This window comes from Cupressus sempervirens, chromosome 8, assembly GCF_028749045.1.
Source record: "Cupressus sempervirens isolate cs-2001-9-10 chromosome 8, ASM2874904v1, whole genome shotgun sequence".
Classification (NCBI taxonomy): domain Eukaryota; kingdom Viridiplantae; phylum Streptophyta; class Pinopsida; order Cupressales; family Cupressaceae; genus Cupressus; species Cupressus sempervirens.
In genome coordinates this window covers 798,080,403-798,152,491 of record NC_143125.1, presented here as the reverse complement: position 1 = coordinate 798,152,491, position 72,089 = coordinate 798,080,403, and positions in this window count along the sequence as shown.

The window sequence follows — 72,089 nt, the reverse complement described above, 5'->3', positions numbered from 1 at the left end:
CAATCACAAGCAAGGTGACAGAGGGAGAAATTGAAGAAATTGAAAAAGTTTATATCTATGTTAAAGATGAAAAGTCTTTGGCATTATTGTCAAAGAGGGAGAAATCACTAATCAAGAGGGAGATATCAAAACTATAAGAAAACTCAGGTGCAGAAACAACTTCCTACACCAATCTCTTAAGGAACATAACAAAAACTAACTGCTATAGGCCAAAAAGACAATAGACTTTGAACACCATCTAAACTTCTCTAAGCCTACTAGTTTTGTTAATACATCTGCAACATTCTTTATAATATCTACCTTCTCCAAATTTACCTTTCCATCTTCCACCATATCTCTCACAAAGTGAAACTACACATCAATGTGCTTTGTTCTGGCATGGAAAGTTGGATTCTTTGCAAGGAAAATAGCACTTTGAATGTCACAAAAAATAATAATTTTTCCTACATCAACACCTATATTAGAACACAATATCCTAAGCCAAATGGCTTCCTTACAAGCATGAGTAGTAGCCATGTACTCAACTTATTTAGTGGACAAAGCACCCATAGGTTATTGCTTACTCATCCAACTGATGGCACCACCAAACATAGTAAACACATAAGTATTGGTAGATCTCTTGTTGTCGATATCACCTACCCAATCTAAATCCACAAACCCATGAATGAAAACTAAATGCAAAGCTCCAAAAGTGTTATCATGATAGCAAATGGAGTAATCTAATGTACCCCTCAAATATTTGAATACTCATTTAATTGAATCCCAATGTACCCATCCAGGATTAGCCATAAACTAGCTCAAAACTCCCACTTCTTTGGCAATGTCTAGTCTATTACAGACCATAGCATACATAAGATTACCAACTACACTAGCATAAGGTACTCTACTCATGTCCTCCACCTCACTAGGAGATTTTGGACAATCATCTATAAATAAATTTGTTCCCATAGAAATAGGAATAGATAATGGTCTACAATCTATCATGCTAAACCTTTCCAACATAGACTTCACATACTTGCTCTGACTCAACCAAAGTTTTTTGTTAGACCTATCTCTACTAATTCCCATACCCAAGATGTACCTTTCTGCACCAAGATCTTTCATCTCAAACTATGTTGACAATTGAGATTTAAAATTAGAAATCATACCCTTATCCTTCTCAAATGGCAACATATCATCAAAATATAATACAACAATAAGAAGGTGATCATTTTTAACTTTGAAGTAAACATAATGATCTAATTTCAATCTTACAAATCCAATTGACAACACAGAGGCATCAAACTTAAGGTACCACATCCCAGGAGATTGTTTCAAACCATACAAAGACTTCTTTAATCTACAAACCAAAAATTCTTTACCTTTAACAATGTAGTGCTCAAGCTATGACATATAAATCTCTTCCTCCAAATCACCATGAAGGAAAGTTTTCTTCACATCCATCTATTCTATCTCTAAATCATATGATGCAACAAGAGATAATAGAAATCTAATGGATGTCAACTTTGCAATGAGAGAGAATATTTTACTATAATATATTCCCTTTACTTGTGAATACCTCTTTGCAACCAATCTAGTTTTATACCTTTCAACACTATCATCTACACAAAATTTCTTCTTGAACAACCATTTGCTACCAATAAGTTTTCATCCTTTAGAAAAAGGTACAAAGTCCCAAGTCTTTTTTTCAATCCAATGAAGCCATCTCATCATCCATGGACTCAATATAGGACCCTACATCTTCCATATCCAAAGCCTCTTTCACAGATCTAGGCTCATTAGTGTTAGTAATCAAGGTAAAGGCACAACTAGAATCTAGCGTAGAATAACCAAACCTTTCTAGCTGCTTCCTTACTCTTGTAGATCTCCTCAAGGGCTAAGGTTGAGGTTTTTTTTACTCTTCTTCTAAACTATCAAAGCTACTAGAGCTCTCCTCATCGCTAGACACAACATGGTCTTTTTGTTCAATCTTCTTAGGGGTAGGAGACAACTGAACAATATCTTCCTTCATTTCTTTTTCATTTAGTTATAGTAAAATAGGAGAAGATGTTAGCTCTCTAAAAATAACATTTCTACTATACAATTCCTTACTATTCATAGGGTCCCAAAGCTTGTATCATTTCATACCAACACCATATCTGATGAAAATACATTTGATAGTTTTGTTTTCCAACTTAGATCTTTTATCATTTGGAACATGTGCATAATCTTAACAACAAAAAATGTGAAGATGTCTAATTGAAGACTTCTTCCCAAACCAAACCTCCATGGGTGTCTTACCAACAAGAGTTAACGTAGGAGATTTTTTAACCAGATAACAAGCAATGGCCACAACTTCAGCCCAAAACTATTGTTCAAGACCAGCTCTACTAAGCATACTCCTAGCCTTCTCCATTAATGTCCTATTCATTATTTCTACAATGCCATTTTTTTGTGGGGTATAAGAAGTTTTCTTATGCCTCTTTATACCTTGTTCTTTATAGAACTATTTGAACTCTGCTAAGAAAAACTCACCACCATTGTCAGTTCTCACACACTTAATCTTCTTACTAGTTTGATTCTCTACAAGGGCTTTAAATACCTTAAATTGACTAAAGACTTCTATCTTACTTTTTAAGAAATAAATCCATGTTTTTCTACTATAATCATCTATGAAAGATACAAAAAATGTCAACTTGGAGATTGAAGGAACTTTTACTGGACCAATACAATGGAATGAATAAGATCCAAAACATCAGAAGATTTGTGAGAACTAGAGTAAAATTGAACACGATTTTATTTACCATAGACACAATGTTCACAAAATTCAAACTTGAGATTACAATCATTTAACCCCTTAATGAGGTTCTTGTTCTTCATGATTTTGAGACCCTTCTCACCAATGTGGCCAAATCTCATATGCCACAACATTGTCTTTTCTATAGGAAGCTTTTCTTCAAATGTGTTTGGACTCTTAGGTACACATGCTACACTACCATTAGAACGAATAACCATAGTCTTTTTTACTACTAGCTCAGATGGTGGGGATGAAATCATAGTTGCTCTCTTCTTTGAAATAGAAGAACTATTGCACTAAGAAATGCATGCATCAAGCTGAAATAGAGTACCTATCCTAGTACCCTTCTCAAACACCATAACTCCTCTCATAATCTTACATCCATCTTTAGAAAAAACAACTTGCACACCTACATCATTCAGCATACTAATAGATAATGAGTTCCATGCCAAACAAAGGATGTGCATTACCCCATTGATCCCCTTTACTCATTCATCAGGGAATTTGATAGTGACCCATCCTCATCCAACTATCTTTAGGTGAGAATCATCATCCCTGTATACCCTTCCACCATTGAAAACTTCATACTTTAAGAACCAACTTCGATGAGAGGTCATGTGAAAAGAAGCACCTGAGTCTATCAACCACACATCATTAAATGCATGCACTATCAAGGCTACAATAAAAGCATTGCATCTTCTTGAGATTTTTCTAAACTTGAATCTAAGGCCTTCTTCTTCTTTGGCTCTTCATAGTCTTTACAAAAGTTCCCAGTCTTATCACAATTCTAGCAATTTTCCTTGGACTTTCTAGGAGCCTTTGATTTTCCATGGGATTTGGATCTACCCTTTCCAAACTTGTTGTCATTTTTCTTGCCTCTGTCATTGGATCTACCATGAACAGCAAGAGCTTCCTTGGCCAAATCTAATTACTTTATCGTTGCCTCCTTAGATAATAGTGAAGACACTACATCATCCATTTTGAAAGTGACTAAATTACTTCCAAGAGCCATCACAAGATAGTCCCAAGAATCTAGCAAGGAACATAATAGGGTCATACATCGATCCTCCTACTCTCTCTTGACACTAGATGATGTCAACTATACAATCAACAAATTAAAAGCATTTAGATGATCTATAATAGATCCTCCTTCCTCCATTCTTAGAGAATACAACTTCTTCCTCAAGAACAACCTATTCACTAGAGATTTGGCCTAATACATAGACTCAAGCTGTGTCCACAAATTATTTGTGATCTTCTCATCAAGAACATTCAGAAGAATTGAATAAGCTAGACAAAGTCTAATAAGACCCTAAGTTTACTAATCCTTGAGATCCCAATCTACTTGAGATATTGTTGCAGGTCTCACATCAAGTGAGGTCACCTCCCATAGATCATGATCTTCAAGAAAGTCTTCCATCTTGAGTTTCCACAACTTAAAATTACTGCCATTAAATTTCTTTACCTCCATTTTTCCATGTGATAAACTAGCCATCTCAATTTGCAAATAAGATTCAAAATGTTCTAGGCAAAACCCCCACTCAAACTTGTGATTAGCTCAAAAAACCCTACCAAACAACTAGGATCAAAAGTTGATCAAGCTCTAATACCACTTGTAAGGAAACTCAGGTGTGGAAATAGCTTTCTACACTAATCTCTTAAGGAAAGTATAGTGCAAATTCTTTTTAAATCCTTTCAATTTTAGATTTGATATTGTGTAAAAAATAATATTGCATTCAAATAGGAATATAAAAATATATAGAGAAAGAAATCACAAACACAAAGATATGCTGGTGGAGAAAAACCTTTTGGTAAAACAACCCTACCCCTCCAAAACCTTCACAATATATTATCTTCGACTCAAAGGTTACAACACACTTGTAGTGCAAGCTCTTTCATGACATGGAAGACTTATCTAGTAGCAACCAACAATACACTACTCACACTCACTCCTCAACTATCTATAGCCCTCAAAGTGCCTATATAATGTGCTTAGGGCATCTTCTAAAGATAGCTCTTACACATCATAGGAATCTATCATAACTGTTTCAGTTATGATTTCCTTACACACAATTAAATCTTCCAAAAATATTTCTTATGTGTCATAGGAATCAATCATAACCATTTTAGTCATGATCTCCTTACACAATTAAATATTCCAAAAATAGCTCTTACATATCATAGGAATCTGTCATAGGACTCCATCATAGTTCAAGATACCAACACATGCAAGTGGTTGTTGTTGGGAACTCAGTCATCAACATATTTTATGATTGTTGTGCCATTTTTTGTGGTTTTTGTTGGGATACCTCTATTGGTTTTATGTGAGACCATGTATGCGATTTTTGTTGTAGAGCTATCTATTGAGGTTTTTGTGGCATGTGTTGTTATTGTAACAAATATTGTTGATATGCAATTTTTTTCTCAAGGCATCTTTGGTATTCCAACTATTATTTGAGTTTCTCTTGTTGTTTAGAAAACATGGATTCTTGTTGTTGGAATTTTTTTTGGTATATTGCATGTAAGTCAAGTGGGTTTACATTGGATTGTGTGTTAGGGACATTGGATTGTGTGTTAGGGACATTGGATGGTTGCACCACTGGAAGTTGTTGTTGTTGGTATGTCAAATGTGTGTTGGAAACATTAAGTCCTTGGACTATTGAAGGTTGATGTTGTTGAGGTTGTTGGTTATGTCCTTGAGGATTGATCACCATGTTGGTATTGTTGTTTTGACACCTTTGTGTATTAGAGGTTTCTCCTTCGGACATCATATTGACTTGACAATGTGACATGTTCCTCTTGGAAATGTTTGTACTGTCAATAATACTTTTTCTTTGTACATCAATAGGAATGGTTACAATTGATGTTTCACATGGTGTACTCATGGGAGGCTCCATAAGATTTGACATCATAACACTTGGTAGAGTTAGGAGCAAAGGTGCATTTTGTTGATTTTCCTCCAAAGGAGGTCTGTTTAGCATCCCTAGAGTACCAGTCCCTTTAGGAACATCTTATTGTTGCATCATGTGATTGAGATCAATTCTTAATATCCTTTTGGGATATTTAGGAAGATTCTTGTTTCCCTTTATTGGTTGTGGTTCATCAAACAAGGGAATAATGTTGATGTGTTCAAATGTACTTTAGAGGATTTTGATGGTTGATTCTTGATGGGACCTTATAGGTGCCGTTATTGTGTTTAAAAACTCCAAAGATTGTTTTACCTTATCTAAGTCCAAATTAATCATGGGTTATATGTTTTCAATTGTGGTGTTGGTTTGATGTTTGGACTTAGGTCCCTCCAAGTTTAGGTCAAATCTGACAATTTCCTAGGCTGCTAAAAGTTTGAAGTTCTTGCAAAAAAAATTGTCTTGACATCCCCTAGCCATTTCTTTGTTAATGATTCCATAATCAATGTCAAAATCATCACTTAGGTGTACAATACCTTGTTGTGTGTTTGATGTATTAGAGTTGAAGGTACTTGTGATGGGTTTATTGAATTCAAAGGAATGTGTTTGGTCATCCTTAGGTGTGGTTGGTACACTTCCACCTCTAGGTGGTATCAGCATGAATATAGGTTCAAAGTTAGGACTACATTGAACCATTTTATGTGTAGGGGAAGGCTTTTTAGGAAACCTCATAGCAGGTGTGTTGTTTAGGGTTTGCTGTGATATCTCTTGATTATGGTGATCTTGCAAATACATGTTTAAAGGGTCCACAAGTAATGGTTGTGATGCCTTGATTTGGTCTTTGCCAAATGTTTGTTGGTTTCCTTGCTCTTCTTTTGTCTTGGATGAGGTTTTGGTTCTATTGGCACCTCACAAAATAAAAGTTGGTAAAGTTCTTTGGGTCTCTAAGGTAATTGTGTCCTAGTGAGTGCTGGCATGATACCTAAGGATGTAGATGTAGTGGAGAAAACATAAATGGAAATCTTGCCTCCCAAGTGTGCACCTAAACTACCAACTACACTCAGATAGTACCAAGTGCACCATTGATGCACTTGGGCCTTGAAGGTAAGCAGTTGGTAAGTAGAATGTATGCAATTCGTAAATAGAGGTACCAGGGTACCTAAAATGTAGAAAAATGAATGATTTGAGTGATTTTGAGTGTTTTATAGGGTTTTGGGATGCAATTCAAGCTATGGAAGTGTAGATTAGGGTTTTGGAAGCTAAGATGAAGTATTTGATTACCAAGTGTGCTCTAAAACTACCAACTATGTACCTAATATGTACAGTTGGTAAAACAGGGCTGTAATTGGTAAAATAGGTCAAATTTTGGTAATTAAGATGTGGGTATGCAAGATATGAGAATTTTTGGGTTTTTTAAAGTGTTTAGGGATGTTATGCAACCTAGGGAAGTGCCAAATGAAGTAGGGTTTTGTTAAGCAAGATAAAAATATCCTAGGGAAACTATGCAAATACAAATATGAATGATGTTTTGGGATTTTGACTAAAGGGTATGCAAAATGAAGATTAGGGTATGCAAAATGAAGGTTAGTATTAGATTTTGGACTTGATAATGATGCTAGAGGTTGATGTATGCAAGGGGGACTAAGCAACGGATGATGTGCTAGGGTCAATAATGACATTTGGGATATGCCAAATGAGGATAAGTGACCAAGCAGACAATTTGGTTCATTTGTGAGTTGATAGAGCTTGGTAGTGGAAATGATGCTAGGATTTTGGAACAATGAGATGAAGGGGATATACCACTAGGGTAAGTCAAAATGACATTTAGGGAAGCTAGGAATATTATTATTCTAATGATAAGGGTATATGCAAGGTTTTGAACTTAGGTGAAACCTTTAGAAAGTATTTTGTCTAGGAGTTTAACCTCGTGAGGATGGAATTTGGATCTTGACCAAAAAGTGATAAAATACAAAAGGATCAAATTGATAAAGATGACAAGGTAAAATCTATCAAGATATAGATAGATTTTGACCAAAGAAAATGATAAGAAAAGACAAAAGGACTAGTCAAGATCCATCATCCATCAACACTAGGAGACACACAAGGACTCATACTTTGTTCAAATTTTTGACTAAATTTAAAGGTTTTTGGGTTCAAAATGACATTTAGGGGGCTCAAAATGATGGTGATGCTTAGTGGATATGTAATATGTAAAGGTACTAAGATGCAAAATGAGATTTTGGGTGCAAGATGTAGTTTTGGGTCATGTGCAGAATGAGGACCTATGGAGGCTCCTAAATGTAGTTTGAAGGCCTAAAATGGTCATATAGGTGCCTAAGTGCACTCTAAAAAAACCAAGTGTCCTCCAATAGTACCAACTATTCCTAGGGTGTAGTTGGGGCTAGTTTGGGTGTAGTTGGTAGTTTCATGGTGTAGTTGGGAGACTGGATTGAGTGGTTGCTGATTTTGAGTGGGGTGGTTGCCAAGTTGCGATGCTACAAAGATAGGATGCTAGTGATGATGTTTTGATGCATTAGGAGATGAAAGATGAAGGTTTCTACCTAAGGAATGATTTCCTAAGTGAAGAAAATGAATATTTGGAGGTGTAGAATGCAGATCATGGCATACTACTATAGGGGTACCTATCTAGGTACTTATGGACACCTCTGAAGCCTCAAAGTGTTGTTTGGAAGCCCAAACTAGTTTCTTAGACTACCAAGTGTACTTAGATAGTACCAAATACATATATGGTGTAGTTGGGGCCAATTTGGGTGTAGTTGGTAGTTTCAGGGCATAGTTGGTAAACTGGGCTGAGACTAAGGCAATTCCAAGTGCTAAGGTTTCCATATTGAAGTCATAGTGAGCTAAATAGTAGAGGAAAATGCTAAGACCAGCATAAGGGTTTAGAATGATGTTTATGACACTCATAATTATGGATAAAATTTATAAGATGAAGGTTGGGTATGCAAAGATGCAAGATGGAAGGTGTAAAGTGCAGATTTTGAGGTTGAAATGCAAAGACTTAGGGATGCACACTAAACCCTAATGAATTCAATATGAAAAATGAGGGATACTAGGTGAGGACTAAAAGATGTAAGATAAAGCCTATATGATGCAAGTATTATATGCGTGAAAATGCGGCCTATGCTAACACACACACTTCAACATGGTCCTTATTTGTGGATTCATCGCGGAATGAACATTGAATTATACATCCAAAATTTGCCATGCAAAGTGACCTGTTGCCTTCTATCTAAAGGGATTTTTCCTGTTAATATCCTCAAAATTGAGGTGTAGGCAACCAGACCCTCTAAGAACGAAGGATTTGACAATGGAATTAAGCTAAGAATGAGTATACAGATTAATCTAAGAAAATGAAAGATGCAATGTAATCTAAGAACAAATGAAGAAAACTAGATTAAGAATATGCATGATTAAAATAAAATGAGATTAAACTAAAAATGAGAATGTGTGCAAGAAATGTAAGTAATTATGAGCATGAATTTCAACAGCAATTCAATAGTGGTGCAGGAGCACCTAGGAAATATGCCAAGTTTCCTAAATCATTTTTGGCTTGTAGTGGTCTTGGCTAGACCACATGAATAAGGGCTATGTGATAAAGCCCCAAGTGTGTGAGTTGTGTTTGTAAATAGGTTTTTGTTGTGTTTGAGTTTCCAAGTTGCTTCTATGTTGGCAAAATTGCTTAAATTGCTTGTTAGAGCCTAGAATGGTCAAACACTGACCAAGACCCCAGGAGGATGGGAAACATGGAAAATATGTTAAAAGTTGTAATTACATGGAAATAGGTTCATTTAACCATGTTTGAGGTCATGGAGCCATTAAATGCACAATAGTGCAAAAGTTGCACTTGGCAACTTTGCAACTTTGCAAAGTTGCTTGACAACATTGACAAAAAGTGCTAAAACTTTATAAGGGCTTCAAGAATTAGTTGGAAACCTATGGGATCTATCGATTCACGTGGGTAAGAGGTATTTAAGACCAATCCAAGTTGGTTTGAGGGTTGGCATATGCTTTTGTACGAATTTTGGCATTGGAATGAAGAGAAAACTGAGCATTTTGATGACAGTTTTCTGATTTCACCCTTCATCCACACCTTTAATGGATTGATAGGGTTTCTGTTTTCATGTGATTTTATAGTGTATGGAATGTAGATGCTTTTGTAAAGATTAGGAGTTTTTTTTATCAGTTTCATTACTAGTTTGAAAAATCTTTTTAAAGTTGCCAGTTCGCTGGTCTGTACACAGCAATCAGCAAAGAAATCTCTATAACTTGAATTCCAATGGTGGAACCATGATGGCCTTTTGGAATCAAGTAATAGAATGTATAAATAATGTAAATATGTATTTTTGTCTTGTTTTGCAGAGGTTTGTTGTTTTTTCCAAGAGGCCCTAGGCGAGTTTGCATACCCGGCTAGGCAATGAAATCAGCAAATAAGTGTTTGAAAGGGGCATAGAATGGGGTGTTGGGTGCAATAAAAATTCATGGAAGGCAAGAGTGCTGAGTGAAGGAAGTTAATTCCAGGAGTTCAGTCATTTAGAGTCCATTTGAGTGGTGGAAGGAAGAACTCTCTATATTCCTGTTCATACAAACAAGAAACCCTTGTAAATAGACATATTTTTGGAAATCCCTTGTACGGATGACCTGGGTGTTGCAGACCTGAAAAATATTCAAAGGGAGCCAAAAGGGTATCCAAATCATAAATTTTTTTGAGTACTTCTTAAGGGTTTGAGGAGATATAAGCCAAAAATCAGTTTTGGAGGCCTAATTTTGTTATTAGTCTTGGTAGCCCTCTTAACTATGCAATCTTCAAATCGATTGGAAACCCAATACTCCAATTCACTTAGTGATCCTAAAAACTATTGAATGAGACCTAATACAAGCCTTGGAATTCAATATAGCCAAGAATGCACTCCTGGAAGCCAGTTGTCAAGAACGGTGCAATGAGAGCACTAGGGAGACCCCATGGTGAAATAGAGTTTTGAGTTGATTGGTGAGGATTAGTGTAATAAGGGAATAGAGAGAAGATTCCTGTGGAGTAGGGTATAGGATAAATACCCTAAGAGGCTAGGAGAAATCCTAAAGTGAGTTCTAGTAGTTGAGGCTAGAACCTTGTTCAAGATCCTCACCATCAAATTGGTATCAGAGCCTTGAAAGGTTTGGGACAAGAAATTGTGTATGTCTTATTTTGGAAGTGATTCAGTGGGAGAAACCACCATGGTAACAAATGCTGAGTTGGCAAAGGAAGTGACAGAACAAAGGGAGAAAAATAGGCTCCTTGAGGAAGCCTTAGAAGCTATGAAAGATAAGCTTGATGAAGTGGTAGAGACAGCTGGAAAAATGAAAGAGAAGTTGGAAATTAATGAAGAAAAGGGAAAGGAAGAGAATGAAGAGGACTATGTACCTAAACCTGATCCTCCATTACAAGAGGAACCTTTCCTTAAAGCCATCAAGGCATTGGGTGGCAAATCTCTTGAGGGGATACCCCTATTTACTGGTAAGATGAATTCAGAGTTGGTCATGGAATGGATTGAAGGGATGGAGAACCATTTTGAATGTGAAGGCGTATCAGAGGCACAAAAGGTGAAGGTTGCCAAAGCAAGATTAAGGGGACCAGCCCTAACATGGTGGAAGTTCATTCAAGAAGAGAGGGAAAGAGAAGGCAAGAAACCTATCTCTAATTGGAAAGCTATGGTGGCAAAAATCAGAGATAACTATTTGCCTGAAGATTATGAAATCCAACTACACAAGAAGAGACAAAGCTTGAAGCAAAAAGATTTGGATGTGGCCTCCTATACTGAAGAGTTTCAAAAACTTTGCTTGAGATCCAAGGTCCAAGAGGAGGATAGCATCAAGGTGGCTAGATATTTAGGTGGTTTGAAATGGAGTATTCAAGAGGAGATCAGCCTTTGGACTCCTACTACTGTTCATAAGTGTTTTCAATTGGCACTCAAAGTGGAAGATAAGAATAGAAGGAAACAAGACTCTAACTCTAGGGGTAGAGGAAGAGGGAGAGACTCTAGAGGACATAGAGGTGGTTATGGGGGAAGAAGCAATGAACCCAAGGCCACAGGAGACTCCAAGTTGATTGAGCAAAGTGGGGAAACAAGTGGAAGAGGTAATTTCACTAGAGAAAGAGGATTTGGTGGTGGAGCTAGAGGCAGATCAAACAATTTCAACAGGGGTTCACATTTTGCAAACATGAAATGTTACCATTGTGGACAACTTGGTCATCCAGCCTATAGATGTCCTGAGAAGGCATCATCTTCCCAAGGGGATAAGAAGATAACATATGTTCAAGAAGAATGCAGCAACAATATAACTTCAGAAGTGAATCTTGATTCTGAGAAGGGAGAAAATCTGATGTTTAGAAGAGTTTTGATCAAGGAGCCTAGCAAAGAAGAGCCTAAACAAAGAAGGGCACTTTTTAGAATAAAATGCAAGATACTTGGTAAGGTTTGCAAAGTTATTGTTGATTCAGGATCAACTGATAATATCATCTCTGAAGAGGTTTTCCAAAAGCTCAAGCTAACAAAGATTCCTCATGATCATCCATATAGAGTCACATGGCTGAATAAAGGGCAGAATGTGTTGGTAAATGAACAAGTTTGGGTGGATTTTTCAATTGGAGGATATCAAGACAAAATTCTTTGTGATGTGTTGCCCATGGATGCTTGTCATCTACTCTTGGGTAGACCATGGCAATATGATAGGGATGTTGTCTATCATGGGAAGAAGAACTTGTATACATTCAAGAAAGGAGGAGTGACATACAAAATCCAATCACTTGTTGAGGAAGGCATAGATGCAGCAACAGATCAGCGTGTTCTACTCATGAGTGGAAAAGAATTCTTACATGATTTCAAGGAGAAATTTGAAGTTGGGTTTGCCATAGTTGTGAAACCAAAGGAGAAAGATGCTGTCAAACAAACACCATTGCCAAGAGAGGTAAAAGAACTATTGGATCAGTTCAAAGACATCATAAGTGATGGAGAACTTGCCACACTCCCTCCACAAAGATCTATTAGTCATCAAATAGACTTTGTTCCTGGATCCTCATTGCCCAACAAGGCTGCTTACAAGATGACTCCAGATCAGAATAAAGAAATTGCAAGACAAGTACAAGAGCTACTTGACCAAGGTCTCATTCGGAAGAGTATTAGCCCATGTGCTGTACCGGTTGTTTTGGCACCAAAGAAAGGAGGTAAGTGGAGAATGTGCACTGATTCTAGAGCCATAAATAGGATAACAATTAGATATAGGTTTCCTATTTCTAGAATAGAAGATCTAATGGATTGTTTGGGGGGTGCTAAGTATTTCTCCAAGATAGATCTCAAGAGTGGCTACCATCAAATCAGAATGAAGGAGGGTGATGAATGGAAAACAACCTTCAAAACTATGGAAGGACTTTATGAATGGCTAGTAATGCCATTTGGCCTCTCTAATGCACCTAGTACATTCATGAGGCTAATGAATGAAGTGTTGAAGGACTACATAGGCATTTTTGTAGTGGTTTATCTTGATGATATTCTCATTTTCAGCAAGACTAAAGAAGAACACATGAAGCATTTGGAAATTGTTTTAAAGAAGTTACAAGAAGAAAAATTGACCATTAATCTTGAGAAAAGTGAGTTCTTGAAACAAGAGTTGGTTTACCTTGGTTTTGTAGTTTCACAAGGTAACTTGAAGATGGATGAAAGTAAAATAGAAACCATTCTAAACTGGCCTACACCTAAAATAGGGGCTGCAGTAAGAAGTTTCCATGGTTTGGCACAATTCTATAGGAAGTTTATAAGGGGTTTTAGTGAGATATGTGCACCAGTATTAGACACCATCAAGGGAGGACTAAAAACTAAGTTCTTGTGGACCAAAGAATCCAATGAAGGGTTTGAAAGGTTGAAGAAAGAGGTAGCTACTAAACCCATTTTGGTTTTACCTAGTTTTGACAAGTTGTTTATTGTAGAATGTGATGCAAGTAATATTGCTGTTGGGGCTGTATTAAGCCAAGAAGGAAGGCCAGTAGCATTCTTTAGTGAAAGGCTAAATGAATCCAAATCTAGGTACTCATCCTATGACTTAGAATTGTATGCATTGGTGCAAGCGCTTAGGAAGTGGAGGCACTATCTTTTACCTAAAGATTTTGTTGTATACACTGATAACCAAGCATTGAGTTACATCAACACTCAAGAGAAGTTGAGCCTAAGACACATCAAATGGATGGAGTTCCTACAATCCTACACATTCACCATCAAGCACAAGAAAGGGCAGATAAATAAAGTAGCTGATGCATTAAGTAGAAGGCTGCTTACTATCCAAGAAATACAGTTAGAGAGTATTGGAGTTGAAAGTTTCAAAGACCTATATGCTGATGATGAAGACTTCTCAGAGGCCTACAAGGTATGTGTAGAGTTTAACAATCATTTTCATAGCAAGTTTTCTGATTACACTTTGCAAAATGGGTTGTTGTTTAGGGGAAATCAATTATGTGTGCCTAGAGGATCAATGAGAGAAAATCTGATCCAAGAGAAGCATAATGGAAGCCTTAGTGGACACTTTGGTTTGAACAAAACATTGGAGTTGGTGGAAAGATTCTACTATTGGCCTAGGATGCAAAGAGATATCCGGAAGTATGTTGAACAATGCATGATTTGTCAAAAGGCCAAGGGAACTTCTACAAATGCAGGATTGTACCAGCCCTTACCCATTCCAAATAGGCCATGGGAATGCATCAGCATGGACTTCATAGTGGGCTTACCAAGAACAACATCAAGTTTGGATAGTGTGTTTGTAGTTGTGGACAGATTTAGCAAAATGAGTCACTTTATTCCTTGTAAGACTACTCATGATGCTAGCTATATTGCTCACTTATTTTTCAAAGAAGTTGTAAGGATTCATGGCTTACCAATCAGTATAGTTTCAGATAGAGATGTTAAATTCATGGGGCACTTTTGGAAGACCTTGTGGAGAAGGCTAGGTACTAACTTGGCACATAGTTCAGCTTACCATCCCCAAACTGATGGTCAAACTGAGGTAATTAATAGGGTTCTTGGAAACCTTCTAAGGTGTTTAACAAAGGAGTATGGCCAAGTGTGGGATCAAGTCCTACCACAAGCTGAGTTTGCCTACAATGATAGCACAAATAGAACTACCGGTAAGAGCCCTTTTCAAGTTGTTTATGGTTATCACCCAAGAGGAGTTTGTGAGCTACGAGAATTAAAGAATCAAGAAGAGATTAGTGGACATGCAGATGATTTTTCCCAATCCATGAGAGAGGTACATGAGCAGGTCAAGAAGTCCTTGATAGAGGCTACTCAAAGGTTAAAGACTAAAGTAGATGAAAGGAGGAGAGATTTACAATTTGAAGTAGGAGATTTGGTGACGGTACACTTGAACAAGGCTAGACTTCAAAAAGGTGTTCCAAGCAAGCTTCAAATGAGGAGGATAGGGCCTTGTAAGGTTCTAGCTAAGTATGGCCCAAATGCCTACAAGATTGAGGTGCCAAACAATCTAGCCATCTCTCCCATCTTCAACATTCAAGATTTGGTTAAATAAAAGGGTCCTAATGTCATGGAAGAGGAACACATCATAGAGGTAGATAAGAATATTCTAGAAATCAGTATTCCTCTCCAAACCAAACCTCAAGCTGAAAAAGTTCTAGATTCAAGAGTAAAGAAGAAGACTAGGCATGGAATTTATATGGAGCATTTAGTAAAATGGAAGAACCAGCCTGAATCTGAAGTGACATGGGTAGCTGAACATGAATTCAAAAAGAGAGGTATCAGTCAAGATCTCTTGAATACTGACCCACCTTAAGTTTTTTTTTGTCATAGGGGGAGAATGGTGCAGGAGCACCTAGGAAATATGCCAAGTTTCCTAAATCATTTTTGGCTTGTAGTGGTCTTGGCTAGACCACATGAATAAGGGCTATGTGATAAAGCCCCAAGTGTGTGAGTTGTGTTTGTAAATAGGTTTTTGTTGTGTTTGAGTTTCCAAGTTGCTTCTATGTTGGCAAAATTGCTTAAATTGCTTGTTAGAGCCTAGAATGGTCAAACACTGACCAAGACCCCAGGAGGATGGGAAACATGGAAAATATGTTAAAAGTTGTAATTACATGGAAATAGTTTCATTTAACCATGTTTGAGGTCATGGAGCCATTAAATGCACAATAGTGCAAAAGTTGCACTTGGCAACTTTGCAACTTTGCAAAGTTGCTTGACAACATTGACAAAAAGTGCTAAAACTTTATAAGGGCTTCAAGAATTAGTTGGAAACCTATGGGATCTGTTGATTCACGTGGTTAAGAGGTATTTAAGACCAATCCAATTTGGTTTGAGGGTTGGCATATGCTTTTGTACGAATTTTGGCATTGGAATGAAGAGAAAACTGAGCATTTTGATGACAGTTTTCTGATTTCACCCTTCATCCACACCTTTAATGGATTGATAGGGTTTCTGTTTTCATGTGATTTTATAGTGTAAGGAATTTAGATTCTTTGGTAAAGATTAGGAGTTTTTTTTATCAGTTTCATTACTAGTTTGAAAAATCTTTTTAAAGTTGCCAGTTCGCTGGTCTGTACACAGCAATCAGCAAAGAAATCTCTATAACTTGAATTCCAATGGTGGAACCATGATGGCCTTTTGGAATCAAGTAATAGACTATATAAACAATTTAAATATGTATTTTTGTCTTGTTTTTCATAGGTTTGTTGTTTTTTCCAAGAGGCCCTAGGCGAGTTTGCATACCCGGCTAGGCAATGAAATCAGCAAATAAGTGTTTGAAAGGGGCATAGAATGGGGTGTTGGGTGCAATACAAATTCATGGAAGGCAAGAGTTCTGAGTGAAGGAAGTTAATTTCAGGAGTTCAGTAATTTAGAGTCCATTTGAGTGGTGGAAGGAAGAACTCTCTATATTCCTGTTCATACAAACAAGAAACCCTTGTAAATAGACATATTTTTGGAAATCCCTTGTACGGATGACTTGGGTGTTGCAAAACTGAAAAATATTCAAGGGGAGCCAAAAGGGTATCCAAATCATAAATTTTTTTGAGTACTTATTAAGGGTTTGAGGAGATATAAGCCAAAAATCAGTTTTGGAGGCCTAATTTTGTTATTAGTCTTGGTAGCCCTCTTAACTATGCAATCTTCAAATCGATTGGAAACCCAATACTCCAATTCACTTAGTGATCATAAAAACTATTGAATGAGACCTAATACAAGCCTTGGAATTCAATATAGCCAAGAATGCACTCCTAGAAGCCAGTTGTCAAGAACGGTGCAATGAGAGCACTAGGGAGACCCCATGGTGAAATAGAGTTTTGAGTTGATTGGTGAGGATTAGTGTAATAAGGGAATAGAGAGAAGATTCCCGTGGAGTAGGGTATAGGATAAATACCCTAAGAGGCTAGGAGAAAGCCTAAAGTGAGTTCTAGTAGTTGAGGCTAGAACCTTGTTCAAGATCCTCCCCATCAGATAGCAAATCAATTCATCCTCTCCCAAATGAAGAGATGAGGGTCTCTTAAATAGAGTTTCCTAGAATCCATCAATGGTTGAGATCGATTCAGACCAATGATCAGGATTGAAGATGAGTTTTAGTCATAAAGGGAGATTCCCAAGTTAAAGGGAGTTAACGGACTTAATTTGAGATAAATAAGGAGTTAACTTTTTTAATTTGAGTAGAAAAAGGAGTTAACTGTGTTAACTCATTTTTGATCAATAGTGAACTGGAAATTCCCCTTTTTTGAACTGAAGAGAGATTTTTTTGAGATATTTAATTTAATAAAATGAAATATGCTCTCATAATTACTTTTTCTATTTAATTAAATAATCTTTAATTAATTAGAGACACTTTTGTTTAATTAAATAACTTTATTTAATTAATTAGGAATGTCTTCCCATTTAATTAAATAACTTTGTTTAATTATTTAGAAGTACTCTATTTAATTAAATAATTTCTTTTAATTAATTAGAAATACCTTTCCCATTTAATTAAATAATTACATTTAATTAATTAAGATAGGCGTATTTATTAAATTAAATAAATTTAATTCCATAGTATATTAGCCTTAGGATATAATTTAATTTAATTACAGTATAAATACTTAATAATTAAATTAAATATTAATCAAGTAGGTTTAATGCAACTAATATGAGTACGTACTATAGGAATTAAATAAGAAATATGATGAATGCAGATTAGGGTTTTCTGCATCTGACAATTAAGTCAAGTAGCGAATAGCAGAATGAGAATTGCCTATTAGAATAGGACTTTGGAATTATCAGAAATAGACTAGAATTGGTATAATGGCAATGAGCCAATTTTGAGGTATTACATTTTGCCCCTCTTTGAATGAATGTGCGAGCAACACGTTCAATTCAAAGATAATCAGAAAGCATGATGTGAACATGAGATTGGTTCCGAAGGTGATGACATGGAGACCAATTAATAAGCTTTTTAAGGACCTTCTCTAGAGCAGAGCTTAATCCTAAGGAATTCAAGAAGAGCACTTAGATACCTAAGATCGATAGCATTTAAAAGACTATCTTCAGAATGAAGTGTAATCTTTAAGGATCTAGACAGAATGTCTAGATACCTAAAATTGATAAGAATTTAAAAACTTTCTTCATAATGAAGTTTAACCTTTAAGGATCCAGATAGAACACCTAGATACCTGAAATTGATAGTATTTAGAAGATTATCTCCAGAACGAAGCTTAACCTTCAAGGATCCAGATAGAACACCTAGATACCCGAAATTAATAGCATTTAGAAAGTTATCTCCAGGACGAAGCTTAACCTTCAAGGATCCAGATAGAACACCTAGATACCCGAAATTAATAGCATTTAGAAAGTTATCTCCAGAATGAAGCTTAACCTTCAAGGATCCAGATAGAACACGTAGATACCAAAAATTGATAAAAGATAACAAGGTCTCATTAGAGTCATAGAATCATCCCCAGAATGAGGTTTGATCCTCAGGAGTCGAGGTTTAGACTGTCCCAATACCTGTCCATCAAACTCTGAGAAGAGTTGTTATAAGGTTGATCAATTGATGAAAAGATAAGATAGATGGCAGAAATGTCAGATAGAAGGGAACAAAAATCCCCAAGTGATGAGATGCCCCAAGTGACTAGGACATAAGATGGGAACTAAACGCCCTGAGCAATAAGTATTTGATGATGTAATCATCATGCCCCCTCAGGAGTAAAATCAAAAGATGACACACCAGAAATATGATTTGAGGCAGTATATCATGTAAAGTTGACTTCAATTAACTATTTTCAAAATGAATTTTGAAAATATGGAGAATGTAAAGTTGAAAAGATTCCAAGAATTATAAAGTATCAGAAAGATTTGACTACACAAGCGTTCGATCACATTGGTCCCTAAAATTTGAAAACACATTTTTAAGGCTTTTAGGTGTGTCAGATCTCAAATTTGATCCCAAAAATGGATCCAGAATGGTCCAATTAGCCAAGGGTGCGATTTTTGCGCAAATTCGAGGACTTTGAAAAATTTGGTCAACACCTATATAATGGCTTGAAGGGTCATTTTCAATTCATTTGTGCTTTTTTCTTTTAGTGATTTTGAGCTCTGATATAGACATGGCAGTGAACTTGAGATATCATCATTTTGAGCGCTCCAGACGACACAGCCGGCCAGCAAACTACGAACCACCAGTGAGTCATCGATCTCCCATCTTCGTACTTTCAATTACACATTTTTCGAGATCATTTATGCACATTTTTAGCATGTTTTAGGATGTTCAATTCTTTCTTCATGCGAGACCGATCTCTTCTCACGTGAAGATATTCTTTCTTCGCGCGAAGAAAAAGGATGTGTTGTTTCTTCGCGCGCGTTCGGAATATCTTCGCGCGAGGCGATTTTGGCTTCACGCGAAGATGTAGATTCTTCACGCGTGGCAAATCCTATTTCGTGCGAGAACCTCTTTTCTCATGCGAGATGATCTATCTTCGCGCGAGGAGATCTATTTTCACGTGAAGGAGAGTTTCTTCACGCGAGGAGAGAACTATTTCGCATGAAACCATATGTATTCGCGCGAGATTGTTGAAATCTCGCGCGAAATTCTGTGTCATTTTTGTAATTTTTGCATTTAGAAATTGCATTGTATTTTGTTTTGATGCTTCGATTCGACTTGATACTGATCATTTCTTTATCATTTTTTTGTTGTGCATGCAGGAGGTATTCGGAGACATATCATTTAGATCTCATTATCCGCCTTATGGAGAGTTATTGCAGAATTTGGATGACATAGATCGGGCACACATTGCCCGATTGGGTTTGTCTTCACTATGCCAGATTCCAGCCGTGATGGTGAATCACGTTTTACTGACTGCATTGGTAGAGTGTTTCCATTCGGAGACGAACACATTTCATTTTCCGATGGGTGAGATGACCATCACACCAGAGGACATATGGAGGATCTTGAGGATTCCCTTTCACGGTGCCCGGGTTGTATATGATACAGTGCCTCGATTAGGGACAGAGGCACTATCCATTGTTTTTGAGAGAGAGCTACCGAGGGGTAGGGCCATCAGCTGGGATGAGCTGATGCATACTTATGGACCTACACATAGGTTAGCATCTGTATTGAGTATTTTCTTGAGTTGCTTCCTATGTCCTGACAGGGGATAGAATGGGTTGGAGTGTGGATGGGGTGTCATGCTCCGTAGGATGGTTGAGGCACCTGAGATCTTTGGGTGGGGTCAGTGTATGTTGGCCCATCTTTTTCATGAGATGCATGAGGTCATCTTCCATGAGAAGAAGACCATCGCAGCAGGTGTTTATGTGTTACAGATCTGGGCCTGGGAGCATCTCCCTGTATGTAGACCAATTTTTGAGGATTCTCAGGAGCCCATGGAGCCCTACATTTGCAGATATCGAGGGCATATTACCCAGGCCCACCTGGGTAAGACTGAGCATTGGCAGGCAAATCTTGATGACCTAGTGTCTGTTATATGGTGACCCTGGAGAGAGACAGAGGATTGGGATGATGCCCCGAGAGAGCTGCCTTGGATGTTTAGTTCTCGATCGCTGGCAGGTAGGATGACATATGTCATAGAGAGATTTGTCATCTCTCCAGTGTGGCGACAGTATGGTAGACCACAAGACATTGCGGCTGATTATTGTGCCTATGCCAGGGTACAAAAGGATATAGAGCAGGGATGGCCTCCACGGATGGATCCAGGATGATCCATGATAGATATTCATAGTTTGGTTGCAGTTTAGTGGGACTACCTGCCAGAGGTAGTAGATGCTGGGCTGACGCCTGCATATCAGGTATTTTTGATGAGCCATCCATTCCCATGCTTCATAGATCCATTAGGGATGGTAGGGAAGGTACAGGGGCAGGGATAGGTATCACAACAGCAGCAGGCACAGCCACAGGTGCCACCACAGGTCCAGCACCGGGTATAGCAGATGCCTATTCCCCCATGGCAGATGGGATCAGACCCAGGTGCTGGGGGTTGTGGAGCAAGACATAGTCAACAGAGGAGGCAGAGGATAGAGGAGCAGGTTCTTCAGTAGGAGGTCCCACAGTGGCAGGCACCTCCACCACAACAGGCACCTCCACCTCAGCATGCACCAGAGATGGTCGATGAGGATATGCCAGATCAGCCAGTAGGTGGAGTATAGGATGTGGTACGACAGTACCAAGAGCGAGCTCGTGTAGCCTCCTGACAGTTGGGAGAGTTGCAGATTGCAGTGGCAGTCAGGGATGCGCAGCTGGTAGAGAGATAGAGAGAGATAGATCGCTAGAGAGAGCGCGCAGAGGCTCCAGAGCAGAGGCTAGAGTTGGCATAGGATGAGATCCACTTCCAGTCTGCTCGAGCCACATATTATTATACTGCATACAGTAGTGCAGTACCTAATGAGATATTGTAGGTGCAGTGATTCTCTCAGTACGCATGAGAGTCCAGAGGTGCACGACCTCCTGTCAGGCTGGATATGCCACCACCGCCTCCACCAGTTGTTGCCCCTGTTCCTCCTACTCCTCCTAGAGGCGAGGGTTCAGGACAGAGTTAGATGCTCTGTGCCTGACTTTTATTTTGATCTTTGGCTATGTATCGATTGGTGTGCCAGCACCAGATGTATCATTTTTGATCGATTGTGCTCGAGTAGCGCCCATTTTATTTGTACTGACCCATTCTTTGATATATACATATACGAGATTTTGAGCCGAGTATTCCTGTGTACATGTCATTGTCTGTTTTGTTTTGCTTTGATGTTCATGAGATGTATGTTTAGATAGAACATATATGTATGAACTGACATCTGACATAGTTTTGTGCATTTTTTATTTGACAGTCACAAGTATTCCATGGAGGAACGAGAATCGATGAACCAAACGCTTGTGCAGTCGTGGAGGAATCTGATGCATGTGGAATATGAATAGGATTACCGTCGAATTGCGTGCTAATGGCAATGAAGTATGCAAGACTATGTTAAATGCAGCCTTAGGTTTGGTCACCAAGCCTTGATGATTTATCATCATTGGATATAAAACAAAGCTCGTATGTTACACAACTTCCACTGACATTGCAATCATGAAAATATGAATGTAACATACGTTATTGGAATGTCAGGATTAAATGTAAACATTCGAGGCACAAGAAGCCAGAATGACCAGAACATTTTTCCCTTTTAATGTAACAAGTGAACATAAGCATCAAAGCATGAATGCTAGGATGACCTGAATGTTGCTTGTATGACAGGCACACCAAACACACAAGAGATTCCTCTTATGCAAAGTATTCAATATTCATGCTGTTCGCAATGACCCTTGCGTTCGTAACCTGAGACAGAAGTGTGCTAAATATACTTGCAGTGACCCGTACGTTCACTTAATAGGACGAGTATCAGTATGTACTATAGCATGAAGAATTCACTCCAACAAACAAGGAGAAGAACCAATATTGTTGACATATCTGTATAAAAGGAGTCAAGGTACACACGGCCATCCAATACGGAATGGAGGCTCTTATAGTGGACACCCCTCTTATAGGAATGTATCAACGTATTGGAACTAAACCGCAAATAGAAAACATATGAAAAGATTATGCCCCCAGTCATTACTTCTCTAGTCGAAGATGACATCATCGATGTTGCTCGAGGAGATATGATAAAGCAAAACAAAGCAATAAGAGAAAATGCTCAGAAGATCCAAACAAGTATATCATTGAGATTAATTTTTTTGGGATGATGTCAAGTGTCAATGTCCAGAATATGTAAGAAAGAAATCTCTTCAGTAGGATGACAACAGTAGGCAGATGCAATCAGAACAACTGGTGACTGTCACGAAGGAGATTCTATGAGGAAAATCTCAAAAAAAGTGACATTGGTGATAGTAGGCAGACGCAGTCAGAACAACTGGTGACTGTCACGAAGGAGATTCTATGAGGAAAATCTTGAAAAGAGTGACACTGGTGACAGTAGGCAGACGCAGTTAGAACAACTGGTGACTATCACGAAGGATATTCTATGAGGAAAATCTCGAAAAGAGTGACACTGGTGACAGTAGGCAGACGCAGTCAGAACAACTGGTGACTATCACAAAGGAGATTCTATGAGGAAAATCTCGAAAAGAGTGACACTGGTGACAGTAGGCAGATGCAGTCAGAACAACTGGTGACTGTCATGAAGGAGATTCTATGAGGAAAATCTTGAAAAGAGTGACACTAGTGATAGTAGGCAGACGCAGTCAGAACAACTGGTGACTGTCACAAAGGAGATTCTATGAGGAAAATTAGGAAAGAGTGACACTGGTGACAGTAGGCAGACGCAATCAGAACAACTGGTGACTGTCACGAAGGAGATTCTATGAGGAAAATCTCAAAAAGAGTGATACTGGTGGCAGTAGGCAGACGCAGTCAGAACAACTAGTGACTATCACAAAGGAGATTCTATGAGGAAAATCTCGAAAAGAGTGACACTGGTGACAGTAGGCAGATGCAGTCAGAACAACGGGTGACTGTCATGAAGGAGATTCTATGAGGAAAATCTCAAAAAGAGTGACACTGGTGACAGTAGGCAGACGCAGTCAGAACAACTGGTGACTGTCACAAAGGAGATTCTATGAGGAAAATCTCAAAAAGAGTGACACTGGTGATAGTAGGCAGACGCAGTCAGAACAACTGGTGACTGTCATGAAGGAGATTCTATAAGGAAAATCTCAAAAAGAGTGACACTAGAGGGGAATGCCCTCGACCTATGACAAAACTCAGTCCATGGATACATGAGCAGGACAAGCAAGAAAGCAAAAGCATGAAAGTGACTAACAAGAGGCGCCTGTTTACCAGGTTCTCACCTTCTTGGATTTTTTTTTTTTTTTTCTTTTTTTTTTTTTAGGATTTTTAGGAATTTTTTTTTCAGGACATTTAGATATGTACAGAGAGCTTGCTGAGATTGAATCAACTGAAAAGCCACTTCAGGTGGAGAGTGTTCATAGGCTCTTTAAGCACTTCTCCTTCAGTTGTAGAAAGTTGATAGGTGCCATATCCATATACTGCAGTAATGATGTAAGGACCTAGCCAGTTTGGTTCAAACTTTCCCTTTTGCATTCGTTGTTTTGATTCTTAGGATTCTCTCCTAGGACGAGATCACCCAGCTGGAAGTCACATGACCTAATCCTCCTATTGTAGCTTCGTGCCATTCTTTGTTGATATGCTCGTAGATGATCACAGGCCACTTCTCGTCGTTCATCTAGCAACACAAGTTCTTGAAGCCAGGCTATCCTACAGTCATCATTTGTGATAAGGCCTTTCATAGAGATTCTCAAGGTAGGAATCTCAATCTCTATCGGGAGCACAACATCTGCCCCATATACCAACGCAAAAGGAGTCATGCCCGTTGGAGTTCTAATGCTTGTTATATATGCCCACAGGGCTAGATTGATCTGGAGATGCCAATCTCGCCCTGACTTACTGACTATGCGATGAAGAATTTTGAGAATTGCCTTATTTGATGCCTCAGCTTGCCCATTACCCTGGGGGTAATAAATGGAAGACCAATGTTGTGTAATTTTAAATTTCTTGCACAGTTCCTTAAGGTCTTTATTTTTGAATTTTCCTCCATTATTAGTAATGATTGAGGATGGTATACCATATCTACAGATGATGTAGTTTGTGATAAAAAGTGTTATAGTTTTGCCATCAACAATTGTGAGCGGGACTGCCTCTACCCATTTCGTGAAATAATCTGTAGCAGTGATAATGAACTTATGTCCATTAGAAGAGGTTGGGTGAATCTGTCCTACCAAGTCAAAGGCCCATTGTTGAAATGGCCATGTTGAAGTAGAGGGAATCAACTCTCTAGCTGGAGCGTGAATGAGATTCCCGTGTAGTTGACACTATTTATAGGACCTAGCATATTTAATAGCTTCTTGCTTCATTTTAGGCCAGTAGTAACCAGCACGAAGGAGTTTGCGAGCTACTGTTAGGCCATTGAAATGAGATCTGCAAATACCTTTGTGAACATCAATTAGTGCACGTTTGGACTCGTCGGGTTCTAAACACCTAAGGAGTGTTCCGTCAAGACCTCTCCTATATAGATTGTCAGCAATAATGACATAATGTGAAGCGTTACGGATTAGGTAACGTTTCTCATTCTGGGTCAGACCTTCCAGAATGGTTTGATTATGAAGGTAGGAATAGATGTGATGGTAGCGGGATGATTCTTGTCCTATAATAGAACAGATCATCTTGGAATTAGGTGTGTCATAGGCTGGGTAGTGTAACGCTTCCACCAAGAACTCGTGTCAGAGATCATTTTCTGGCATTTGTAGAAGGGAAGCCAGAGTGGCCATTACATTAGCCGCTTTATTATCTGCACCTGGAACCTGTTGGAAGGTGATGTGTGCAAAATATTTCATCAAGTCATCAACCATGTGCTTATAAGGAATTAGTTTTTCATCCTTTGTTTGATACACATCATTTACTTGGTTGATGACAAGCTGGGAGTCACCAAAGATATCCAATTGATCTACTCTCCATTCAGCTGCAATTTTCATACCATTGATCAAAGCTTCATATTCAGCAATGTTATTTGTACAAGGAAATAGAATCTTGTATGCTTTGGGCAATGAGTATTTTTGTGGTGTGATGAAAAGCAATCCAGCACCTGATCCTTGTTGTGTGAAGGATCCATCGAAGAACATAACCCATGTATGGTGAGTGAGTGTTAGAATTGACTCATCTAGAAAATCAATGTTTATTGGTAGGAGACTAGGTATGGGTGCCTCAGCTAGCTGGTCTGCAATTGCCTGTCCCTTTATAGCTTTGCATTCAACATGATGGATGTCGAACTCACTTAGTATCATGACCCATTTAGCCAATCTTCCTATGAGATCTGCCTTACTGAGCAAATACTTTAAGGGATCTATTTTAGCCACAAGCTGTGTAATGTGGGCAAGCATGTAGTGTCTCAACTTTTGGGAAGCAAAGACAACTGCCAAGCAAGCTTTCTCAATAATACTATAGTTTTTCTCATAAGAGACCAATGTTTGACTCAAGTAATAAATAGCTCTTTCTTTGTTATCATTGTCTTCCTGAGCCAACAGGATTCCCAAAGATGTTTCAGTAGCTGAAATGTATAAAAGCAAAGGTTTCCCATGCATAGGACACATCAAGATTGGTGGATTGACAAGATACTATTTAATCTATGTTAAGCTTTGCTCACAATCCTGGCTCCAATTGAATTTCATACCCTTATGTAAAGTCTTTGTGAAGGGTTGTGATTTATCCGCCAATTGTGAAATAAATCTGCGAATAGATTGAAGCCTTCCTTGTAGTCCTCTCATCTGACTGATGTTTCGAGGTGATGGCATGTCCATTATTGCTTGTACTTTTTTTGGATCTACTTCAATTCCCTTTGTAGAAACAATATATCCTAACAGTTTTCCTAATGTGACACCAAATGCACACTTCTTAGGATTGAGCCGAAGACTAAAATTTTCCATACAATCTAGGATTGGTCCCAAATCGTGCAAATGGGTATTGCGTTTAGCGCTTTTGACCAAAGTATCGTCAACATAGTCCTCCATAGTTCTATGCATCATGTCATGGAAGATTGTAGTAACAGCTCACTGATATGTAGCTCTAGCATTCTTTAAATGAAATGGCATTACATTCCAACAAAAGGTTCCCCATGCACATGTGAAGGCTATTTTCTCTTGATCTTCTGGTGAAATTTTTATCTGATTGTATCCAGAAAAACCATCCATAAGCGAGTACATCTCATAGCCAGCTGTCATGTCCACAATCATATCAATATTAGGGAGTGGGAAGTCATCTTTAGGACATGCCAAGTTAAGATCACAGAAATCTGTACAAACTCTGATAGACTTATCATGCTTGGACACAGGGACAATATTGGATATCCATTCAACATAATCAATTGCATGAATGAAACCAGCCTTCAGAAGTTTCTCCAATTCGGCTTTGACTAGAAATGCAACATGAGGATGCATTTTGCGGAGCTTCTGTTTAACTGGTTTTATGCCTGGCATTATGGACAAGTGGTGCATAATAAGATCAGGGTCCAATCTTGGCATGTCAGAATATGTCCAGGCAAAATTTATTTTCTTTCCCTTGAAAAAGGCAATGAATTGTTCCTTTTCTTCAGTTGACAATGACTGAGCCAAATGTATCACATGAGGATGTTCTTCTGTGCCTAGGTTAATCGGTTGTGTTGGCTCTATTAACATTGATGAACTCTCCTGAAAGTGACTAGGAAGGACATCAAATATCTCATCTGCAGGCACCTCAGAGAGGTTTTCACCCTTGGATACATCTTTCTTTTTTACTATTTTTTGATCCGACACTGCCACAATGTGGTTTTCACCATCGAACCTCGTGCAATTTTTCTTTTTAATTATGTGACTAAGATATTTGATGTCGGCCTCAGTCATGTTGATGCTCTGCTCATTGGTGGAAGACATTACAGGTTTGATAGCGTTTAGGTAATAGGCAAGAGTATAGTCATTCTGGAACGTGGGGACTTTGTTAGATGCATTGGGGTTCCAGACTATAAGCTCAGGATGTGTGAGTGAGAGAGTAGTGGCTGGTTCAATTGCGTTCATAGTATAGTTATTAAATGCGTGGACCAAAAATTCGAGACCTACGGTGACCTCACCCATAGGTGTATTCAAACATCTCGGAGTACGAACATTAGTAATTGATGAGTCTAAGACACTAGTTGGACCAAACCCCTGTGACCTATTCCTAGATGTTTCACTCACTTCGATTTGATTTTCATAGACATGCACTTGGTTAATGTCTTTATCAGTAGTCGCTTCTGAAAGATTGTCAAATTCATATTCATGAGAATCGGTGCTACATGGTGAGAGACTATAGAACTCCCCAACAGTGATAGGGACATACTCTCCTTCAGCCTCTAGATTCTTACACAAATACTCAACATGACATGACTGACTAGAGTCTCCCTTTTCTGAATGATATTCGAGTTGCTCAGTATTGTCCTTAGAAGAATCACTAGTATCATCCAGAGTGCTAACACGTAGCACAAAGTCATCTGGCTCAGCAAAGAATTTAGCAAGATCATAAGGAATAGGATGAGGGTAAGAATCCTCATCATCAGATTCTTCCTTTTGAGTACCTGATTCAGATTGTGACTCATTTTTAGATGAACTCTCAAGTACAGGTATGAATTTATTGGATCCCAAATGGAAAGAGACCTTCTTGAACCCTAGGCCAGTTGTGTCACTGTTTCTTCAAGCTATTGCTTTGACAGGATCTATTAAACCATTGTTATTGCACCCAATAGGGTCAGTTCCCTTGTAGCCAAAACGCTTCATAAGCTTAAGACCAGGTCCATACTTCTTAGGAGTGATTTCTCGAACTTGTTCTGTTAGGTCTACTGGAGACTCTTTTTTGTAAAGCCATGCAGCAATGGCTCTATTTTTTCTTTCATCTTCTAAGGGAACTATAGCTTTGACAAAAGAACTATTAAACTTGGTATGAGGTGTCAATACGAATGGCTTCTTTGCTAGTGAGGGTCTCCCAAAATGTCGAGGGGATTTTGGAATTGATGTTAATGATAACACTGATTCTATGTGGTACTCTCCCATACCAGTTTCTTTCAATTTAAATGATTGCTCAATTTGTTTCAGCTTATTTTTGTGACAATCAGTAGACTCACGGTTAGCAGGGATGAAAGATTCAGCAGCTCTGAGCATATTGCAAGTGTAGCTAGTAGTTGCTGGAATAGTAACTTCAGAGCCATGAAATGGGAATTTAATGCATTGGTGGTATGTGGATGGCACAAAGCACATCTCATGTATCCATGGCCGTCCTAACAGAATGTTGTAGGCTAAGGGAATGTTGAGCACCTGACAGGTGACATCCCTTTCGATAGGACCGACACGAATTGGTAAAGTCACAAGACCTAGTGACTTTCATTCTACTTCATCGTATGCTTTAATAGTGATCTTTCTTTGAGGATCAATAGAGTCCTCAGAATAACTCAATTGTCTAAGTAGAGCTGCAGAAACAATATTTAGGCTAGCAGCATTGTCAATGAGTACCTGACGAACACGTGTCTGGTGGATCATAACCTCAATGTGTAGAGGCTGATTGTGTGGGTGATTCAGTGAGTTTTCATCCTCCTCGGAGAAGGTCATAAGATGAGGTGAGGTCAGGTGACCTACCATGGATTGAAATTGTTCAAGATCAAGATCCTGAGGAATGTTTGTCTCAGTGAGGGCTCTGTCCAAAATTTTCTTATGAGCGGGCGAGATTTTAAGCAACTCAAATATAGAAATGTGAGCATTGGTTCGTTTCAATTGATCTAGAACACTATAACTGGTTACAGTCAAGTTCGTCATGTGTTTTGCACCTTTACCAGATGGACCAGCAAGGGCTTTGTCCTTGTGTTGTTCGAGATTTGAAGTAGAAGATGTAGGACCTTTGAGCACCAATTTTGCATGAGAGCGAGTAACAGCATTAGCAGAGAGTTGTGAAGACGTATTATCCATGTTATTGAAAGTAGGGCCTCTCAAGACAAATGGTGTCTTGGGTTTATCGTTATCTTGTTTACCCTTTATGGTAATAACGTCGCAGTATTCAAAATCTACAGGTTCAACCATGTGAATGACATTGTCATCATTGGAATACATATAGTTGACCTTACTGTAGGGTTCTAGTTTCGAAGTCTCTCCTTTTTCATAGGGTGGGAAAGGCTCTTTGAACGCCTTGTGGTTCGAGTTTTTGTTATGTCCATCTACCACAAGTTCACTAGCATCAATCATGTCTTGGACTTTATGATGTAATTTTATACAATTGATGGTTTTATGACCCTTGTTTTGGTGATACTCACAAAATGAGGTCTCATTCCACGATGGTGGACGTGGTTGTGGATCATAGGGATGAGGGTTATCCATTGTTGAGATAAGCTTGTGTTGTAGCAATGTTTTGTAAACCATATCCAAAGGTCCTCCTAAAGGCTTATACTCTTTCTTGGGTCATGCTTCCCATGAGTTTCTCGGTTTATTCCTAGACATTTTATTGTCAGGAGGAAGCTTCTCAGCACTTTTGGACGCTTTGAAGCAGTCTGTGAGATTAAATGCTGCTTTAGCAGGTTTTGGTGTGACATTATCAACAACCCCATCATGTACAATTTCTCGATTCTTGTTGACATGTTTGATTTTATCCTTGTTGGAAGTGGAACCTTGTTTTGAGTCTCTCTGAAGAGTGAGCTCACCCTTCTTGACCATAAATTCTTCGATACGGATAGCCTGTGTAATCATGTCTTCAAAGGTACGCGGACCTTGTATTTGGACTCTATACCCAAAATCAGGTAAGAGGTTATCAGTGAAAATGTTGAGCTTCTCCGTTTCTGGGATTTTACGGGAGTACTTGGTATAAAGTTGTCTCCACCATTGGAGGAAAGTGAGAAAAGGTTCACCCACCTTCTATTTAAGGTTGCATAGATCTCAAATATTTATAGGGTGTTGAATGTTATGAGAATATTGCTGAACAAATGAATTAGCAATTTCATCAAACGTCTTGATGCCAGGAGGTAAATGTGAAAACCACTCCAAAGCTTGACCACCTAGGCTTCTAGGGAATAAATGCATGAGGTACATTTGATTGTGTATAAACTCCATAGATAAAGCACCAAATTCCCACAAGTGATCTTGGGGATCAGTAGTACTAAAGTACTTGTCATATTTGGGTAGTTCTACACCTCTTGGGAAAGGCGGCATGTTTATACTTCTGTCAAATGGAAATGAACAAAGAGTGTCCAATGTGTATGTCTTTTTAGGTTTCTTTTTCTCATGCATCATCTGAGCCAATTGGTCTTGCATAATTTTGAGTTATTTTTGGAGTTTAGTGGTCTCAATTTCTTCTTCACGTGTGATAATGGTCTCCACATCGAAATGTGTGGGCAGTTTAGCTCCCTCTTGGGCGAGTTTGAGAAAGTACTTTTCTTTCTCTTCATTGATTAGGATTCCCATGACCTTGTGAAATTTTTTGTCTCGTCGACATCTTGCTATGTGTTCAGGAAGGATTTCCACCTCTTCTTGTTCTTCCTTAGTGTCATTTTCTTTCTCTTTCTCCTTGTCATCCCTAGGTTGTTCTTGATATCAACTATGGCTACCCCGTTCAGGTTCATGATTAGGCATTATAGGAACTTGTTCAGTTTCAGTATGTTGTGTTTGAAAAGGGTCCGTGGAGAAAGGGTCATACATTGTGTTTGAGAATGCAGGACTGCTACCTATCTTAGTATCCTTTTGGTAAAAAAGATTCCCAATTTGTTGCAAATTGGGAAATGTTCGTTGATCTTGAGATGACCTTGCAGGTGAGGAAGACCGTGAAGATGCCTCACTAGCCAAACTAGATATGGATTGCATAGCGAAAGGTAAGCTACCTCTGCTGCGATTACGACCCCTAGCATGACCACGTCTAATGTTATCAGGATAAAACATGTTGCCACTTCTGGTTGTGACAGTCATAGGCAAGGACACGAAGCTAGAACCTAGACAAGGACTATACTAAGACTGAGTCTCAAAAAGGACAAGATAGTAACAAGAATGCTGTTCACTAAGGCACAAATGGTCTGATTTAAAGGATAAAACAACTAGAGATTATGACCACTATAGCACAAAGTATGGGAAGCATTAAGACGAGGATGTATGAGATGAGACTAGTCAAGGTATAAGACACAAGTTTTCAATTAAGCAAAGTGTCGTTGTTCCAGGACTGTTTGCAAATAGAGAGCGATAAATGGACGCAAAAAAAGGACAGTGTGCAGGCTGCAGATAGCTAAAATAGACCTAGATTGTAAATGTTAATACAAAACTTCGCGCAAAAAACCTTTACGGGTCGTGTGAAGAAGTTTTACGGCCCGCACGAAGATGTTTATGTCTTGCGCGAAGATCAGTAACAATTTTTTATTTTGCACGAGAATGTTTCTGTATCGCTCAAAGATGCGCAACAGAACTTTAATTTCGTGCGAGGGAAAAATGGCTTTGCGCGAGATCCAAATGATTTTGTGCGAGAGAAAAATGATTTCACATGAAACTAAAATGATTTCGCGCGAACGGACAGAACAGTTTCACAACAGCGACTAATTTTGACAAAAATTTTGATCGATCCAATAACTAGGCAGATAAATAGGCACATAGAATAGCAAGCAAGTGATTTCAAGCACGTCCGAAAACAATGAGCAAGGGCAAAAGCAACCTTGTGCATGAACAATCGAGTGACTTAGTTTGTGTTTAATCCATAAGAGAGCTATTTGTGTACATTTTCAAAGAGTTTTGCAATCATCGCACATGTTCCTTAGAAAAATAAAAGTTGGCTTCTCTAAGGCATTTAATAATGGTTTGACTCTGCAACTTTTATGGCTCACAGGGGTGACCCCCAATCCCGGTGCACCGAGGTTTTGACACAGTCTGAGAACTTAATCTTCAAGAGCTGCTAGGGAGATCTGACAACCCACAGTGAACCACACCCGTGGAGATTTCTTCCACAAGGACATTTATATAGCGATTGTCACTACCATGGTGAAAATGGCTATTACAGCTTGAGGTTTCATCATCACAGTTTTCCCTATAGAGGGATTGTCTGCTACGGTTAACCCTCTCTAAAGGTGACCGACTCACAATAGTATACCACAAGGGGACTTAGCTTCTAGATTCAAGGTTCTGACACCTTTTCACCTTTAGCTCAATCAAAGCAAACAGATTAATCCGACACGCTAGACTAAGATTATCCCTTAAAGATCTATGATATCATCTTCTTGTGATCTATCAACCTCTCTGGAGAAAGGATGCCTTAATCAACAAGTCAAAGATTCATCTATCTACGAGATGATCCAAGTATCCTCCCCACCCATAAGGAATCTGTCTTAGAGAGGAGTTTCACTAGGAACCCACTCCCTCAAGATCCACGAATAGTGTTCATGGGGGCTTAATTACTATGTGTGTACAGATGTTAATTCCTGAAAGCAAATCTATCTAAAAGTAATCAAAAAGCACAAGGTGGTACACTTAATGCTTTAACTAATGTGAGGTGAGTCCAAAGATGTGGAACATTTAACCCCTCACACAAGCCAAAATGAGTCCACAACTCAGAAATTAGTGAGTTCTAAAAAGCACAAAAGGGTTGCCTTGTGGAGCCTTCAACGCTTATGTCCTGTAGTCCCCTCCCCTATTTAACGTGGCACTGAGCTTGCAACCACAGGGTTGAACGAGGGGCCAGCGGATTAGCGAGTCCAATAACCCAAGATAGTTAATCAGATCTATCACTAAAGACTAAGCCTGCTAAATGAATACTAATAGAGATTACACCCTAGTATGAGTTTATGCATGTGTTGTAAAATGGAAGTACAGAAGGAAACACACAAGCTTGAAATGAAAGATGTTTGTTTTAGATCCAAATGAAATGCTATCAGCTGATGAAGATTACCTAGTGATCCTCGCAACGCGCTTAGTAGATTCTTACCTGTTCCTGACAACTTTAGCACGCTTTTCCCATTATTCCTGAAACCACTACTATGTTAAAAAAAAATCAAGACAAAACACAGAAACACTAGAAACTACTAACAGTCAACAGAAAAATCAAAAAACACGCAAATCAATGCAAAAAAAAAAAAATTGCCTTTGTCAGCAGAGTTTCGCGCGAAATTCCTGACAGTCCGCGTGAAGAAGTTTTACGGCCCGCATGAAATCAAATCCATCTCGCGTGAGATTAAATTTAGCTCGCGTGAAAAAATAAAGTCTCACGCGAAGATTCGCGCGCCGAAGAACTTTCTCGCGCGGTGCGGAAAGAATCTTCGAGCGAAGATTCTAGATCCTCGCGCGAAAATGAACAGTTTCACACGAAGATTTGAACCTGTACGGAACAGTACGGACAGAGAACAAAAAAATGATTAAAAAAATATAAAAAGAGGCCAGAAAATTTGATTTTCCCGGCCCCACGGTGGACGCCAGAAATGGATGCGTGAAAATGCGGCCTATGCTAACACACACACTTCAACACGGTCCTTATTTGCGGATTCATCGCGGAATGAACATTGAATTGTACATCCAAAATTTGCCCTGCAAAGCGACCTGTTGCCTTCTATCTAAAGGGATTTTGCCTGTTAATATCCTCAGAATCAAGGTGTAGGCAACCAAACCCTCTAAGAACAAAGGATTTGACAATGGAATTAAGCTAAGAATGAGTATACAGATTAATCTAAGAAAATGAAAGATGCAATGTAATCTAAGAACAAATAAAGCAAACTAGATTAAGCATATGCATGATTAAACTAAAATGAGATTAAACTAAAAATGAGAACGTGTGCAAGAAATGTAAGTAATTATGAGCATGAATTTCAACAGCAATTCGATAGAAAATCAATTCATCCTCTCCCAAATGAAGAGATGAGGGTCTCTTAAATAGAGTTTCCTGGAATCCATCAATGGTTGAGATCGATTCAGATCAACAGTCAGGATTGAAGATGAGTTTTAGTCATAAAGGGAGATTCCCAAGTTAAAGGGAGTTAACAGACTTAATTTGAGATAAATAAGGAGTTAACTTTTTTAATTTGAGTAGAAAAAGGAGTTAACTGTGTTAACTCATTTTTGATCAATAGTGAACTGGAAATTCCCCCTTTTTTGAACTGAAGAGAGATTTTGTTGAGATATTTAATTTAATAAAATGAAATATGCTCTCATAATTACTTTTTCTATTTAATTAAATAATCTTTAATTAATTAGAGACACTTTTGTTTAATTAAATAACTTTATTTAATTAATTAGGAATGTCTTCCCATTTAATTAAATAACTTTGTTTAATTATTTAGAAGTAAGTACTCTATTTAATTAAATAATTTCTTTTAATTAATTAGAAATACCTTTCCCATTTAATTAAATAATTACATTTAATTAATTAAGATAGGCGTATTTATTAAATTAAATAAATTTAATTCCATAGTATATTAGCCTTAGGATATAATTTAATTTAATTAAAGTATAAATACTTAATAATTAAATTAAATATTAATCAAGTAGGTTTAATGCAACTAATATGAGTACGTACTATAGGAATTAAATAAGAAATATGATGAATGCAGATTAGGGTTTTTCTGCATCTGACAATTAAGTCAAGTAGCGAATAGCAGAATGAGAATTGCCTATTAGAATAGGACTTTGGAATTATCAGAAATAGACTAGAATTGGTATAATGGCAATGAGCCAATTTTGGGGTATTACAAGTATGAGGCTCAAACTAGGGCAAATACTAGTGGGTTCTATGCAAGCATGAAATCTATATTATGCCAAGCACATTTAGGGTCACAAGTTGCCATGTTTTATGAGTCTTGAGTGTATAGGACCAAGGTTTGCAAATTTTTGACCAAGGTTGTAATGTTTAGATATTTTTTGATGTTTTGACAAGGTTTTAACAATATCCAAGGTGTAAATTTTCAAATTGGCCTTTATCTTGATTAATGTTTTACACACATGCAAGACACATTAAGACAAGAATATTTGTTGTTAAAAGTGAATAGTCACACCACAACCTAGGCTTTAAGACTATATTCATTGAGTTCCTACTTAAATTGAAGTTTAACCATGCTTATCCAAAGTGGACAACTTAGGATCTTGGCACCACAAGCTCCCTCTTATAGCTTACTCACTCCTCAGGGCTACCAAGATCTGCTTCCCTAGGGGCATGACTCCCAAGGGACTGTTGTCTCTAATAAGGACTATGAGAATGTAGGATGTCTTCATGAGCATGGGTGACCCCTTGAGCTAGTGAATAGAAAGGATTTTGGCCACTAAAACATAGTTTTTAGTAAGGGCATTTCATTTGACAAGTGAATAATAAACTTCCTTAGAAGGTCTCCCAGCCCCAAGAATTGGGGTTTGACACACCACAAGGGTACTGGAGGAGAGCTATCACATAATAATACCACCAACATGGCTTTTACCATAATCAAGTTTTATATAGTGATTGAAAAGTTGACCTGGCTTTTGGCCCATTACTGCTCTAAAGTCATCCCCTAGCATACCCGATATCAAGTATCTTGGTCCAAGGAAAGCTTCCTATAGAAGTCACATGGATTTCTCTTACACCCAAGATCCATGAATGGTGAGGGGAGAGGATATGTCCATGTAACCCTTAGGGTTTTAAACACTGTAGACATGCCAAGCAGAAAAGAAAAAGTTCATTTTATGCACCAAAGCATTAGTATTTTTTAAGGATTATGTCTTCATCCAATGATCACCACATGCTAAAAACATACCATCAGTAACATAGAAACATCTACCCTAGGTCTTAGAGAGAAATAGAAACCCTAGATGTAGATTTTGAGTTATGTGTGTGTTTTTTATGAACCAAGTGTGCTTTGACAGAGCAGACTACACCCCAGAAGGTTAGAATGAACCAAAATGCCCCCAAGTGTCATCATATAGTGCTAACTCTACCCATGGTCCACTTGAGGCCAAAAGGGCACAGTTGGGAGACCACATGCAGACTGTGGAGAATTGAGCCCTAAATAATACCCAAAAACTAGATTTTTGATCTCTACCCTCCCAAGTGCACTCAAACTATGCAAACTATGCCCATGGTGTAGTTGGGGCCCAAAATGGTGCAATTGGTCATTTCTAAGCACAATTGGTAAGCTAGGAACTACATATAGGGGTTATGGTGGCTTTGAGACACCTAAAACTACCTCCTAGGGGTCCCAAGTGCACCCTAATAGAGCACAGTGCACCCTAGGACAACAAGCTATCATAATGCATGAAATAAGAGCATATAGTCATATTACTAGGCCCCCTAATTAGACTAATTTTGATAAAAGAGAGATAATAAGCCTTATACCCCTCCAAGTGAGCTCATTCCTTGGACCTACAAGCACAAACACAAGAAACCCAAGTTAGTTAAGCATGTTCACATTGGGTTCACCAATTTTAGGACCAAAAAATGGGCTAATGTCTAATATACTACAAGAAAATCACAAACTCAATAAATTTACATCAACACCCTCTAGTCTACCATGAAATCCAAATTAATAGAAAGGAAGCAACACAAAGTTAGAAACCCCCTCTTTCATTTATAGCTCCCTTGGCCTTCTTTCTTCTCCATATGATGTAGCTCCAAATTGATTATAGTGCACACAATGTTGAAGAAAAAGCCTAAGATGGTGATAATTCTATGAGAATACTAGAAGATGTGATTTTATTGTGTGTGACTCTGTGTGTGTGTGTGTGTGTGTGTGTGTTTGTGTGTGTGTGTGTGTGTGTGTGTGTGTGTGTGTGTGTGAGAGAGAGAGAGAGAGAGAGAGAGAGAGAGAGCTAAGAAACTAGGGACTAGAAATCAGAGAAAGAATGCTCATTTTATAACCAACACGGAAGATGAGAGCATTGGAATTGTCACCTTGGATATGTGACATAGCAAGAGATTCCTTTGAGAATCCATGACACATATGACACAAGATGCCAAGTGTAGGATCATATGATGCCTGGAAGTCAAACTTGGCTAAAGATAGAAGAGAATCTATGATGTGTCATATGACACCTCAAACCCAGGTAAAGCCAAGAATCTATGACAATGGAAGCCAAATATGGATGTGCATAAGGGAATAAGAATATATGGAGTATGACATATCTTAGCCAAGTATCAATGGAGAATCCATGAGGTGTCAGACCCATGTGTCACGATGATGTCAATATTTTGTGGAATATTTGAATTAAAAATCTATTATTCCACACAAAATAGAAATTAGCAAAAAATGGAATTAATGGTGGAAAAATATGACTTAGGAAATTGAGAATTTCCATGGTTTGTGGATGATGAACCAATTAATTGAGAATGTTAGTTAAGAAGAATTATTAGTGAAATGACATAGGATTAAATTATGGGTTATGTAATCCTATAGAGAAAAATAGTAGATGATTGGCCAAACTGATTAAATAAGTGCAACAATATCCTTTGATGAAATGTGATGATAATGGAGATTGACTATGATGATGATGAATAGACAAAAGCCATGGTCAACTTGATCGAATGATTGAAATTGATAACATGCCAAGGACACATGATATGAATTAAGGACATGTAACATTTAATTGACATTGTAAAATGCTACAGGATCGAGATTAATTGATATGGTTGATCATAATAATATCTATTGATGTTGTCAATATTATTAAAATGTTTTGATGATGTCATGATTTGACACTGAGGGACTTGACAATGTCCATGATTGAATGATAAGAATGATGATTTGAGCTAGCACTGAGAGCCATGATAGTACTAAGGTCAAATTGATAAGATTTGATAGATTGATAGGTTTTTGAGTCATTGAAAGCCACAACAATGTCTAGGAATGGACAAATGATGATTGATTTGGGACATTTGACATGTTTCAAGTTGATTAAGACTGATTTTGGGTAGATTTGGGGTGATTCTGAGTTGATTTGGTATGATTTTAAAAAGACATGAAATTGATATAAAAGAGGATACAAATAATAATAGATAATGTTGAGATATGATCAAGTTGGCCAAAAGATCAGAGTTAGTGGAATGAGAAAATGGGATGAATTAGTATGAAGAAGTGATAAAACCATAGATGTGAACCATTTTTGAGAATCTACAATTATACAAACTATTGATAATATATAATTACTTTAAACTTACCATGAAGGAAAGAAGTCCTATTAGAATGATGCACCAATGTGTTCATACTAAAAAATAATAAGTTAATCACTGTAATACCCCAAAATTGGCTCATTTCCATTATACCAATTCTGGTCTATTCCTGATAATTTCAAAGTCTTATTCTAATAGGCAATTCTCATTCTGCTATTCGCTACTTGACTTAATTGTCAAATGCAGAAAACCTAAATCTGCATTCATCATGCTTATTATTTAATTCCTATAGTATTTACTCGTATTAGTCACATAGTACCTATTGATTAATATTTAATTTCATTATTAAGTATTTATACTTTAATTAAATTATAATTATATCCTAAGGCTAATGTACTATGGAATTAAATTTATTTAATTTAATAAATACGCCTATCCTAATTAATTAAATGTAATTATTTAATTAAATGGGAAAGGTATTTCTAATTAATTAAAAGAAATTATTTAATTAAATGGAGTACTTACTTCTAGATAATTAAACAAAGTTATTTAATTAAATGGGAAGACATTCCTAATTAATTAAATGAAGTTATTTAATTAAACAAAAGTGTCTCTAATTAATTAAAGATTATTTAATTAAATAGAAAAAGTAATTATGAGAGCATATTTCATTTTATTAAATTAAATATCTCAACAAAATCTCTCTTCAGTTCAAAAAGGGGAATTTCCAGTTCACTATTGATCAAAAATGAGTTAACTCAGTTAACTCCTTTTTCTACTCAAATTAAAATAGTTAACTCCTTATTTATCTCAAATTAAGTCTGTTAACTCCCTTTAATTTGGGAATCTCCCTTTATGACTGAAACTCATCTTCAATCTTGACCGTTGATCTGAATCGATCTCAACCGTTGATGGATTCCAGGAGACTCTATTTAAGAGACCCTCATCTCTTCATTTTGGAGGGGATGAATTGATTTGCTATCGAATTGCTGTTGAAATTCATGCTCATATTTACTTACATTTCTTGCATACATTCTCATTTTTAGTTTAATCATGCATATGCTTAATCTAGTTTGCTTCATTTGTTCTTAGATTACATTGCATCTTTCATTTCTTAGATTAATCTGTATACTCATTCTTAGCTTAATTCCATTGTCAAATCCTTCGTTCTTAGAGGGTCTGGTTGCCTACACCTCGATTCTGAGGATATTAACAAGAAAAATCCCTTTAGATAGAAGGCAACAGGTCGCTTTGCAGGGCAAATTTTGGATGAACAATTCAATGTTCATTCCGCGATGAATCCGCAAATAAGGACCATGTTGAAGTGTGTGTGTTAGCATAGGCCGCATTTTCACGCATTACATTTTTGGCGCCCATCGTGGGGCTCAAAAATCAAATTTTTTGGCCTCTTTCTGTTCTTTTTAAATCATTTTTTTGTTCTCTATCCATACTGTTCTGTATAGATTCGGATCTTCGCGCGAAACTGTTCATTTTCACATGAGGATCTAGAATCTTCGCGCGAAGATTCTTTCCACATCGTGCGAGAAAGTTCTTTGGCGTGTGAAACTTCACATGAGACCTGTTTCTTTGCGCGAGCCGAGTTTAATTTCACGTGAGCCAAATTTAATCTCACGCGAGCCGAATTTGATTTTGTGCGGGCCGTAAAACTTCTTCGCACGGACTGTCAGGAATTTCGTGCGAAACTTTGCTGACAGAGGCAAAAAAATAATTTTGCATTGATTTGCGTGTTTTTTGATTTTTCTGTTGAATGTTCACAGTTTCTAGTGTTTCTGTGTTTTTTGATTTTTTTGAACAGCATAGCAGCGGTTTGTGGAATAATGGGAAAAGCGTGCTAAAGTTGTCAGAAACAGGTAAAAATCTACTAAGCGCGTTGCGAGGATCACCAGGTAATCTTCATCAGCTGATAACATTTCATTTGGATCTAAAACAAACATCTTTTGTGTTGAGCTTGTGTGTTTCCTTCTGTATTTTCATTTTACAACACATGCATAAACTCATACTAGGGTGTGATCTCTGTTAGTATTCATTTAGTAGGCTTAGTCTTTAGTGATAGATCTGATTAGCTATCTTGGATTATTGGACTCGCTGATCCGCTGGCCCGTCGTTCCACCCTGTGGTTGCAAGCTCAGCACCACGTTAAATAGGGGAGGGATCTATAGGACATAAGCGTTAAAGGCTCCACAAGGCAACCCTTTTGTGCTTTTTAGAACTCACTAATTTCTGAGTTGTGGACTCGTTTTGGCTTGTGTGAGGGGTTAAATGTTTCACATCTTTGGACTCACCTCACATTAGTTAAAGCGTTAAGTGTACCACCTTATGCTTTTTTATTACTTTTAGATAGATTTGCTTTCAGGAATTAACATCTGTACACACATAGTAATTAAGCCCCCATGAACACTATTCGTGGATCTTGAGGGAGTGGGTTCCTAGTGAAACTCCTCTCTAAGATGGATTCCTTATGGGTGGGGAGGATACTTTGAGCATCTCGTAGATAGATGAATCTTTGACTTGTTGATTAAGGCATCCTTTCTCCGGAGAGGTTGATAGATCACAGGAAGATGATATCATAGATATTTAAGAGATAATCTTAGTCTAGCGTGTCGGATTAGTCTATTTGCTTTGATTGGGCTAAAGGTGAAAAGGTGTCAGAACCTTGAATCTGGAAGCTAAGTCCCCTTGTGGTATACTATTGTGAGTTGGTCACCTTTAGAGAGGGTTAACCGTAGCAGATAATCCCTCTACAGAGAAAACTGTGATGACGGAACCTCAAGCGGTAATAGTCATTTTCGCCATGGTAGTGAAAACCACTATATAAATGTCCTTGTGGAAGAAATCTCCATGGGTGTGGTTCATTGTGGGTTGTCAGATCTCCCTAGCAGCTCTTGAAGATTAAGTTCTTAGACTGTGTCAAAACCTCGATGCGCTAGGATTGGTGGTCACCCCTGTGAGCCATAAAAGTTGCAGAGTCAAACTATTATTAAATACCTTAAAGAAGCCAACTTTTATTTTTCTAGGAATGTGTGCGATGATTGCAAAACTCTTTAAAAACATACACAAATAGCTCTCTTAAGGATTAGCACAAACTAAGTCACTTGATTGTTCATGCGCAAGGTTGCTTTTGCCCTTTCTCATTGTTTTCAGACGTGCTTAAAATCACTTGCTGTTCTACGTGCCTGTTTATCTGCCTGGTTATTGGATCGATCAAAAATTTTGTCAAAATCAGTCGCTCTTGTAAAACTGTTCTGTCCTTTCGCGCAAAATATTTTGGTCTCCCGCGAAATCATATTGCTCTCACGCAAAATCTTTTTCTCTCGCACGAAGCCATTTTTCCCTCATGCAAAATTAAAGTTCTTTTGCGCATCTTCGTGTGACCATAAAACATTCTCGCACAAAATTAAAAATTGTTATTAATCTTCGCACGAGATAGAAATATCTTCACGCGGTGCGTAAAACTTCTTCGCGCGGCTCGTAAAAGTTATTCGCACGAGATTTTGTATCAACATTAACAATCTGGGCCTGTTTTAGCTATCTGCAACCTGCACGCTATCCTTTTCTACGTTTGTTCATTGATCTCTGTTTGCAAACAGTCCTGGAATGGTGACACTTCGCTTGACTAAAACTTGTGTCTTATACCTTGACTAGTCTCATCTCATACGTAATCTTGGTCCTCGTCTTAATGCTTGTCATACTTTGTGCCGCAGTGGTCATAATCTCTAGCTGTTCTAGCCTTTAAATCAGACCATTTTTGCCTTAGTGAACATCATTGTTGCTACTATCTTGTCCTTTTTGAGACTCAGTCTTAGTATAGTCCTTGTCTAGGTTCTAGCTTCTTGTCCTTGCCTATGACTGTCACAACAAGAAGCGGCAACATGTTTTATCCTAATAAGATTAGACATGGTCATGCTAGGGGTCATAATTGCAGCAGAGGTAGCTTACCTTTCACTACGTGATCTGATTAGGATCTAGGACTATTACAGAGGAATGCTTAACATTATTTCATAAAGTAAAATTTCAAAGCATTAATTAGCAAATTAACACAACTTAAATGCTGAAATGAACAAAGCATAAAAAGGTAATGACTGAAAGAAGGAGAGTAGAGAGACATAAGGCAAAACACGATTGATAACAGAGTTCATCCGCGGGTCGGACTACATCTTCCGATCCTGCTCCAATAGAGGGACCAATCCGATTTTCTCCAAAATCAATTACAAGTGTTCAAGATCTTCCCTTCAAGCACAATTACAGCATTACTCTCCAATGTGCAGGAATAATCATCAAGTCTCCAAAATCATAATGTCCTTCTCATCACCTAGATGCCTTTCCAAAGCCTACTACCCCCATTTTATACATCAAATTTAGCCAAAAATGGGCTAAAACAATTAACTAACAAAATCCCCCATTTTGGTTACATATTTCGAATTTACCCCTTTTACCATTATTTGGATATGATTTGACACCAAAATTAAGGGTTTTTTTTCAACAAATACCCCTAATTAAATAAGCTTGGGCGGATTTATTATGAATAGATAACAACTCTTCCCTTAATATTACACATGCCATAAATAGCCCATTGGTTGGCCTTAATTTTAGGAGGCCAATGGTTAGGAGTTCAACTCCCATTATCTCATTCCTTTAATTCGAATTAAATAGCTATTTTAATTCAAATTTGAATGTTTTCCCTCTCTTTATGATTTTGTGATGTCATGTTGATGTCATCGAAATCCATACTTTTACTGGAATTTGAAACCATCATAACTTTTATATCCGATCTCCGTTCTTGATGAAATGAATGCCATTGGAAAGCTTTTGATGAGCTCTTTCATTTGGAATCCATTGTCAAATACTTTTGAGATGATTATTTTTTCACCCTTTTACGACCTTTGGTCCCAGTTTGACCAAATTTTGACCAGTCATAATTTTTGCACTTGAACTCCAATTTTGATCGTTCAAGTTATGTTGGAGTCAAAATTGTGAACACTTGTAATGATGTTGATTCTTGGAGCATTGGGGACATTTTACTTTTCAGTAATTTTCATCCCTTGGATCACTACGCAATCTATATCCAGTTTGGCTAGTGAGGCATCTTCACGGTCTTCCTCACCTGCAAGGTCATCTCAAGATCAACGAACATTTTTCAATTTGCAACAAATTGGGAATCCTTTTTACCAAAAGGATACTGAGATAGGTAGGAGTCTTGCATTCTCAAACACAATGTATGACTTTTTCTCCACGGACCCTTTTCAAACACAATGTACAGAAACTGAACAAGTTCCTATAATGACTAATCGTGAACCTGAATGGGGTAGCCATAGTCGATATCAAGAAAAACCTAGGGATGAAAAGGAGAAAGAGAAAGAAAATGACACTGATGAAGAAGAATAAGAGGTGGAAATCCTTCTTGAACACATAGCAAGATGTTGAAAAGACAAAAAATTTTAGAAGGTCATGGGAATCCTAATCAACGAAGAGAAAGAAAAGTACTTTCTCAAACTCACCCAAGAGGGAGCTAAACTGCCCACACATTTCGATGTGGAGACCATTATCACACGTGAAGAAGAAACTAAGACCACTAAACTCCAAAAACAACTGAAAATTATGCAAGACCAATTGGCTTAGATGATGCATGAGAAAGAGAAACCCAAAAAGACATACACATTGGATGCTCTTTGTTCATTTCCATTTGACAAAAGTATAAACATGCCACCTTTCCCAAGAGGTGTAGAACTACCCAAATATGACAAGTACTTTGGTACTACTGATCCCCAAGATCACTTGCAGGAATTTGGTGCTTTGTCTATGGAGTTTATACAGAATCAAACGTACCTCATGCATTTATTCCCTAGAAGCCTAGGTGGTCAAGCTTTGGAGTGGTTTTCACATTTACCTCCTGGTATCAAGACATTTGATGAAATTGATAATTCATTTGTTCAGCAATATTCTCATAACATTCAACATCCTGTAAATATTTGAGATCTATGCAACCTTAAATAGAAGATTGGTGAGCCTTTTCTCACTTTCCTCCAATGGTGGAGACAGCTTGACACCAAGTACTCCCATAAAATCCCAGAAACAGAGAAGCTCATCATTTTCATTGATAACCTCTTACCTAATTTTGGGTATAAAATCCAACTACAAGGTCCACGTACCTTTGAAGACATGATTACACAGGCTATTCGTATCGAAGAATTTATGGTCAAGAAAGGTGAGCTCACTCTTCAGAGAGACTCAAAACAAGGTTCCACTTCCAACAAGGCTAAAACCAAACATGTCAACAAGAACTGAGAAATTGTACATGATGGGGTTGTTGATAATGTCACACCAAAACCTGCCAAAGTAGCATTTAATCTCATGGACTACTTCAAAGTGGCCAAAAGTACTGAGAAGTCTCCTCCTGACAATAAAACGTCTAGGAACAAATCGAGAAACTCATGGGCAGCACGACCCAAGCGAGAGTATATGCCTTTAGGAGAACCTTTGGATGTGGTTTACAAAACATTGCTACAACACAAGCTTATCTCACCAATGGATAACCCTCGTCCCTATGATCCACAACCACGTCCACCATGGTGGAATGAGACCTCATTTTGTGAGTATCACCAAAACAAGGGACATAAAACCATCAACTGTATAAACTTACGTCATAAAGTCTAGGACATGATTGATGCTGGTGAACTTGTGGTAGATGGACATAACAAAAGCTCAGACCACAAGGCGTTCAAAGAGCCTTTCCCACCTTATGAAAAAGGAGAGACTTCGAAACCAAAACCCTACAATAAGGTCAACTATATGTATTCCAATGAGGACAATGTCATTCACATGGTTGAACCCGTAGATTCTGAATACTGTGACGTTATTACCATAAAGGGGAAGCAAGATAACGATAAACCCAAGACACCATTTGTCTTGAGAGGCCCTACTTCCAATAATATGGACAATGCATCTTCGTAATACTGTGCTAACGCTGTTACTCACTCTCATGCGAAATTGATGCTCAAAGGCCCTACACCTCCTACTTCAAATCTAGAACAACACAAGGACAAAGCCCTTGCTGGTCCATCTGGTAAAGGTGCAAAACACAATCCGGTAAAGGTGCAAAACACATGACGAACTTGACTACAACCAGTTATAGTGTTCTAGATCAATTGAAATGAACCAATGCTCACATTTCGATATTTGAGCTACTTAAAATCTCGCCTGCTCATAGGAAAATTCTGGACAAAGCCCTCACTGAGGCAAACTTTCCTCAAGATCTTGATCTTGAGCGATTTCAATCCATGGTAGGTCACTTGACCTCACCTCATCTTATGACCTTCTTCAAGGAGGATGACAACTCACTGAATCACCCACACAATCAGCCTCTACACATTGAGGTTATGATCCACCAAACACGTGTTCGTCAGGTACTCATTGACAATGGCCCTGGCCTAAATATTGTTTATGCGGCTTTGCTTAAACAATTGGATTATTCTGAGGACTCTATTGATCCTCGACGAAAGATCACTATTAAAGAGTACGATGAAGTAGAATGAAAGTCACTAGGTCTTGTGACTTTACCAATTCGCTTTGGTCCTGTCGAAAGGGATGTCACCTGTCAGGTGCTTGACATTCCCTTAGCCTACAACATTCTGTTTGGATGACCATGGATACATGAGATGCACACTGTACCATCCACATACCACCAATGCATTAAATTCCCATTTCATGGCTCCAAAGTTACTATTCCTGCTACTAATAACTACACTTGCAATATGCTCAAAGCTGTTGATTCTTTCATCCCTGCTAACTGTGAGTCTACTGATTATCACAACAATAAGCTGAAACAAATTGAACAGTCATTTAAATTGAAAGAAACTGGTATGGGAGAGTACCACATGGAACCAGTGCTATCATTAACATCTATTCCAGAGTCCCCTCAACATTTTGGGAGACCCTCAATAGCAAAGAAGCCATTTGTGTTGACACCTCAGACCAAGTTTAATGGCTCTTTTGTCAAAGCTACAATTCCCTTAGAAGATGAAAGCGAAAACAGAGCCATTGCTGCATGGCTTTACAAAGAAGAGTCTCCAGTAGACCTAACAGAACAAGCTCAAGAAATCACTCCTAAGAAGTATGGACCTGATCTTAAGCTTATGAAGCATTTTGGATACAAGGGAACCGGCCCTATTGGGTGCAATAACAATGGTTTAATATATCCTATCAAAGCAACAGCTCAAAGCAATAGTGACACAACTGGCCTAGGGTTCAAGAAGGTCCCTTTCTATTTGGCATCCAATAAATTCATACTCGTACCTGAGAGTTCATCTTAAAATGAGTCACAATCTGAATCAGGTACTCAAAAGGAAGAATCTGATGATGAGGATTCTTACCTTCATCCTATTCCTTATGATCTTGCTAAATTCTTTGCTAAGCTAGATGACTTTGTGCCATGTGTTAGCACTTTGGATGATACTAGTGATTCTTCTGAGGACAATACTGAGCAACTCAAATATCATTCAAAAAAGGGAGAATCTAGTCAGTCATGCCATATTGAGTATTTTTGTAAGAATCCAGAGGCTTAAGGAGAGTATGTCCCTATCACTGTTGGGGAATTCTATAATCTCTCACCATGTAGCACCGATTCTCATGAATATGAATTTGACAATCTTTCAGAAGTGACTACTGATAAAGACATTGACCAAGTGCATGTCTATGAAAATCAAATTGAAGTGAGTGAAACATCTAGGGATAGGTCATAGGGGTCTGATCCAACTAGTGTCTTAGAGTCATCAATTACTAACGTTCGTACTCCAAGATGTTTGAATACACCTGTGGGTGAGGTCGCCGTAGGTCTCGAATTGCTGGTCCATGCATTTATTAACTATACTGTGAACACAATTGAACCAGCCACTACTCTCTCACTCACACATCCTAAGCTTATAGACTGGAACCCCAATGCATCTAATGAAGTCCCCACATTCCAGAATGACTATACTCTTGCCTGTTACCTAAACGCTATCAAACCTATAACGTCTTCCACCAATGAGCAGAGCATCAACATGACTGAGGCCGACATCAAATATCTCAGTCACATAATTAAAAGAAAAAAATGCAAGAGGTCCGATGGTGAAAACCACATTGTGGTAGTGTCAGATCCAAAAATAGTAAAAACAAAAGACGTATCCAAGGGTGAAAACCTCTCTGAGGTGCCTGCGGATGAGATATCTGATGTCCTTCCCAGTCACTTTCAGGAAAGATCATCAGTATTAATAGAGCCAACACAGCTGATTAACCTAGGCATAGAAGAACATCCTCATGTGATACATCAGGCTCAGTCATTGTCAACTGAAGAAAAGGACCAATTCATTGCCTTTTTCAAGGGAAAGAAAATAAAATTTGCCTGGACATATTTTGACATGCCAGGATTGGATCCTGATCTTATTATGCATCACTTGTCCATAACACCAGGCATAAAACCAATTAAACAGAAGCTTCAAAAAATGCATCCTCATGTTGCATTGCCGGTCAAAGCTGAATTGGAGAAACTTCTGAAGGTTGGTTTCATTCATGCAATTGATTATGATGAATGGATATCCAATATTGTCCCTATGTCCAAGCATGATAAGTCTACCAGAGTTTGTACAGATTTCCATGATCTTAACTTGGCATGTCCTAAAGATGACTTCCCACTCCCTAATATTGATATGATTGTGGACATGACAACTCGCTATGAGATGTACTCACTTATGGATGGTTTTTCTGAATACAATCAGATAAAAATTGCACCAGAAGATCAAGAGAAAATAGCCTTCACATGTGCATGGGGAACCTTTTGTTGGAATGTGATGCCATTTGGTTTAAAGAATGTTGGAGCTACATATCAGCAGGTTGTTACTATAATTTTCCATGACATGATGCATAGAACTATGGAGGACTATGTTGATGATACTTTGGCCAAAAGTGCTAAACGCAATACCCATTTGCATGATTTGGGACCAATCCTAGATCGTATGGAAAAGTTTAGTCTTCGGCTCAATCCTAAGAAGTGTGCATTTGGTGTCACATCAAGAAAATTGTTAGGATATATTATTTCTGCAAAGGGAATTGAAGTAGATCCAAAAAAAGTACAAGCAATAATGAACATGCCACCACCTTGAAACATCAGTCAGATGAGAGGACTACAGGGAAGGCTTTAATCTATTCGCAGATTTATTTCACAATTGGCGGATAAATCACAACCCTTCACAAAGACCTTACATAAGGGTGTGAAATTCAATTGAAACCAGGATTGTGAGCAAAGCTTAACACAGATTAAACAATTTCTTGTCAATCCACCAATCGTGATGCCTCCCATGCATGGGAAACCTTTTCTTTTATACATTTCAGCTACTGAAACATCTTTGGGAATCCTGTTGGCTCAGGAAGACAATGATAACAAAGAAAGAACTATTTATTACTTGAGCCGAACATTGGTCTCTTATGAGAAAAACTACAGTATTATTGAGAAAGCTTGCTTGGAAGCTGTCTTTGCTTCCCAAAAGTTGAGACACTACATGCTTGCCCACACTACACGGCTTGTGGCTAAAATAGATCCATTAAAGTATTTGCTCAGTAAGGCAACTCTCACAGGAAGATTGGCTAAATGGGTCATAATACTAAGTGAGTTTGACATCCAATATGTTGAATGCAAAGCTATAAAGGGACAGGAAATTGCAGACCAATTGGCTGAGGCACCCATATAGAGTCTTCTACCAATAAACATTGATTTTCCAGATGAGTCAATTCTAACACTCACTCACCATACATGGGTTATGTTCTTCGATGGATCCTTCACACAACAAGGATCAGGTGCTGGATTACTTTTCATCACACCATAGAAATACTCATTGCCCAAAGCATACAAGATTATGTTTCCTTATACAAATAACATTGCTGAATATGAAGCTTTGATCAATGGTATGAAAATTGTAGCTGAATGGAGAGTAGATCAATTGGATATCTTCGGTGACTCTTAGCTTGTCATCAACCAAGTAAATGATGTGTATCAAACAAAGGATGAAAAACTAATTCCTTACAAGTGCATGGTTGATGACTTGACAAAATATTTTGCACACATCACCTTCCAATAGGTTCCATGCGCAGATAATAAAGCGGCTGATGCCATGGCCACTCTGGCCTTGCTTCTACAAATGCCAAAAAATGATCTCCGACATGAGTTCTTGGTGGAAGCATTACACTACCCAGCCTATGACACACCTGATTCCAAGATGATCTATTCTATTATAGGAAAAGAATCATCCTGCTACCATCACATCTATTCCTACCTTCGTAATCAAACCATTTCGAAAGGTCTGACCCGGAATGAGAAATGTTACCTAATTCGTAATGCTTCACATTATGTCATTATTGCTGATGATCTATATACAAGAGGTCTCGACAGAACACTCCTTAGGTGTTTAGAACCCGACGAGTCCAAACGTGCACTAATTGACATTTACAAAGGCATTTGCGGATCTCATTCCAATGGCCTAACACTAGCTCGCAAACTCCTTCGTGCTGGTTACTACTAGCCTAAAATGGAGCAAGAAGCTATTAAATATGCTAGGTCCTGCAACCAGTGTCAACTACATGGGAATCTCATTCATGCTCCAGCTAGAGAATTGATTCCCTCTACTTCAACATGGCCATTTCAACAATGGGCCTTTGACTTGGTGGGACAAATTCACCCAAGCTCTTCTAATGGACATAAGTTCATTATCACCGCTATAGATTATTTCATGAAATGGGTAGAGGTAGTCCCTCTCACAATTGTTGATGGAAAAAATATAGCACTTTTTATCACAAACTACATCATCTGTAGATATGGTATACTGTCCTCAATCATTACTGATAATGGAGGACAATTCGAAAATAAAGACCTTAAGGAACTGTGCAAGAAATTCAAAATTACACAACATTGGTCTTCCATTTATTACCCCTAGGGTAATGGCCAAGCTGAGGCATCCAATAAGGAAATCCTCAAAATTCTTCATCGTACAGTCAGTAAGTCAGGGCGAGACTGGCATCTCCAGATCAATCCAGCCCTGTGGGCATATAGAACAAGCATTAGAACTCCAACAGGCACGACTCCTTTTGCGTTGGTATATGGGGCAGATGTTGTGCTTTCGATAGAGGTCGAGATTCCTACCTTGAGAATCTCTATAAAAAGCCTTATCACAAATGATGACTATAGGATAGCTCGTCTTCAAGAACTTGTGTTGTTGGATGAATGACGGCAAGTGGCCTATGATCATCTACAAGCATATCAACAAAGAATGACACGAAGCTATAATAGGAGAATTAGGCCATGTGACTTCCAGCTGGGTGATCTCATCCTAAGAGAGAATCCTAAGAATCAACAACAACGAATGCAAAAGGGAAAGTTTGAACCAAACGGGCTAGGTCCTTACATCATTACTGCAGTATATGGATCTAGCGCCTATCAACTTTCCACAACTGAAGGATAAGTGCTTAAAGAGCCTATGAACACTCTCCACCTGAAGTGGTTTTACAGTTGATTCAATCTCAGCAAGCTCTTTGTACATATCTACATGTCCTGAAAAAAATCCTAAAAATTAGAAAATGTCCTGAAAAAATCCTAAAAATCAGAAAAAGTTGTTACCCTGGTAAAAACCTAGCAATTGGTACCTTTGTAATACCAAAAAAAAAAAAAGAAATCCTGCCAAGAAGGTGAAAACTTGGTAAATAGGCGCCTCTTGTTAGTCACTTTCATGCTTTTACTTTCCTACTTTTCTTGCTCATGTATCCATGGATTGAGTCTTGTCATAGCTCGAGGGCATTCCCCCTTTAGTGTCACTCTTTTCAAGATACTCCTCATAAAATCTCCTTCATGACAGTCACCAGTTGTTCTGATTGTGTCTACCTACTGTTGCTAGTGTCACTCTTTTCTAGATTCTCCTCATAGAATCTCCTTCATGACAGTCACCAGTTGTTCTGATTGTGTCTGCCTACTATTGCTAGTGTCACTCTTTTCTAGATTCTCCTCATAGAATCTCCTTCATGACAGTCACCAGTTGTTCTGACTGCGTCTGCCTGCTGTCACCAGTGTCACTCTTTTTGAGATTTTCCTCATAGAATCTCCTTCGTGACAGTCACTAGTTGTTCTGACTGCATCTGCCTACTATTGCTAGTGTCACTCTTTTCGAGATTCTCCTCATAGAATCTCTTTTGCAATGGTCACCAGTTGTTATAGCTGTATCTGCCTACCGTTGCTCGGGTCATGTCTCAAGATTCCTTTTTGGAAGATCTCTTTTACGTTAGTCACCAGTCATCCTGGTTGTGTTTGCCTACTATCGCTTAGTTCTTCTTAGGTTCTTCATCATGAAGATTCTTCTTTGACCTTAGTCACCAGTTGTTCTGACTGCGTCTACCTACTGTTGTCACCCTACTGAAGAGATTTATTTCTTACATATTCTGGACATTGACACTTGACATCATCTCGAAAACATTAAACTCAATAATATACATGCTTGGATTTTCTGAGCATTTTCTTTTATTGCTTTGTTTTGCTTTATCATATCTCCTTGAGCAACTCAATGATATCATCTTCCACTAGAGAAGTAATGACTGGGGGCATGACCTTTTTATATGCTTTCTGTTTGCAGTTTAGTTCCAATAAGTTGATCTATTCCTACAAGAGGGGTATCCACTATAAGAGCCTCCATTTCATATTGGATGGCCGTGTGTACCTCGACTCCTTTTATACAGATATGTCAATGATATTGGTTCCTCTCCTTGTTTGTTGGAGTGAACTCTTCATGCTATAGTACATACTGATACTCATCCTATTAAGTGAACATACGGGTCACTGCGAGTATATTTAGCACACTTCTGTCTCAGGTTACGAATGCAAGGGTCGTTGCAAATAGCATGAATATTTAATACTTTGCATAAGAGGAATCTCTCGTGTGTTTGGTGTGCTTGTCATGCAAGCAACATTCAGGTCATCCTAGAATTCATGCTTTGATTCTTATGTTAACTTGCTACATTAAAAGGGACAAATGTTCTGGTCATTCTAGCTTCTTGTGCCTTGAATGCTTACATTTAATCCCAACATTCCAATAACGTATGTTACATTCATATTTTCATGATTGCAATGTCAGTGGAAATTGTATAACGTACGAGCTTTATTTTATATCCAATGATGATAAATCATCGAGGCTTGGTAACTAGACCTAGGGATACATTTAACATAGTCTTGCATACTTCATTTGCATTAGCACGTGATTCGATGGTAATCCTATTCATACTCCACTTACATCAGATCCCTCCATGGCTGCACAAGTGATTAGTTCATTGATTCTCATTCCTCAACAGAATACTTGTGACTGTCAAACAAAAACACACAACACTATGTCAGATGTCAGTTCATACATATGCATTCTATCTAAACATACATCTCATGAACATCAGAGCAAAAAAAAATAGACAATGACATGTACATAGGAATACTCAGCTCAAAATCTCATATATATATATATCAAAGAATGGGTGAGTACAAAAAAAAAAATGGGCGCTACTCGAGTGCAATCGATCAAAAATGATACATCTGGTGCTGGCACACCAATTGATACATAGCCAGAGATCAAAATAAAAATCAAGCACAAAGCGTCTAACTCTGTCTCAAACTCTCACCTCTAGGAGGAGCAGGAGGAATAGGGGTAGTAGGTGGCAAAGGCGGTGGTGGCATATCCAGCCTGACAGGAGGTCGTGCACCTCTAAACTCTCATGCGTACTAAGAGAATCATTGCACCTGCAATGTCTCATTAGGTACTGCACTAGTGTATGCAGCATAATAATCTGTAGCTTGAGTAGACTGGAAGCGGATCTCATCCTGTGCCAGCTCTAGCCTTCGCGCGCTCTCTCTAGCGATCTGTCTCTCTCTGTCTCTCTACCAGTTGCACATCCCTGACTGCCAGTGCAATCTCAACTCTCCCAACTATCGAGAGGCTACACGAACCTGCTCTTGGTACCGCTATACTGCATCTTGTACCCTACCTACCGGCTAATCTAGCATATCCTCATCGACAATCTCTGGTGCATGCTGCTGTGGAGGTGCCTGCTGCGGTGGAGGTACCTACTACTGTGGGACCTCTTGCTGAAGGGCCTGCTCCTTTATCCTCTGTCTCCTCCACCGACTATGTCCTGCTCCACTGCCCCTAGCACCTGGGTCAAATCCCATCTGCTGTGGGAGAATAGGTATCTGCTGTACCCGGTGCTAGACCTATGGTGGCACCTGTGGTTGTGCCTGCTGCTACTGTGATACCTGTCCCTGCCCCTGTACCTACCCTACCATCCCTAGTGGATCTGTGAAGCATGGGAATGGATGGCTCATCAAAAATGCCTGATATGCAGGCATCATCCCAACATCTACTACCTCTGGCAGGTAGTCCCACTGAACTGCAACAAGGCTACAAATATCTATCATGGATCATCCTAGATCCATCCGTGGAGGCCATCCCCGCTCTATATCCTTCTGCACCTTGGCATAGCCACAGTACTCAGCTTAAATGTCCTGTGGTCGGCCATACTGCCACCACACTCATGAGATGACAAATCTCTCTATGACTGATGTCATCCTGCCTACCAACAGTTGAGAATTAAACATCTAGGGTAGCTCTCTTGGGGCATCATCCCAGTCCTCTATCTCTCTCCAGGGTCGCCATATAACAGACACCAGGTCATTGAGATGTGTCTTCCAATGCTCCCGAGAATCCTCAAAAATTAGCCTACATACAGGGAGATGTTCCCAGGCCCAGATCTATAGCACATAAACACCCACTGCCATGGTCTTCTTCTCATGGAAGATGACCTCATGCATCTCATGAAAAAGATGGGCCAACATACACTGACCCCACCCAAAGATCTCAGGTGCCTCAACCATCCTACGGAGCATGACACCCCATCCACACTCCAACCCATGCTGTCCCCTGTTAGGACATAGGAAGCAGCTCAAGAAAATACCCAACACAAATGCTAACCTGTGTGTAGGTCCATAAGTATGCATCAGCTCATCCCAGTTGATGGCCCTGCCTCTCGGTAGCTCTCTCTCAAAAACAATGGATAGTGCCTCTGTACCTAATCGAGGCACTGTATCATACACAACTCGGGCACTGTGAAAGGGGATCCTCAAGATCCTCCATATGTCCTCTAGTGTGATGGTCATCTCACCCATCGGCAAATAAAATGTGTTCATCTCTGAATGGAAATGCTCTACCAATGCAGTCAGTAAACCGTGATTCACCATCACAGGTGGAATCCGGCATAGTGAAGACAAACCCAATCGGGCAATGTGTGCCCGATCTACGTCATCCAAACTCTGCAATAACTCTTCATAAGGCAGATAATGAGATCTAAATGATACATCTTTGAATACCTCTTGCACGCACAACAAAAAAAATGACAAACAAACGATCAGTATCAAGTCGAATTGAAGCATCAAAACGAAATAAAATGCAATTTCTAAATGTGAAAATCACAAAACTGGCACAGAATTTCACGCGAGATTGGTGAAATCTCATGCGAAGACATACAATTTCACACAAAATAGTTCTCTCTTCACACAAAGAATCTTGCCTTCGCGTGAAAATAGATCTCCTCACGCGAAGATAGATCATCTCGCATGAGAAAAGAGGTTCTCGTGCGAAACACGAATTGCCTCGTGTGAAGAATCTCCATCTTCGCGTGAAGCCAAAATCGCCCCGCCCAAAGATATTTTGACTGCACATGAAGAAGCAACACATCTTGTTTCTTCACGCAAAGAAAGATCTTCGCACGAGAAGAGATCGGTCTCGCACGAAGAAAGAATTGAACATCCTAAAACATGCTAAAAATGTGCATCAATGAAATCGAAATGCGTGAAAATGAAAGTACGAAGATGGAAGATCGAAGACTCACCTGTGGTCCGTAGTCTACTGGCTGGCTATGTCATCTGGAGCGCTCAAAACAATGATATCTCAAGTTCACTGCCATGTCTATATCAGAGCTCAAAATCACTACAAGACAAAAGCTCAAATGAATTGAAAATGACCCTTCGAGCCTATATATAGGTGTTGACCAAATTTTTCAAAGTGCTCAAATTCGCGCAAAAATCATAGCCCTGGCTAATTGGACCATTTTGGATCCATTTTTGGGATCAAATTCAAAATCTGACACACGTAAGAGCCTTAAAAATGCATTTTAAAATTTTGGGGACCGACGTGATGGAACGCTTGTGCAGCCCAAAATCTTTCTGATACTTTATGATTCTTGGAATCCTTTCAACTTTACATTCTCCATATTTTCAAAATTCATTTTGAAAATAGTCAACTTAAGTCAACTGTGGCTGACTCTGGTCAACTTTTGGTCAAACTTGTTTTTTTGCGACTTTGCAATCATTTCAAATCAACCCAATCTTTAGATTGTTCTGATCCTTTCTAGATTCTGCTGACATGATATACTGCTTCAAATCATATTTTTGGGGTGTCATCTTTCGATTTTGCTCCCGAGGGGGCATGATGATTACATCATTAAATAGTTATTGCTCGGGGCATCTAGGTCCCATCTTATGTCCTAGTCACTTGGGGCATCTCATCACTTGGGGGCTTTTTGTTCCCTTCTATTTGACATCTCTGCCATCTATTTTATCTTTTCATCAATTGATCAACCTTATAACAACTCTTCTTAGAGTTCGATGGACAGGTATTGGGACAGTCTAAACACCGACTCCTAAGGATCAAACCTCATTCTGGGAATGATTCTATGACTCATGATGGGACCCTTTTATCTTTTATCAATTTCAGGTATCTAGGTGTTCTATCTGGATCCTAGAAGGTTAAGCTTTGTTCTAGAGATAATCTTTTAAATGCTTATCAATCTCAGGTATCTAGGTGTTCTATCTGGATCCTTGAAGGTTAAGCTCTATTCTAGAGATAATCTTCTAAATGCTTATCAATCTCAGGTATCTAGGTGTTCTATCTGGATCCTTGAAGGTTAAGCTCTATTTTGGAGATAATCTTCTAAATGCTTATCAATTTCAGGTATCTAGACATTCTGTTTGGATCCTCAAAGATTACGCTTTGTTCTGGAGGTAGTCTTTTAAATGCTATCAATATTAGGTATCTAAGTATTCTACTTGGATCCCTTAGGATTAAGCTCTATTCTAGAGATGGTCCTTAAAAACTTATCAATTGGTCTCCATGTCATCAACTTTGGAACCAATCTCATCTTTGCATCATGCTTTCTGATTTTCTTTGAATTAAACGTGTTGCTCACACATTCATTCAAAGAGGGGCAAAATGTAATACCCCAAAATTGGCTCATTGCCATTATACCAATTCTAGTCTATTCCTGATAATTTCAAAGTCTTATTCTAATAGGCAATTCTCATTCTGCTATTCGCTACTTGACTTAATTGTCAGATGCAGAAAACCTAAATCTCCATTCATCATGCTTATTATTTAATTCCTATAGTATTTACTCGTATTAGTCACATAGTACCTATTGATTAATATTTAATTTAATTATTAAGTATTTATACTTTAATTAAATTATAATTATATCCTAAGGCTAATGTACTATGGAATTAAATTTATTTAATTTAATAAATACGCCTATCCTAATTAATTAAATATAATTATTTAATTAAATGGGAAAGGTATTTCTAATTAAGTAAAAGAAATTATTTAATTAAATGGAGCACTTACTTCTAAATAATTAAACAAAGTTATTTAATTAAATGGGAAGACATTCCTAATTAATTAAATGAAGTTATTTAATTAAACAAAAGTGTCTCTAATTAATTAAAGATTATTTAATTAAATAGAAAAAGTAATTATGAGAGCATATTTCATTTTATTAAATTAAATATCTCAACAAAATATCTCTTTAGTTCAAAAAGGGGAATTTCCAGTTCACTATTGATCAAAAATGAGTTAACTTTGTTAACTCCTTTTTCTACTCAAATTAAAATAGTTAACTCCTTATTTATCTCAAATTAAGTCTGTTAACTCCCTTTAATTTGGGAATCTCCCTTTATGACTGAAACTCATCTTCAATCCTGACCGTTGATCTGAATCGATCTCAACCGTTGATGGATTCCAGGAGACTCTATTTAAGAGACCCTCATCTCTTCATTTTGAAGGGGATGAATTGATTTGCTATCAAATTGCTGTTGAATTTCATGCTCATATTTACTTACATTTCTTGCATACATTCTCATTTTTAGTTTAATCATGCTTATGCTTAATCTAGTTTGCTTCATTTGTTCTTAGATTACATTGCATCTTTCATTTGTTAGATTAATTTGTATACTCATTCTTAGCTTAATTCCATTGTCAAATCCTTCGTTCTTAGAGGGTCTGGTTGCCTACACCTTGATTTTAAGGATATTAACAGGCAAAATCCCTTTAGATAGAAGGCAATAGGTCACTTTGCAGGGAAAATTTTGGATGAACAATTCAATGTTCATTCTGCGATGAATCCGCAAATAAGGACCATGTTGAAGTGTGTGTGTTAGCATAGGCCACATTTTCATGCATTAAAATCACAATATTGGCATAGAAATGAATTGTACTTGATTCCCCAAATTAGACATGTACAAAATTCATGTGAACATAATCATTTAATAATATTGAATCAAAATTAATATATACCTTGAGACAGACCACATGGGATTCCACATTTCTAGATGAATTGGACAATACACAATAAAGACAATAATAAAATTTTCAAATAAATTAGTAACATTGCATAGGAGCTCTAGGATTATAAATGGAACATTATCCAATATACTTTTAAGTTGGAAGATGAAGCTAACCCATTATACAAAATTAGGTTGGAAAATCTATTATAGAACCCTTCATGCAAGAAAAGATCTCTAAATGTATTATAGAAGTGGATATCATATTCCCAATCAAACATTCTCTAGGTACCTAACCTAGATTAAGTTAGGAAGAAGAATTGTGACCAACCATTGTTGGCTTCTAGGACCTTAGCAAAGAATAATTGAAAGATCATTACCAATTCCTACCAATGGACAAAATATTTCAAATAATAATTAGACTCAAAGATGTTTTCCATGCTTGGTAGATAATTTTTATTTAATTAGAGTTGGGTAAGAAAGGGTGATCGATATAAGATAGTATGCACAAAAAAAATAGAGTATATATGCTCATTAAAGAATGCCCTTTTTTCTACCTATTGCTAGTGCTAATTTCTAAGAGCCATGGACCCTATTTCAAAGGCTAATAAATGAGAAGATCCTTGTAAGTTTGGATAATACAATTTTAGTATTGTAAATGCAAGATGGCCACATTGTACATCCATGTTTTCTAATAGATGTAGAGTCAGATGCAAGATAATCTTGGCTTCTATAAATTTTTAGAAATCTAATTTTGTTGTTCTTTATGTCAAATTTCTTGAACACATTTTTGAAGATAGTTTTGCTAGTAATTTTTGAATGACTTGATGCTACTCTATACATGTCTTTACCAAGAAACAATAATAGCTTGATTTCGCATGACTAGTCATTTGGAAGATGGTAAAAGCCTACATGGTCTCTATGCTGCTAAGAAAATAAGATTAATGTTGTAGATATAAGTTTAATACTATTCGTCAATGGTTTCCTCTTCCAAATTTTTTTTGATGGAGTTCTACTAAGACATATTGAGCCATACAGACTCATTGACCTACTTGGAGTGTAATAGCCCACCAAGGGATCCAAAAGAGCTAACCTAAAGTTTTACTAAGCTTGCAAAAAAATTTTTTTTTAAAGAATAACATGTAACAACAATTATAAATTAGCAAAATCAATAATGTGCAATCATACATAAGAAAACATAAAAAATTGCATTCCTTAAGGACCCCAAGATATTGAGTCACATTTAAATTTAAATAATACTAAGTCCAATAAATAACACATCCACTAATATTGCCATCATTCCAAATTCTGGTGATCCCCAAACTTTTGTTGATTTCAGACCAATTTCATTGTGTAACACTATATATAAAATCTTCACAAAGGCTATTTATTCTAGACTTCAAGTTTTGTTTCCTAATATAATTTCTCCAAAACAAGGTAGTTTTGTGTCAGGTAAAGAGACATCAAAAGGGGAAATTGTGGCTCATGAAACTCTTCATCACATCAAATAAAACTAAATTCCTTCCTTTTTTATTAAACTTTATATGATGAAGGTGTATGATAGAGTTAACTAGTCCTTTCTTATCAAAGTATTGGAAAAATTTGGTTTTAGTAAAGTTTAGTGCAAATGGATCGAAGTTTGTATTTTGGGGGCTACATTTTCGATTCTTATTAATTGTTCTCTGGAGGGGTACTTTAAATCTTCTCAAGGAATTAGACAAGGTGATCCCCTTTTACCTACCTTATTTATTTTGACAGCATAAGCTTTTAGCAGGGCCATAATTCAATCTCAACAATTGGAGCTTTGGAAAGGCATTCAATTTGCAGAAAATGATCTAGTGGTCACTCATTCTCTCTTTGTAGATGACACTTTGTTGTTTTGATCTGCAAATATTAATAAAGCCAAGAATATTAAGTATTTAATGTATCAATATTCAATATTCTCAGGTTAGAAGATCAGCATGGTTAAATCTAAAATCTTCTTCTTCAACACAACTCCACCTATTGCACAAAGGATTAAAAAGATTCTTGATTTTGAGCAGGAAAAATTACCATCTACATGTTTGGGTGTTCTCTTTTTCATGGGTAGTAATAAAGCTTCTTATTGGAAAAATATAGTAGATAGAATTGAAGCTAGAACAATGGCTTGGAAGGTAAGATGGCTTTCTCTATCTGGTAAAATTCTTTTAGTTAAGTTTGTCTTATTAGCTATACCAAATTATTACTTCTCTATACTATCAACACCTAGGTTTATTATTAAGCATATTGAAGGCATTATTCAGGGTTTTTTATGGATGGAAAATATATCAAGTAATAGAAAAATCCCTCTCATCTCCTTAAAGGAAAGGTCTTTAGAGAAGCATCAAGGTGGGATTAACCTTCCTAATCTAGCTTTAAGGAATATTGCTTTCAAAAGTAAATTAGTTTGGTCTTTGTATGAGAAAGCAGAGGCTAAATAGTGTAGGATCTTATAGAGAAAATATTTAGATTCTACTGACCCCTCCAAAATTTTCACTATGGACCATTTGCCTAAAGGGTCAGCTGTTTGGAACTTCTTGGTGGGATCTCATGATTTAGTTGCTAGATATTTGACTTGAAAAATTAATAATGGTTGTAAGGCACTCTTTTGGTGGGATTCATGGAATGGCCTTCCTTCGCTTTGTAACTCCAAATCCTTTGATAATTGGATTATAATTTTTTTTGTTGAATGGGGCCCCTATGTAGCTGATTATTTTCACTTTGTTGATCCAATTTTAGGTAGAATTACTTGGAAAAGCCCATACAAGTTACCAATTCCTAATCAAATCAAAAAAGAATTTATTAGTATATGTAATACAAGGACTATTTTAGTGTCTAATATCCTAGATACACTAATTTGGGCCCCACATCAAGAGGGTAGATACTCAATAAAATTGGGTTACTTAGCTACCAAGAACCTAGAAATTGGTTATAAGTCATTTTGGGGATTTAAATTTTGTTAGTAGTCTTACAAAAGGCAAGAAATTTTTCCTGGTTATCTTTTAAAAAGAGAGTTTTGACAGGAGAAAGGTTATCAAAATTGAATATTGTTCATAACATGAAATGTGTATTATGCATGGAGGTAGAGGAGAATGTTGACCATCTCTTTGTTCAATGTAAATTGGCATATCAATGTTGGATCTTCATCCTACAAAAAATAAATTTTAGTATGCCCCTTCCAAACACCTTATGGAATATGTTCCAAGATTGGCCATGTCTAATTAACCACTCTTATTATTCATGTATTTGGAAGTGTATCCCAACAATTGTTATTTGGGCAATTTGGTGGGAGAGGAATAAAAGGATTTTTTGAAATCAACCTTCAACATTAGAAATTGTGTTGACATTAGAAGTTGCAGTGGGGGAAGTTGTGGTGTCTTATATCAAAAGAACTTTTGAACATCTTATTATCATAGGTTGGGATATTTCTTTGGCTAATAGATGGACTTCTTTACCCTCTCCATCTTATCAATTCATTAGATATGGTGGTCCTCGTGACAAAGTGAATAGAAAGATTATGAAATGGATTCCCCCTACTAGGGGAGATTGCAAGTTAAATTTTTATGGCTGCTCAATAAGCAATCCTGGTGAATCGGGAGTTAGTGTGTGCATAAGAGATCATAATGGGTAGGTGTTATGTATGTTGGCTCAAAAATTGCTAGTTAGTACAAACAAAAAAGCTAAAGCCATAGAACTCCTACTTGGTTTAGAACTGGTACTTCAGCTAAAAATAGTTAATATTCACATTGAGGGGGATTCTTTAGTGGTTATCAATTCATGTGTAAAGAAAAAATTAGAGAACTGGAAGTTTGGTTATATTCTAGAAAAATCTTGGGCAATGATTGATAAATTTAAAGTGGTGTCCTTCTCTCATACCCTCAAGGAGTGAAACCAGGTTGCAGATAATTTATCCAATATTGGTTGTGACTTGAAGACTAATGAGGCAAGTATTATAGAGTTTATACCTACCAAATTTCCCACTTTATTTACCTTAATTCAGCAAGAGAAAACCTTTTAATGATGGTTGCAGAAATAGTATAAGTTTGGGTTCAATATTGATCGAGTTATTCTTGGCTTATTATTTACCAAGTTTAGTATTGATCGAGTTATTCTTGGCATAGTGTTTATTGAGTTTAGTATTGATAGTGTTCATTAAGATCAGGTTCAATATTGACCAAGTTACTCTTGACTTAATGTTTACTAACTTTAGTATTGATCAAGTTACTCTTGGCTTAGTGCTTATCAAGTTTAGCATTGTCAGAGTTAATTAAGTTTGGGTTCATTATTGATTGAGTCACCCGTGGCTTAATGCTTACTGAGAAGCTCAAGTTTAGTATTCACCAAGTTACTCAAGGCTTACCGAGTTATTCAATTTTTGATTATCGAGTTCCCCCAAGCAGGGTGTTGACTGACTTCTAGCCAAGTGTTTGCCGAGTTAACAAGGAAGAAACTCATGCTAAATTATTTGACCATAGTTCTTACTGAGTTCTTATGGCTATACTGACTGAGCTATCTAATCTTGTTGAGTGTGGCATGAAGTTGCTTTGATGATCAACTAGGTTTGCATGTGTGAGATTATGGTGAAGTCATAATAAATCATTCTACATTGCTTAGTATCTTTTGTTGTTGTTGTCACTTGAGTACATCGTGTGGTTTTATATTTGGCAAGATCAAATCTGCATTTAAGTTAAAAGTGTATCTCAAGTTGATCAAGGATACCATTAATAGATGGTAATAAGGTTTTTTATCATTCCAGTACATGTGGATGCAAAATATTCATGCCTTATTCAATTTGGGGTTTTCAGTCTTGTACTTCACTCTACACAACTACAATTGGGCTTTTATATAATGACATCTTATTTATTACTCACATGGGAGAAAATGTGTCATAACTTTTCAGTGTTTGGATTTCTTTTTATGACTCCTGTTTTCCTTCTCTCTTTGCTTGCCTTCTCAATTTCTAGGATGTCATTCTAATTGGATGCTTGTGTGAAATGTGAGTCTTGTCATCAGTATCATAGAAGCATCTTACCCAAAAATTATAGAATTTTTCTTCAACTAGTGGTAGATGAAGTTGCACTTTCTCATCCCTTGAATGATGAGGTGTTGGATATTATGTTCATTCTGCTTTCTTTCTCCACCCGTTGTATGATTTGTAATGTCATTGGGGAGGACTTCTTATGTGCAACATCTAGACATGTGCTATATCCTTAAAATTTGGTCTCCTAATTTCTACCTAATGATATGGATCTTCTTCAGTCAACTTCGAGATTAGAAATCATTGCTTACAAGGTGGTCAAACCAGAGTTTTGGGCTCAAAATAAACTGAAGTGGGCTACAAAGTTATGATTTGTGGTTTGGAAATGCCTTGGTGGGAGGATTTTTTTCAAGTACCATGTTCATGCAAAAACATGAGGTTTTGGTGACTTTTGAGGCATTATAGAAGTCATGTGAAAAGTACAACTCATGACTCTTGACCAAGACCTTGCAAGTTATGGGAAAAGCTCTAGGCTTTTAGACGATTGAGGGTGTGAAGGAAATTGGATTTGCATTGCATTGCTCGTGAACCTGGTGACTAGTCAGTTCCTACTCTAAGTGCTCTTGCCTTAGGACACATTGTCTCAAAACCCCACTTGGATCGTCCAAAATCAATAGTCTAGGGTGGTATTTCTGATGTTGTTGTTGAAGGCACAAGCTCGGGATGGGAGTTGGCTACACTACCATGCTTAGATTTTGGATGGGGTCACTCGGTATAATCTAGTTTTGCATCTACTTTTGCAAAGGGTGTCGAGGACATGGAAGAAAAATAGTTTATTAGCATTCTTCTATTTTTTTGGTTATTTCTTCTAAACTTCAGGCATGTTTTGTAAAACATTTGAAAACTTTGGTTGTATTCAATCCCTTTTGCCTGCTGTTTTGATACACTCAAAAATCCAAAATTTAATAAAGTTTGAATTTTGGTGTAATTATGTTTTTTCCATCGATCTATGTTTGTCAATATTGATGCTTGTATTTTGTACATACTGTGATGATGTTGGGTTTTCTTTTTGATTCTTTCCCAATTGAGCTCTTGAACCAGTTTTAATTTATATATATATATATATATATATATATATATATATATATATATATATCAAGTGGCTTGTCCACTCTTGCCAAAGAATTAAATAAATAAATAACACATCTACATGAAAGAATAACTACTAGTCTAGTCCATTTAAATAATAAACATTTGTTCCAAATGCCACTTGGCAATAATTTGGAATGCGCAATTATCCTCTATACATGTCATAGGGTATGAAAGGCTAAAAGAATATATGTCATATAAAATAGATTACATCATCTCTTTTGGATCCATGAAGAAAAATCATCCATCATATAGATATAACCATCCATCATAATGCACAAAGATAGAATGAAACCAAATGTAGCACAAGCAACTCCAACCATCACATCAATGGATAGATCTCAATGGTAAAAGTAAAAAGTACTACCACCTAACCTTGTGGTAACCCAAAAAGGTCCACTCCCACTGCACAAAGGAGATAGTCTCAAGTCCCAAATAGGTTATCAATCCCAAAAATCAAAAGTAATATCTAGGTCAAGGAAAACCCTAAAAGTAATCTAACTCAAAGGTTCCAAGATAAATCGACATCTAAACCCACAAGCAACAAAGACACATAGGAAATATATACTACTAGTGGGCAAGTGTCATCACACAAACCAATTCTAGGGTTACCCAACTAATCTTTTAATCCTTTGGCCCCCTAGTTACTCTATGCGGCACTAGTATCCTTTTGTACTAACAAGGCATACTAACGATGCATGGTCACAACCAAGCATCCTCTCTACTCCCATCCTAGTATGCACTAGTACTCGAGGCATGGGTGAGGAAAGACAAGACTCTTATTAGGTTCATTTTACTCTTATTTAGTGTAGTGTTTTCACTTATTAACTACTTACAATGAGTTTCCTATCAGCCTCTTTAGGGCCTCAACCTTCATTGCAAGCCACTTCCCAACTGAAGATACAAATTACCTACCCTAGGCTCATAAAAGTACAAATCAAAGAATCACAATTTTCACTTCAGCCCTATACAAGTGACTAGAAAGCATCAAAAGATAATTCACAATAACACCTCAATCTTTTACAAGAAACTAGAAAGCATCCAAAAATAACTGATCGAAGACTCAAAGATTAAGTCAAATATGTCATACCATTCATCTTGTTATCACACAAGAACACTAAAAACAATAATGAACAATAGATCCAAACTCATCATAGAGCATACCAAACACATTACCATGGTTGAGTATAAAAGATCAAGATCAAATCATCATCATGACATCGCAAACATAGAACTCCTGAGCCTCTGGTAACATACTAAGACTGGTCAACACTCTAGTCAACCCAAAGCCAAAACATAAGACAAAACATAGTTAAAATTGTAGTTTCATAGTTTTGTTTGATTTTGAAGACACACAGTCTAAGTTAACAGTAAGGTTTAAGTTTTTGTTTCAATGTAAGTTTTCGAGTAGATGAGATTTGTAGTTTACCCTTACAACTAAACCCATTCTCATTTTTGAACAAATTACACAATTAACCTTAACTTATGAAATTTCAAGATTCACCATTAAATATCCTAAGATGGTTTTAAAATAACTAGCTCCAATTAATTATTAAAATAATAATAATTGATCATTAATTAAAATCACTATGATTTTATTACCAATCAAAATTATTAAATAAATATATGAAAAAATAATTTAAATATTATTAAATAATATTTTGTTATTAATTAATAACTTAACTAAACTAAAATTAATTAAATTAAATTAGAATTATTTATAACAAACTATATAAAAATTAATTTAAACATAACTTAATTAATAATTAATAATTAAATTTTATTACAATTAAAATTTTAATAAAAATAAAAATTAAATAAATAAATTTGATTAAACTGCACCTGGGACTTTTGATATATATCATAGGTATGTATGCTACCACAGTAGCTTTGTTGTCATGATAGTAGAGTACTACCACAGTAGTACCTCTACTAGTACAGTAACAGGGCTTGTTGTGCAACTCTTTTAAAGAGGCCACCGAGATGGGGGAAAGGGAAGTGGGGGTTTGGTGGCCCTGCCTCCTTCCCAAATTTATTTATTATAATATATATATATATATATATATATAATTTAATAATAAACAAACAACCCCCCTCCAATATTTTTATAAATATTGTTTTTATAAACATTGCAAATATAGTCTGATAGGGAAACTTAGATAAACTAATCGAAATTTTCATTCTAATTTTTTAAATTTCATTTCAGATCTATTCTTGATTGAAATAAAAACTATTCAATTCATAGATGAGGGTTTCCTAATTTTCAATCCTCATATATAGAAGAATTCGATATGAATACCAGTAAATTCCAAATGAAAGATTGAAAGATTCATCACAAATGAAATTTGGAAAAATAATTCAACAAACATGATGTAGACAAAATTTCAAAGAAACATATTTCATTGGGTGAATAAAACATGAAGCTCTACCTGGTTCTAATGTCAATACACAACCACCTAAAGATTGTGAAAGAATTCTCTTTTCTCTAAAAACCTTCTCTCTAAAAAATTCCTTCTCCAAAAATTCAAGTCCCTACAAAATAAACTCTCAATCTTTGATATGGAGTTCTCTCCTAAAATCTAGGCAATGATTGTGTGATCACACGAGGGAACTTGTTGATCACAATCTTTTAACTCTTTATTTACTTTTTTGATATTCATGCACACTTTTTGCAAATTAAAATATCTTTAATAAATTAATTTCTCTTTATTTAATTTTTGAAGCATTTTTGATAAAATATTTATTAACTTAAGTAATAATAATATTTAGCATTTATTTAAATATGATCTCCTAAATATATTATTATTAAATTAAATTAATATTATTACACTCTAAAATTAGAACTATAATTTTCCCTTTTAAATTTAATTATTTTTATTTAATTAATTTCTAATTAATTAAATATTGAAGTTATCTTAATAATTTTCTATTAAATTAAATCATTAAGGAATCTTTTAATTTGACTTACTTAACAGAAAAATCACCAAAGACCTACAAGATGAAATATGAAAACCCATCATAAAATACCACATACAAGATCAAACTCAAGAGTTATAATCACAAATTTACATCATATGACAAATTTGGAAGGGTAATCATCACAAATACTTGTCCTAATTTTCTAGGACATTTGTTTTAAAGGTTAGCATTTGGACTCAAGAATTTATCTCCCCTCTCTTACCATTGAGATATTGCGAAAGTACGCTCATCCTAGCAATTCAAGGAAGTCAATACCTAGTACCTACAATCTACATAAAATCCATGCATGAACAAACACATATATTCTAAACTAAATAGGTAATGGTAGGAAGTGTACATCGTGTAGATCCCAACTAGTAGGTGACTATGACTCCCTTCCTTAACCACATCAAAAATGTCATACATAAAGAAAACATACACACACACCATACACATATAGTATGGGGTAAGTATCCATATAAAACATGTACAAATAATCCATCTAACTAACATCATCAAATAACTAAAATCATTGTAATTCTTCATCATCGAAGTATAATCATGCATACATGAAGTAACTAGTACCAAAGTAGTCTCATCATATAATCAACTGAGTATGAAAACAATATCCAATAATCTAGAAAATAATACTACTAATCAACAAGCATAAACATAAACTGGCCTAAAAGAGTTTGGCAATGAAATCAAAAAAGTTATCTAGGGGTAGGCATTACATCCATCCCACCTAGACTTAGGCTTAATCCTGGAAGCCTACAAGAAAGGTAAAACTAAAGAACTCATTGAGTGGGTCCCAGATGCCATCCTACAATAATGTCCAAGATACAAGATGTTATAATAACCATAAAACATACTACTACAACACATACATAAAAGAGACATATGTTGAAAATAGTGTAAATTCAATTTTCAGTTTTTCCTAATTTGGGTTTAAATATATTTTAGTTTTGAAGTTTGAGTGTTCAAATTTGGAAATATACAAATAATAGTTTAAGTTATGTTTCAGTTCAAGTAGTTCAAGTTTTTAGTTTGTAATAGATATACATTATAGTTTAAATTTCATTTTAGTTCAACTAGTTAACAACTAGTGGTGTTCCAATATACCCAGAGCTCCCAATGTAGAACTCAAGCTCTAATACCATATGTAATGCCCCACCAAGGGATCCAAAATAAATAACCTAAAGTTTTATTAATTTTTCCAAATATATTTTTTAAAGAATGCAATAACATACAATCATACATAAGCAAACATAATAGATTACATTCCTTAAGGATCCCAAGATGTTGAGTCACATTTAAATTTAAATAATACTAAGTCCAATAAATAACACATCTACATGAAAGAATAAGTACTAGTCCAGTCCATTTAAATAATATATATTTGTTCTGAATGCCACTTGGCAATAATTTAGAATGCACAATCATCCATTGTACATGTCATAGGGTATGAAAGGCTGAAAGAATATACATCATATAAAATAGATTACATCATCCCTTTTAGATCCATGAAACAAAATACAATACAATAAGTAAAATCATCCATCATATAGATATAACCATCCATCATAATACACAAAGAGAGAATGAAAGGAAATGTAGAACAAGGAAGTGCATTTGTTAAGTCCTAAATCTATAGGTGCAGTTAAGGTTATTCAATACTAACAATTTTTATCATGTGTTTGAGGCTGAGAAAACCCATGTTAAAACAAAGGATGGAGTCATAGTTACTATTGGTAAAGTTGTGATGGCCACAAATTCTCCTCTTAATCAGAACTTGGAAGTTCATGCTCGCTAATCACCAAACATGACCTATGTTATTGGATTGAAAGTTCCCAAGGGATCAGTTAAGTAAGTTGGAAGAAAAACATTACTCTAGCACTTATTGCATTCTACAAATAGGTACTGAAAACCTTATTGAGATTTACTCCTTGAATGAAATTTGAAAAATCTCATGTTTTAATGGTGGAGTGATGAATTTGAGTGTAAAAAAAGAGCCAATTGGTGGGAGACATATGATCTATATCACTATGTCAGACTAGAAGAAAAATAAGATCATGATGTCCTAATTGTGGAACTGATTTATCCACCAGGGCATGAAATCAAGGGGACTAAAAAAGTGAAAGGATTTCCTAATTGGATTAATAGCTCTATATTCTCTTCAAGACCATATAATTCTAGTTTGTGCCAAAATTACAAGGCTAGCAACACACCTTGGGGAAATGATGGTGCTTAAGTTGTTCTTTAGGGGAGTTCTAGTGCTATTTCAAGGGATCCACTACTGGAAAATGCAAAGAATATTTGAGAATTTAGGATCCCTATGGAAGGGGCTATTGGTATTTAAAATAAACAAGAGTCCATTTCAACATGTGAGGTTGTTAAGGCAAAGAAGGAAAGCATTCAAAGTAAATGTGATAGAAGTCATGAAGGCTAAAAAAGAACAAAGAAAGAGGAAAGAGACTATAGAAATTGAATTACTAGGTTCATTTCAAGGATATACAAATTGATAACTAGCCTCAAAATTAAGATCAAAGTTATTAAATGATGCCAAAGCTAGCTGCACCATTTGCAAATAAAAGGGATATGTAGAATACTTTCTATTTCAATTTTGGATAATTGTACAATCAATCACTTCTTACATTAATACCATGCATTGGATTATAGATCCTTTATTCATGTCTTTCAAAAGGTCTCTTTACCCTCCTTAAGATATGTGTTAATTGGTTTATTAACATTGCATGCTTTTCTTTGAATGGATCAATTATTATTACAAAGATTTAGAATCTCTATAAAGATTAGTACCTTACCTATTGGGCAATAAATGTAAGCTAAATCAACAAAATAGATTGATTGGAGAAAATAGAGACAAGCCAAAAATGGAATGCAAAATCCAAGAAAACAAAGAGCAAAAACTTCTAGCTCAAATATGCACATGGTAAGTATTTGTACCTTAGGATGCTACAAAATGATCATAAAAATCCATCAACAAGCTAAAAGAAATAGGTACCTATGCAAAAAAAGATGATGTATTTGTATAGCACCTGCAAACCCAATAGACTGACTAAACTGACATATGTGAGATGAGAAGGATTTCTAAATAATAGATCACACAACATATCTCATCCTAAATATCTGAGGTCTCTTAGATCACATTAGTACCACCTTGAACATTATTGATCTTAACTTCTAGAATCTTGTCAAGCACACCAATATCCTCTATTTCAATATTATTTTCATTGTTTGGATGTGAAGAAATCAAACCACAAATTGGGCATCCCTCATACAACTCATGATATGGAGAATTTTATACTAATACAAATAATGAATCTAGTCTCTAAGTATTAGCTTCCTAGAACATAGGATCAGTCTTTGTTCTAATATTCTTTTCTTCTTTTATTAATAAAACTTCAAACTTGTTTCTCAATTGGAAATTAGATTGAAGAATAAAGAACATTTGTAACCTTGGAATCCTTTCTAGTTTTTACAACTATATTGTAAAAATAAAGAGTTGAGGTAGACACCTATTCCATAGAGGGGATCAACATTTGAATGGAATACCATAGTTGAAAAGAACTATGGTTTGTGTTTGGGGTTTAAGTTATGTGTTTTTTGATTCATGTTAGTCTTTATGTATTTGTATCCTATCTTTTCATTGGGTTAGATAATTCTAAAGTTAAATTTTATTTTCATGACTACTTTTTTAGTAGTTGATTGGGCCCATTGCATGCTAAAAGATAAGCTACACATGAATAATTTGTACTACCTAAACTATTTAATTCATGTGAATACACTTTAAAGATGCCAATTTTTGTAGTATTAGGGCTTTTATATATATATATATATATATATATATATATATATATATATATATATATATATATATATATTGTATTCAATTAAAATATCACAGATCCACCGTGGGTGAATTTTTTAATCTTGTGTTGGAGTTATCTTTCACTACCTATTGTCAATAGTCAAGTTCCAATGATTTTCATATATTTGAACTTACACACTTTTCATGCATACATTTCTAGTTAACTGTAGTTGAGTACATTAGGACTTGTGATCCTCATTCATAGGTAACATGCTTTGCTAATTGCTCATGATTTAATCTATAGAGTAAGTATTAAATTCTCTTTAAGAATATGTAACAATGACATTTCAAACTATGATAATTTGTGTGACATTTTTTTTCTACCGATGTAGACATTTTGTCTCATGAACAACTGCTTAGACATTTATCTGATAAGCTTCCATGAGAACCATATAAAAGTTACTTCAAGAGTGTAGCCACCAAAAATGGAATCCGAGATCCAAATGTACCAAATGGTTGTGATGTTGATGCACCCAAGTATGCTTTCATTACAAAAAATTTCAACAACATTTTATTAGAGGAAAATCCTTTATGTGAACCAAGTACATCAGTAAACTTAGATTTACTTTAGGATTATGTTCCTATTATGGACAGACCAACACAA